The 72,089-nt window shown below is 36.8% G+C and overlaps 4 protein-coding genes, 1 non-coding gene and 1 pseudogene across 5 annotated transcripts; 4 read left to right on the top strand and 2 right to left on the bottom strand.

The window, feature by feature from the left end:
* Positions 1-4,033: 4,033 nt before the first annotated feature.
* On the bottom strand, positions 4,034-10,306 carry LOC113348868 (annotated as a pseudogene).
* A 3,931-nt stretch (positions 10,307-14,237) lies between these two features.
* Positions 14,238-15,530, top strand: LOC113351787. The gene is made up of 2 exons (XM_026595720.1): positions 14,238-14,343; positions 15,022-15,530. The coding sequence occupies exons 1-2, from the start codon at positions 14,238-14,240 to the stop codon at positions 15,528-15,530; spliced, it is 615 nt and encodes a 204-aa protein (XP_026451505.1).
* Positions 15,531-50,062: 34,532 nt separating this feature from the next.
* On the top strand, positions 50,063-51,925 carry LOC113348870 (60S ribosomal protein L19-1-like). The gene is made up of 5 exons (XM_026592763.1): positions 50,063-50,269; positions 50,578-50,700; positions 50,844-51,157; positions 51,534-51,598; positions 51,714-51,925. Exons 1-5 carry the CDS (start codon positions 50,158-50,160, stop codon positions 51,736-51,738), a joined length of 639 nt encoding a protein of 212 aa, XP_026448548.1. The 5' UTR covers positions 50,063-50,157; the 3' UTR covers positions 51,739-51,925.
* A 1,461-nt stretch (positions 51,926-53,386) lies between these two features.
* On the top strand, positions 53,387-54,652 carry LOC113348869 (uncharacterized protein At3g17950-like). Its single transcript, XM_026592762.1, has 2 exons — positions 53,387-53,862; positions 53,968-54,652. The coding sequence occupies exons 1-2, from the start codon at positions 53,782-53,784 to the stop codon at positions 54,559-54,561; spliced, it is 675 nt and encodes a 224-aa protein (XP_026448547.1). The 5' UTR covers positions 53,387-53,781; the 3' UTR covers positions 54,562-54,652.
* A 9,336-nt stretch (positions 54,653-63,988) lies between these two features.
* On the top strand, positions 63,989-64,060 carry TRNAP-UGG. Its single transcript has one exon. It is a non-coding gene; the product is annotated as a tRNA-Pro (tRNA).
* Positions 64,061-65,204: 1,144 nt separating this feature from the next.
* On the bottom strand, positions 65,205-65,640 carry LOC113351788 (putative lipid-transfer protein DIR1). Its single transcript, XM_026595721.1, has 2 exons — positions 65,328-65,640; positions 65,205-65,212 (listed from the first exon to the last, which is right to left on the bottom strand). Exons 1-2 carry the CDS (start codon positions 65,638-65,640, stop codon positions 65,205-65,207), a joined length of 321 nt encoding a protein of 106 aa, XP_026451506.1.
* Positions 65,641-72,089: the final 6,449 nt, after the last annotated feature.

A 72,089-nucleotide genomic window follows, 5' to 3' on the forward strand; every position in this document is an offset into this window, starting at 1 on the left:
TTATAATGATGATTACAATACTTCTGCTATTGCTTCTGGTGGTGAGAGTTGGACACCTGATTCTGGTGCCACTCACCACATTACTAATTATTTGAACAATCTCAACTTGCATTCTGAATATCAATACGCTGAGGAAATGAAAGTTGCAATGGTGCAGGTTTGTCCATAAATCACATTGGTGCTTCTCATTTTACTTCCAGTAACTCTAATTTTCTTATGAACAATGTGTTAATGTACCCGATATCTTTCGAAAGCTTCTTTTTGTTCTTGAATTCACAAGAGATACTCATCGTTACTTTGACTTTCATCCTTCTCATTTATGTATTAAGGATCTCCAAACACATAAGGAGTTGCTACAACATGCAAGGAAGTGTAAGAAGGATATGTATGATTTCAACTTCGACTCACCATCCTTTCAAGCCTTTTGTCTCTACTGTTGCTACATTTAGTGATTAGCATAAAAGATTTGGTCACCGGCTTACAGGACTTTGAAGCATATTTTGTCAGTAGTATATGATTCTATTTTAGTTCATTTAAGTCCCTCTGTTTGTAGTGAGTGTCAGTTGGAAAAATCCCACACTTTGCCCTTTCATATAATTCTGCCAATAAAGATATCTATGGTCCTTTAGATCTCATTCATTCCGATGTTTGGTATTCACCAGTGAAATTTGTTAATGGATTCAAGTACTATATATGTAAGTTCCATTGATACCTGTAGTAGGTTCGCCTGGTTGTATCCTTTTGCTTATAATTCAGAAGCATTTTATAATTTTAAACATTCAAGACTTATCTTGAAAATCACTTTGGCACTAAAGTGAAAATGTTGCAAATTGATTAGGGTGGTAATTGCATAAATGTTTCATCTTTTTGTCGAGTTGTGGTGTTCTACACAAGGTCAGATGTCCTTATGAGCATCAACAGAATGGTACAGCGGAAAGGAAGCATATACACATTGTAGGAACTGGTCTTGCTTTATTAAATCGTGCCTTTATCCCTTCTTCTTACTGGTCTTATGCCTTTAATACTACCAACTACCTGATCAAAAAATTACCAACTCTTATCTTAGGTAACTCTACACTATTGAATCTCTTTATTAAATGTGTTCAGATTATGGTTTTCTTAAATTTGGTTGTGCATGTTATCCATGTATCAGGTCTTATAATAATCATAAACTAGCACGTCGGTCAAATGAATTTTTCTTGGCCATAAAAGTATGCGCAAAGGTACATATGTCTCAATCTCGTTACTCATAAGGTGATTATCTCCAGAAATGTGATGTTTGATGAAACTGACTTTCTATATAAGTCTCTCTTTTGTGCTGCTTTTGTACCAGTTCCATCTATTAATTTTATATCTCTATCGTCTCCATCCACTTTGGTTTCAACTCCTCCTCAATATCCTAAACTTGTTATACCACAACCTTCATTGCCTATTCCACTTTCTCCTATTTTAGCACCAGTTCTTATGAATGAACCCATTTCTGTAGATGACATTCCTTCCCCTGCAGTCTTGCCAGCTCTTACTATTGTTACTCATTATGTGGTCACCAGAAGCAAGAATGTCATTTCCAAACCTAAAGCTTTTAATGTTATGTATGTTGAGAATTTGGATGCTCCTACAACTTTTCCATAGGCTAATAAGAAACCATCCTGTAGGACTTCTATGTGTGAGGAGATTGATGCTCGAGTTCAGAATGGTACTTGGGACTATGTTCCTTACAAACCAGGAATGAGTATTGTGGGTTGTAAATGGGTTTTCAGAGTCAAGAAGTATGTTGATGGTTCTTTTTAGAGGTGTAAAACAATATTGGTATCTAACGGATGCAATCAGGTAGAAGGGATTATGATACTTTTAATCTTGTGGTTAAACCAACTACCAATAGACTTATGCTCTCTGTTGCTTTGTCAAAGGATGGTCCATTAGGCAACTTGATGTTAAGAATGCTTTTCCACATAATTTTCTCAATGAGGAAGTTTACATGTAGTAGCCTCCTGGATTTATATATAAATAACATCCTAGTCATGTTTTTGCTCTTAACAAATCCTTATATGATCTCAAACAGGCTCATAGAGCTTGGTTTAAGAAGCTTAGTCAATTCCTTGTCTCTCAGGGATTTCTTTCTTCTAAGACAGATACATCCTTATTTTATAGGGTATCCACTATCTCTTTATGTGCTCATTTATGTGGATGAAATCTTAGTCACATGGAGTTCAGATTCGGTTATTTAATGTCTCATTGCCACTTCCAAGTCTGAATTTGCTATTAAGGATTTAGGTCCCTTACACTTTTTTGGTATTCATGTCGCTTAGTGTATCATGATTACGTTGTTCATCTTAATCAACAACAATATGTTCATAATGTTTTGGAAAAGACTCAATTGTTGTCAGCTAAGCCAGTTGTAACTCCTATTGCTATCACCAATACTCATGCCACCTCATCTCCATCTGCCTTTGATGGTCCTCAATTTTATAAAAGTACAATGGGGGCTTTGCAGTATTTAACTATTATCAGACCAGATATTTCATTTGTTGTTAATAAAGCCCGCCAATCCATGGATGATTCGAGTGCAGTGAAGGGGATTCTCAGGTATCTTAATGGCACAGAGATTCATGGTCTTCAATTCAAGAGAGTTTCTGCTCTACCTCTTCAAGTGTTTTTTGATGTTGGTAGAGGAGGAGATCATGTTGATAAAAGATCTACAAGTAGGATGGCCCTCTTTTTTGGTCCAAATCTCATATGTTAGTGCTCTAGAAAACAGAAGCTTGTTTCTACATCTAATACTGAAGCGGAATATAGAGCCATGACAGAAGCTACCATTGAGCTACTTTGTGTTCAATCTCTTCTACATGAGCTTCATTTTTCTTCTCCTGGTCCACCTATTCTTTGGTGTGACAACATGGGCGCAACACATTTATCTGCCAATCCAATTTTTTCAAAATAAAATGAAACATGTGGAGATTGCTTTTCACTTTGTTAGGGAGTTAGTTGTTGCCAAAGCTTTGCAGGTCGGACATATTTTAACAAAGGATCAAATTGCAGACACTTTGACAAAGACATTGACTTCTGCTCGTTTTGAGTTTATTAGAGACAAGTTGAATGTCATCGTTCCAGATGCCACTAGCTTGAGAGGGGGTGTTACAACAGTATATCGAGTAGTGTATGAAGAGTGTTAGTTTTATTCTGTCTGACAGTTATTTACTGTTATTACTCATAAATCATAATTGTCTGTATTTGGTTTAGGGCTAGTTATGTTGACTGAGCCCAACTCTTGTTCAGAGCCTTGTAGACGGAGTCCTGAACAAGTCCACCGACTTAGTGCTCTTGACATCTTTTCACTACAAGTATTAATCGGAATAGAATAAATTATTCTTATGATCCTAGAAATTATGGGTTTTAAACTCTTGGCCCCAGGATTATTTAATAAAATTTGCAAATTATTCCAGTGGCCCTGGAATATTATAGGAAGTAGGATTAACAAAATAACCGGTGTGCATATTGCCTGCACATAAAATCAGTGTGCATATTGCATGCATACTATAAAATATGAAGAAAATTTAAAATTTATTTACAAAATCAGTGTGCATATATTGCCTGCACACCATTAAATACGAAGAAAAAATAAAAATATGTACAGAAATCAGTGTGCATATTTCCTGCACATAAAATCAGTGTGCATATTGTCTGCACACTATAAAATATGAAGAAAATTTAAAATTTTATTTAGAGAAGAAAATTCCATGAAATGAAAATTTGATTGTCGTATTTACGCTCGTTGTGGTCTTTCAAAAAGCTTTCCAAATATATAAAATTTGTCGAATTCTTACATATGATTTGTAAGGATATAGTTTATCATTTGATAACATCATCAAACATCTTTATCCAAATGACCCTCCTTTTTTAAGGGTCATTTCAGTAAAATAGGTTAATTTTTTTTTAAAATGAGTTTTAAAAAGGCCATTTGAGTAAGAGAGAGTGATGGGAGGGCCAAACACTTAATTCCCACATCAGAATAAGCTACAGGTGACATGACAAATTTGTAGAAAGACTTGCATTTCAAATTTCTAAGCACCTAGTGTAAAACTGTACAATGGCGCATCCATTTTTCAACGAATCTGGACGCTAACTAAAAGTAGAAGAAGCTTTTCAGCCCAAAAGAGGGAAACAAATAGAAAATGGAAGGAGGGAGGTAGAATTTACACATTTACTTTTTTTATGAGGGAGTTGCATGATCAATGGAAGACTCCAGGAGATACATAAAACTCACTCTCAATGAACATGGGTCTTAAATCTTCTTCCTGACACATAAATTCTAAGGGAAATGAAACTAGATGTCCTCTTGCGGATTCTAATCTTTTCATGGGATCTGCTACCTTCACATCTCCTTTATGAAAAGCCTCTAATTTGCTTGGAGCAACTCCTAAATCAATAGTGGTATATCCCAATCTATCTTTCCAGTATGCCATGCTTTGTCTGATTGCAGATCTGTGTAAACAAAAATGTGAGGATCCAGCATAAGAGTTAAAAGAGAGGAAATAACTCGTGTTTAAATCACACCTCGAGTGTACTTTATCGTTGGGAAGGCAAGCAAAGACATCTTGGTAGATACTCGTATTTTCCTGTAAATTTAGATTATGATAATCAAATTGGATATGAACCGAAACCATCAAATGTACTATCAGTCATGATAACATCGTAATGCGGTAAGTTACTATAATGAGTCGTTCAATGTGTCATCCAAAAATGGAATGTTTGGCACTAAATTTATCAACTCTCACCTTTGCAGTTGCCATCCAAATATCTTTGTATGTTGCATCGGTGACAGGATCACGTAATCGATTGATCTGTAAAGGCTGTGGCACAATGTTAGACACTAATGTATATAAATCATTAAGATGCGAGAATTATATGGATTTTTTGCAGTGCCAATAAGCAGTTGTAACTTAATTGGTCGGTCACCTATTGGCATTTGACGTAAAGAAATGTAAATTCTGTTTCAGGTTCACTAACCTCTCCACCGCGAATACCAAGATGCTCGGCCCACAGAGAAAGACGAAGACTAGAAGCTAATTTACCAGCTTTCCATGGCTTTCCATTCATGGATGAATTTACGAATTCTTTATCTTCTATAACTACATAAATCTGGAATAGCATGACAACAAGTGATGTTTGATTCATTTTAATCATGTATATATAACCTTGATATACGGAAAAAAAAAATAGATACAACATCACCTCGGAGTCTCTTGATCCAAGTAAACTCCTATCATTTATATTAGCTGATCCAATCATGGCTGTATGGTCATCAATCAACAAGACCTTGCTGTGCACATATACCTGAAGGAAATGATAAGTACGAAACTTAGCAGACCAAGAATTTGGGCATGCGCAGTAATTGGCCATACAATTATGGCATTAACAACCAAATGCATATAGAAGTAGTACATCCAGTAATGAAACTTCACCTGATTGGTTACTAAAGGGCCACCATCCCAGAGTCTGCCATGACCTCGGAGACTATAGAAAGAAATGTAATCACATGTTCTAGGACCAAGCACACCATATAAATTCTGCAATATTGAATTATTTCCTCTGCAAATTGTTCGGTATTGCCAATGCATTATTGCTCTTACAGATGCCGCATTACCATCATCCAGACCACCCTGTAAGATACAATATAAAGGATGAAACAAACTGAACAGCACTAAATTGATAATTTATAGAGTTTACCAAGATTTAGTACCTGGAAGCCAGGTAGGAGTGGCATGGGAATAATAACTCTGAAACACTTCGATTCTTGGTATGCTCGTAAAATGCGCTTGTATAATGACTCCAAGACACGATTATGTATTATCTCATCTTGAGAAAGACCTGAGATGAAGAATTGATTCTGCAAACACGGGATCACGATAGCTAATTAAAACTATGACTTTACAGTCTTGTCTTATGCATCTGTTATCTATACATGCACAATGCCCATAATCTTTAGCATTTTTTCATCTTTTTTAAGAATGCTTGATCAAATATCTTTCCCTGCAGACACATTACCTCGATGTAAACATATTGCTCTGCTTTGTCAATCAGAGAGCAATAAGCATTGTGAATGCTCTCTTCAGTTTGGCTTGTTCCTGCTGACCACTGACCGACACTTCGAATAACCTACAACATCGACGGTTTCCAACATAACATTATATTTGAAGGAACAAAAAGATATAATGCAATAGACAGAATAAGACTGGTAACCAATAAATGTGAAAAACCACCTTGCTCTATTGGAACCTTATAACTAAATTTAAGCATTTCAATAGAGTAAAAAAGATAAACAAACCTGGCAACGACAAGAAGCGCGAGGACCAACTTGTCCAGCTTCATCAGCAGAAATGACCTGATCTCCCCGCTCCTGTCCTTTCCACCATGCATCTGAACATTGCGTGCTAGACTGCTCATTTGAACACATGTTTCTCTGAATATCCATGGGATCTGAAGCTGGCGGTTTGGCTTTAGAATTCAGAGAAAAGACTGAAAGGGTTGGATCACGGCTGCTTTGCTGATTCCTAGGATTGGGAATCTCGCCCGAGCTGTTCAAGTTTTGGTTTTCGTATTCCACAACTAGTCCATTAGCTTCCCGAGGAAAAAGCAGCGGTATGTCCTGTACTGACGCTGGGGAGGCAAGAGAACCCTGGAATGGTGTGTCCCCGTGACTATTCTCCGTGTTTGTACTTTCGGACACTATTTCTGTGTTTCTTCTTCCCAAGTAATGTGGAATAACCATGTGGTGCTGAGGCATGAGTAGAGGAATTTTTTGCACATTTGGAGCTTTGTTTCTCTGAAAGAGGGTAATAATGGTTACAACCTCAAGGAGACTTACTTTAAGCATTTAACATATACCTAAAGTAACAAACTATGAACCTTTGCATAGTTCCAGCGCTGAACAAAATGCCTTGCAATATCACGGCAAGGAGGGCCCCATAGAGCACAATGGCATGCGTGGGTACTTACAACGATCCAATTCATCTCTCATTGTATCCACCCAAGAGTTCGGCTCCGACTCCCTGACAAGAAAGAACATTGAAAGTTGAAACACGTCAAATTTAAAGCAATGTATCATCTTCCATTTCCAGATAGATAACATGAAAACTTACCTTGCATTGTAATAGTCTTTTCCCGGCCAAATCACAGCAGGGAAATCACCTACTTTATGTTCGGAGTTGTCATAACGACCAAAACATAAATCAAGTCCTCCAATAAAGGAAATCTTGTAATCGACAATGACAAGCTTTTCATGGTGGGACCCACATAGGAAAAAAAGAAGTCCATCAGAGTCTCCAACATATCAAGTCCCGAAAGAGTACTGAATGAACCAGCCAGACAATGAACCTTCTGATTCTGAATTGTACAAATGAATGAAGCATACTTCAGAAAGAATATTACGTACCATAAATAAACACCTGTTGAGATATGGTCAGGATAACGCAGTACTCTCACATTCTCATGAATATTAAGAAGCTTTTGCTTGCTGTACATACTGTTAATTTTCAAGGCAAGTGGAACTTCCTTGTAAAGAAGAATGTAAATCTGCAACGTGTTACTTATCAAATAAAAACTGGAGCAAACCAGATGTCAAGCAAAATTTACAAATCATAATTTAAAAGAGAAATACAGAGATTTGTGACATGAAGACAATTTTCTACTTTGTTACACGTTTACCAAAAACATTTGGCCTTCACCCAAAAACTAATTGGTAAGAAGTGCCTTCTCCAAGAATTATATGGAACAACTATACCATGGCAATGATATAGATTAAGAGTGAACAGTACCTGAACCCCTTGTTTAGCTTTTGCTTCCAGTAAAACATCGAGCCGAGAGGAATCACATTCACTAAAAGGCCGTCGTAGATACAGCTCTGGGCACAGCCACTAATCTGTTATAAATATCTGCACAAAGTTCCAATGAACTTCAAAATTTTCTTAATCAAAATTTTCTTAATATCTGCAACAATGCAACATAACGAATTCCTTATATGTGTAATCAAGTTTTCACATGAACAAACCTCTGACTTGGCTTCCTCAATTGCTTTGGCAATCGCTTCAAATGCAGCCTCCCCAGCTACGAACCACTGGGCCTGGCTACCATCTTCAGTCAATCCCCTTGGGGGAGCAAAAGAGCTGAAACGGTGAGGATGGCACCATCCTTCAGGTGGCTGTGTTACAGCTTCATTAATCGCGGCAACCCAATCTCTAACCTTATTGCTACTTCTTGTTCTTAACTTCATGCTCTGGGCTCCAGAAGACACCTTTTGAGATTTTCAGACATTGATCAAGCAAAAACTTAGAGCAAGGCTATCGTCATTAATTCATTTGCAATACCAACAATAAGAAATTTCACAGGTTAAACTAAGAATCCAATAGTACTCCAATTACTGAAATCTTGAAAGTTCAAATTATAAGGTCAATAGCAGCATACCATAAATGAATAATGTAACGGATTACGCTCCTTAATCTCTTTTGCTAAAGAAAATTGGCCTTCTCCCTTTCCATTTGAGGATGGTAGTACATCAAACAGGATTATATCTAAGAGTTTGGTGTCAAAAGGATCATTAAGCAAGGCGAAAAATCCAGGTTTCAATACAGCCCAGACATAGGGCAGTTCAAGTGAAACAATATGACATTGATGATGCCAAAGAAGGAATCTCTGACTTAAAAAGGCATTATCCAGAATGTAAACCTGGGTTTCATGGATAAGATGATATTACCTTTTGCCAATTGGTTCTACAGCAATTGAACCAGAGACACGGACAACATTTTCCATCATCATCTTCCCTCTCAGGGATTTTCCGTAGATGTTTCACCATTACATAATCCTCTTTAAGCTTGGGACCATACTCTGAAGCAAATGATAACTTGGACACTTCCAAAAACCTGCAGACCTTTACATTATAACACCGTAACTTTAGAGTAGGAAAGATGCATCTAAAGTTTGTAGTTCAGAACTATGTTTACAAGGAGAAATATTTTTGGCAAAAATACCTCTCTGGAGTTTACAATGTCCAAATTCCCCGGAAAATGATTCAGATACCCTTGCATTGCGACCTTAGCTGTATCTAGAACAGATTGCTGTTTTCCTAGTGCTGGGCAAATAATTGGAAGAGCAGCACGTGATGGAACATTCCTGCATAAGAAACCAATAGAAAATGACCAATACTGAAATAGAAGAAAAGGTGGTTTACGTTAAGAATTTAACTGAACAACCAACATGCAACAGCACCACTTGCGTTTTCTTAGTGTTTTCTTCATGGTGCGAATGAACAGTCTCATCGTCTAAATCATCACCATCATGCATAACTGTTGTTTGATCTCCTATTCCTAACGTCCGAAGCCAATCTTTAGCCTTCAATCCGGAACGAAACATCAAGTGTTAAATCATTACTAGCAACTTGTTTACAGTTGAGAAAAAAAAAACACTAAAGCAAACATCAATAGAACTATAGACACACACCTGCTCTTGTTTCTCATGGAATTCTTCAATAATTGCTCGTTTCTTCAACTGTAAATGCAAGTAGATAACTTGTGGGGCTTTCTTAAGTAACCGCCATTTGAACTGTCAACAGCAAATGTACACTTAGAAAGCCAGACACCAATCCCACAGTCATAAGAAATCCACAAAACAACTGCAATTAGTCCTAGAACACTAAATACTGTAGCTGTGGGGCCCATTGGCCCTGCACAACCCGTATTTAGTATCTCATGCACTTTGTTTCAGCCTAAACACACTGCCTGCAGTTGATTAAGAATCTCAAATACCCTAAACCTTAATTACCATATTTAGCCACCAAAAATTAAAAGAATTAACCACAATTAACCAAACAACAAACTAAAAACGCGATAAATGCACCTGAAAATATCTCAAGACAGGAACATTTCGCTCCAATTTCTCAAGTTATCAATTCACAAACCAATTCAATTGGAATAAAAAATTCAACCAAAAATTAGAGTGAAATCGGAGAAATTCAAAGGTAGTAGTACTACCTGTTTGTATTGAAGTTGAATAGTATAAGATAAAAGCAAAGGATTAGAATCACTAGAGTCAGAACGGTTAACAGATACAATCGTTGCTTTTGGTAATTCTTCAAATATCTTTTCTTCCACTTCCTCTTCTTCTTCATTGCTTCTTTCATGGAAGCTCTGATGTGATGATGACCTATTGGACGAAGACACCAACGGCTCAGATAATCTCTGCTTCTCTTCTTCTCCATTACTATAAATTAGCTTCTCCAACGACATTGTTGAATAAGAATAAGAAGATATTTTCTCTGTTTCTTTTTTTTTTTGTGAAGAAAAAAATTGAAAATGTAATTTATAACTATTATATACTATGTAACATGTTAGTGGTTCAAGAGTAATTAGTTAGTTAGTTTAATTAAGCGACTTGCGGGTAAAAACAACTTATTCATTTTTGATTAAGTTAGAAGTGCTTATGGGGAAACAAGGACACTATGACAGGTGGATATCAAATCCGATGAGTATGACCTACATCTGACGGTTTAGATTGGTTTGGGTCTGGTGTTTGTTTGTTTGTTGGATTCATGACTTTTTCTTGAATGTCTGGAAAAAAAAATAAATTGGATTTGTCCTTTCATTAAATTGAAAAGAACATCTCAATGTAGCACCGTTGCGTTATCAATGTAGTACTGCAATCGATAATACAAAAAGCGTTACATAAATTACTTCAGTAATCTTCACCACGGTTCCTGATAGGGATAATTTAGTAGAAGGGTACCGAATTTCATATTGAACAAATTCATATTGTGTTAGTACTTCTGTCGATTACCTGGGAGATTTTTTGTGTTCCGATGACATTTTGCTCCGTTTTTTTTGATGGGACTAGTAACGACTCTTTACCGAGTAAGCTGTTTTGCTTGCTCAAATGTGGGGAGCATATTCCATTTGTTGCATGAAAGATTCAATTATTGGGAGCATTTCAAGAATGTTGGAAGAATATGCCGCCTAAACAAATGGTTTGGTTTATGAATTATTGTTCAACTTTCAAAATGATGCCAGACAATTTTCGCTATGAGCTTATCATTTAATCATATTTAAGCTCGAAAAAAACAATGTACTCCTACTCTAAACAAAATATTTATTATTAGTAGGGTCGTTCGTTCCAAGATACGGTTAGCCAAAGAATCGAATGACAATATACCATTCAGCGTACGTGTAGTTTACGATAGTTAAAGAAACGTGGATGGTCGACAAATAACCAAACCTCTACAACGGCAACAAAAAAAAGTCATTTATGAATTAACTTCTTCTACAGTTTTACATTTCTTGTTTTGGAATTTTGATTAATGGGAGAATTTATAAAGTACCCCGTTTTATTGACCTCGTTTTTTTATTATTCTCGTTTTTTACAAATTTTTTAAAGTGTTCCAACTGTTTAGTTTTCCATCCTAGCTAGTTTACTTTCATTAAAGTTTACTTCTTTACGCTTTACTTGTTAGCACGTTTACCTTCTACATCATTTTTCTAATTTGTCGAGCTCGGTTCAGGATCGTGTCATCATTTTCAGGTTCGTTTCATCATTCCCAAGTGTCTTGGGGTTTTTGGTTGGTGGAGAATCAATCTTCTACAATATTTTTCCGGTTAGTCGAGTCTGGTTCGGGGTCGTTACACCACTTTCAGGTTCCTCGAGCCTAGTTCAGGATCGTTACACCCTCTTTCAGGATCGTCAAATCATTTATCCTCTCTACCAATGAGATGTAGTTCAGGGGTAAATAGAACTTTTAATTGGAAAGATAACTGCCACCTAGCATTTAACTGGATGGAATTTGCTTTTTGAATAAAACGGGGTACTTTGGAAAATTTGTAAAAAACGGGGGTACTTTTAAAGTGTACATTTCAAAACAGGGATACTTTATAAAATGTCCCTTGATTAATTCATCGTTATGAAACTCTTTAGTCCTTATCCAAATTCGATTAAATGCAGTACGTTCCCCTTGGATATTCCACTTTTGTGTCCGGCGGTGTAATCCTTCTTTCATACACACTAGGAAATGGAATGGTATAACTATTTTGAGATTGACGTAGATGGATTGGCACTTGTCTTCTTGGGATCTCTAGTTACTTAGTTGATAAAAATGAGGAGTACACATATAGATATTGTTAAGTTTTGATCAAGTCTTCTCCATTCTCATTAAAACTCAAGACATTTATACAAAGACCAGATTTGGGTCTCAAGTTTCAAACTTGATCCACACGTATTCCAAATATAAATATAACTCTAGGCTAAGTATAGTCCTATTTCCTAATACCCTCCCTCAAGATGGAGCATGGAGGTCACAAATGCCCATCTTGGACAAAAGAAACTTAAACTGAGCTTTCCTTAAGGATTTTGTAAAGATATCTGTCAATTGCACTGTTATAGGAGTGTAAGAGGGTGATATAATCTTCCTTATTATAGCATCGTTGACAAGATGACAGACCGCTTCTATATGTCTTGTTCATTCATGGAATATTGGATTCTAAGCAATATATAATGCTGATTGATTATCACAAAAGAGATTCATCTCATGTGTATGATGAACTCCTAAATCACCAAGTAGTTGTTTCAAGCACTTTAATTCACATGTAACTGCCGCCATAGATCTGTATTCTGCTTCAGACGAGGACCGAGAAACCATATGCTGCTTCTTAGTCTTCCAAGACACAGGTGAAAACCCAAGAAGAACAAACCATCATGTCAATGAACGTCTAGTTAATGGACAACTTGCCCAATCTGAGTTACATCATCCTTTTAAACTGAGACTAATATCAGAGCGCAACAGAATTCCTTGTCCATGATTCTTCTTCAAATATCTAACCACACGAAGGGCTGCTTCCCAATGCTCTATTCTTGGTTGTTGCATAAATTGCGACAAGATATGCACTGAGTAAGCAAGACCTGGTCTGGTGACTGACAAATAAATAAGACGACCAACCAATCTCCTATATTTATCCACATCATCTAATATTTTACCTGCCAAAGCCAAACGATGATTTATCTCCACTGGAAACTCTGCAGGTTTTGCTCCCAATAACCCAGTTTCCATGATAATATCCAATGTATACTTCCTTTGGCATATGTAGAAACCTTGTTTACTACGAGCCACCTCCAATCCTAGAAAGTATTTCAACTTCCATAAATATTTCGTCTTGAAATATTGTACCAAGTATGTTTTAAAATTATGAAGTGCAACCAGATCATTTCTTGTTACAATCAAATCATCAACATACACCAAAACATTAAGCTGTATCTTTCCCTTTGTCATAGTAAAGAGAGAATAATCTGAATATGACTGTTTAAAGCCATAATTCTTCAAAGATGCTGATAATTTTGCAAACCAACACCTAGGAGTCTGTTTACGCCATATAATGATTTCTTCATTCTACACACTATATTAGGATTCCCTTTGGCAAATCCCGGTGGTATCTTCATATACACTTCTTCCTCCAAATATCCATGAAGAAAGGCATTATGCACATCCATCTGATGCACTTCACAATTTTTAATCGCTGCAACAGCTAGAAAAGTACGTATTGTTGTCATCTTTTCCACTGGTGCAAATGTCTCATTGTAATCCAATCCTTAAACTTGATGATTCCCAAATATTACTAGTCTTGCTTTCAGGCGTACCAAATTTTGATTTTCATCACGCTTTTCTGTGTAAATCCATTTGCTTCCTAGTGCCTCCTTAACAAGTGGTAATTCTTCCAATTCCCATGTTCCTTGTTCTTCCGGAGCTCTTATTTCTTCTGCCATGGATTTTTTCCATCCTGGATGCTTCATAGCTTCTTTGAATCTCTTAGGCTCATTTCCAGTAGTGATAGCTGCAAGATATTTTCTATGAACTGCAGAAAAACGATCACAGCTAACATAATATGTCAAAGGATAAGGTGTACCTGAGGCTGATGATTGTGTAGGATGAGTGGAAGGTGGATTATTTTCTCGTTCAGTGTGCGTCACAAAACCCTTGAGTCTGCTAAAATAAATCTTCTGACGTTTTCCTTTACTACTTTGATTATGCACATAACACAAGTACCAAAACACTTTCAAATGATCATATGGAGGCAACTTCCCAAACATGATTTCATATGGAGTTTTGTTGTTAAGAATAGGTGTTGATGTACGATTAATCAAAACTTAACATGGCATCACGAGCCTGGTTAAAACCCTAAACCTAAAAATTTTGTTTCAAGTTCTACACGATGGGAGAAGATATAATAGAACCATTAGGAACCAAAGGAAAGAATGTAGCATATGATTTGCAGAAGAATAATCTGGTGTACCATCTGGGATCGAGTGATGGTCCAGGTATTATTATTACTCCGTTTTTTTTAAAATGAACCAATTATGATGAGTGGTCTAGAGCCATTAGAAGATCGTTGATATCCAAGAGAAAGTTTGGCTTTGTTGATGGCACCATTAAAGAACCTGCAGATCCTGATCAGTTGGAAGAATGGATTGCAGTCCAATCAATGCTCGTTTCCTGGATTAGCAACACACTAGAGTCTTCAATCATATTGACGCTGGGAGATTACGATGATGCAAGTCTTCTCTGGACACACTTAAAGAAAATATTTTGTGTTGTCAGTGGAACACGAATCTGTCAACTGAAAGCTTTGATACCATGTTAAGTTTTGATCAAGTCTTTTCCATTCTCATTAAAACTCAAGACATTTATACAAAGACTAGACTTGGATCTCAAGTTTCAAACTTTATCCACACGTATTCTAAATATAAATATAACTCTAGGCTAAGTATAGTCTTATTTCCTAATAGATACTAATAGGTTTGTTGGCCCTAGTGTTATTATTGGTGATCTTAATTTTGTCACTAAACAGGGAGATAAGCTAGGGGGAAATCTTATACCACGATCTGAATTAGATGATGTAAATGACCATCTTAATATTTTAGGAATGATGGAAATTGGATTCATATGAGGCCAATATACCTGGACCAACAGAAGAAGTGGTGATAGATTGATTTTAGAAAGGCTGGATAAGGCTTTATCTAATTCTGACTGGATGCAATATTTTTCAAGTGTTATTGTGTACCACTTACTTGCTATTAGTAGTGATCATGCTCCTATTTTACTTGTTAGCTCTAGGGATGACAATCCTACTAGAAAACCACTTAGATTCAACAAATGTTGGCTAATGGATGCATCTTGTAGGGACATCGTATATAGTGATTGGGAGGTTAATGTATCTGGTTCAAATGCTTTTAGGCTAGTTAAATCTCTGAAAAATGTTAAGGCTTCCCTTGGACCATGGAATCTCCAAACTTTTGGCAACATTCAAAGACAAATTCAAGTTTTTCAGGACCAGCTAGATGCAAATAGGGAGACGATAGTGGAGCTAGAAGAAAAACTTAAATACCGGTACAGTGTCCAACATGATTTTTACATGCAAAGAGCAAAAAAAAATGTGCTTAAGTTTGATGACCTAAACACTAAATATTTCCATGATAAAGTCAAATACAGGAAGCGTGGAACTTAGATTGATTGTTTGCATAATAGTTTAGGAATTTGGTTATCCGATAGGTCTGAGATTTCCTTTGAACTTAGAAATCATTTTTCTAAAATATGTAAAACTTCGAATCTTCTGTGTGCTGCTAATTTTCTGAAAATTTTAAGCCCTTGTATTAGTAGTGAGGATAATGATTTTCTTATTCACTCTCCCACTGCTAAGGAAATTAAGGGTATAGTTTGGCAAATGCAACCTTGGACTTCCTCGGGGTCGGATGCCTATCCCCCGGGTTTTTACCAGAAATTATGGGATGTGGTAGGGGAAGATACAATTAAAATGGTCAAATCTTTTTTTGATTTTGGGTGTTTGCTTAAACAGATGAATCATAGCTTTGTTTCGCTGATACCTAAAACTAATACACGAAAGCTTCTGATTTTAGGACAATTAGTTTAAGTAATGTATGTTACAAGATTATATCCAAACTTTTGGCTAGTAGGTTAAAAACTGTAATGGATAAATTCATTTCTCCGTATCAAGCGGCTTTTTTATCTTCTAGGAAGACCACGGATAACACCGTTCTTGCACATGAAATAGTTGACACTATGAGGAAAAATAGAACTGAATTTGGCCTTATGGCTATAAAACTAGACATATCGAAAGCTTTCGACAGAATATAATGGATTTTTCTGATTTTTATTTTAAGACAACTAGGATTTCATGATCATTGGTGTAAGATGATTGAACAATGTGTGTCTATAATGTCTACTTATATTCTCTTAAATGGCTCGCCGGGTGAGGTGTTTATCCATCAAGGGGTCTTCGTCAGGGAGACCCCTTATCCCCATATTTGTTTATAATATGTAAGGATGTTTTATCTAGGACGTTGATACAGGCAGAGGTTGAAAACAAGATACATAGGATCAAAGTAACACCGAATAGTCCTTCGATCAGTCATCTGTTTTTTGCAGATGACTAGTCTAATCTTTTCTAAGGCTTCTGCTGAAGGTGCTAGGAACTTAGATGGTATGATTCAGATGTTTAGTAAGTTTTCTGGACAGTCGATTAATTTTGATAAGTCGGGTCTAGCTTTTAGTCTCAAGACTGACAGTTTAAAGAAGATTCAAATTGCTACTATCCTAAATATTAAACGACTAGGCCTGCAAGATAAATAATTAAGAGTACCTATTTTTATTCAAAAGAACAAAATGGAGACCTTTGGATATCTATTAGAAAACTTTGATAGAAGGCTTGCTACTTGGAAAAATATATATCTGAATAAGCCCGGGTAGGACTGTACTTGCACAATCTGTGTTGGGTTCTTTAGCATCTCATCATATGGTTATTTTTTCCATGCCTAAGAAGATAACAGATAGAACACACGATTGAGCGTAAGTTCTGGTATAACAAGAAAGGTACTGGTAGAGGTTTGTATTTGTATAATTGGGATGTGTTAGAGCACTGCTCGGTCGAAATCACAAGCGTTTCTATCTCAAACTTCTTTGTCAAGTTTAGTTTCCAAAACTATAAGTCTTAATTTCTAGTCTACTTATAGCTAAGTCTCGGATTAGGATAGAAAGTATAGTTAAGCATTAGACTTCACCGCGTTCATCGATTGAAGACGAAGAACTACTAAGGGGAGCTTGTGGAACTTCATGAACAAAAGGTACGTGGACACTTGAAATCATCTATCACTCAAAAGTATATCTACTTTATCTCCTATTTGAGACAAAATTCGTATAGCTATATAGACTTCAATTATGCACATTTGATATTTCGAGCTGAGTTTAACTCGCTTACATATTTCTCGAAATATGTGTTGGTAAGATTTCGCTTTAACTAAGTTCATCTTATATTCTTGACCAAAGTCAAAATATTATCATGTGAAAATCGCGTGGTAATATCTTACATGATTTGTGTGAGACAGTCATTTGATGTAGACTTGGAATGTTTCGTATTGATCATTCGATCACTTGAAAATTGCTTTGAAGCTAATAGTTTATATGAAACAGCTATTGTCGTCTTCCGAGAGTGTTTCAATGGTTGAAATGAGAGTTTAGAACAATTGGATATAATCACAGTATGCGTACTTGCATGTGTAATCCAAGTTCGGGAACCATGGTATGCATACCCGTATGCGTACTGATTGGTTTAGCAGAGGTCCGGGAACTAAGTAGCATACCGGTACACATACTGGCGCGAGGTTCAAGTTCTGGGACTTTACATAGTTTGGTGGTAAGCATACCCGTTCATATACGAGCGAACCCAAACTTAGTCTGGTCATTAAGTTATGCGTACCCGTTTGCATACTTGAGTGGGTTATGTTCTAAAATCGGTTTGTTCATGAACTAATACATTTATATATAATAAAGAATGGAATCTTTTTCAAATCGTGACTATAATGTTCATGACTTGATTCGAGTGAATCAAAATCGATTTTGCTTCAAATGTGTCTTGTATACTTCTGTGAGAATATAAACAATTGAACAACTCTAGAACTAGTTTCATTTGAGTCATTTGGACTAGTTATGTTAAGATGAATAAGGTTGATAGGGCTAACTCCGGTTAACTATTGTTGAGCCAACAAAGGTGTACACGTTTAGGTACGGTTACTCATATCTAAATGAAGTCACATTTCATTTGTGTGTAACAAGTTAAGTTCGATCTAATGGTTGAAAGATATTGGCTTGAGTCTAATCATGTTTTCATCTAACGACGAATATTGAATGCTTTGTTACCAAGGTAACATTGATTACAAACCCTGATTTGAAAACTATATAAAGGAGAACTATAACAACTGGGAAACCTAATCCCCACACCTCATGTGTGATAGTAGTTGCGACTAGAGTCAATTCTCCTTTAACCTTAGGTTTTTCCAAACCATGTAGGTTAACGAATTGAAGACTTCATTGGGATTGTGAAGCCAGTCCCAACTATCTTCTCTGTAGTTGCGTGTTTTGATCTTGCTGTTTCTGAAAAAGCGGGGGTACAACAACCACACCCAATATTTCGTTTGGCAATATGAATAGACAAACTCCAATATACTTTCAAGAGAATCAACTAGACAGTCAGACTCAATCTAGAGAAAAGTATATCAAAGAGTTCTGTATCTCTCTTTCTCAATTCAATCTGCAATCAACAAATAGGAATTTGCGATCCCGGTTGAATATAAGAGAAATAACTTGAACGGTACCAAAGATCAATGTTCAAGGATCAATCAACAACCAAAGGTTGATTTCCCAATTGATCGATTCAAAGCACAACCTGTGATATTTCAATTATATAACAAAACATAATGCAGAAAAGAAACAACACAGACACCAAAAGTTTTGTTAACGAGGAAACCGCAAATACAGAAAAACCCCGGGACCTAGTCCAGATTTGAAAACCACATTGTATTAAGCCTCTACAGACAATAGCCCATTACCAATGAACTTCAGACTGGACTGTAGTTGAACCCTAATCAATCTCACACGGATTCAAGGTACAGTTGCGCTCCTTACGTTTCTGATTCCAGCAAGATACTATGCACTTGATTCCCTTAGATGATCTCACCCACAACTACGAGTTGATACGACCCAAAGTCGAAGACTTGATAAATAAATCTGTCTCACACAGAAAAGTCTATATGAATAGATAAATCTGTCTCCCAAATAAATACCTACAAGTTTTGTTCCGTCTTTTGATAAATCAAGGTGAACAAGAACCAAACGATAACCCGGACTTATATTCCCGAAGAAAAACCTAGTATTATCAATCACCTCGCAATAATCTTAATAGTATGGTAGCGAAACAAGATATTGTGGAATCACAAACGACGAGACGAAGATGTTTGTGACTACTTTTTATCTTGCCTATTGGAGAATAAATCTCGAACCAATATTAAAGAAGATCGTACTCAAACACGATAGAAACAACAAGACCATATCACGCAACTACAGAGAAAATAATTGGGTCTGGCTTCACAATCCCAATGAAGTCGTCAAGTCGTTAACCTACAGGGTTTCGTGAAAAACCTAAGGTTAAAGGAGAATCGACTCTAGCTTATGCAACTAGTATCACACATGAGGTGTGTGGGGATTAGGTTTCCCAGTTGCTAGAGTTCTTCTTTGCATAGTTTTCAAATCAGGGTTTGCAATTTAAGTTACCTTGGTAACAAAGCATTCAATAATCGCCAATAAATGAAAACCTGATTAGTTTCAAGCTAATATCTTTCAACCGTTAGGTCGAACTTAGCTTGTTACACACAAATGAAACGTACCTTCGTTTAGGTTTATGTAACCGTACCTAAACGTGTACACCATGTTGGCTCAACAATAGATAACCAAGGTTAGCCATATGAACACTCTCATATCAACCTTATTCATCTTAACCATAACTAGTTCGAATGACTCAAATGAAACTAGTTAAAGAGTTTTTCAATTGCCATATTCTCATAGAAGTATACAAGAACACAATTGAAGCAAAATCGGTTTGATTCACTCGAATCAATTCATGAGCATTATTTCCACGGTTTGCAAAGAATGCATTCCTTATTATATAAATGTATGAGTTCATGTACTAAACTGATTTTAGAACTTTAACCTTCAAGTATGCGAACAGGTACGCATACTTGAAATACCCTGACTGAATTTAGGTTTCGCTAGTACGCGAACGGGTATGCATACCACCAAAACCAGCAGAAAATATCGGACATGAACCTTACGCCAGTACACATATAGGTACACATACTTAGGTTCCCGGACTTCTCAAACCACTAGGTACGCATTATATGGTTCCCGGACACGGATTACATATGTGCAAGAGTACACAACATGTCACAATCCAATAATGGTTAAGTATTCTAAACTCTTATTTGAATCATTGAAACTTTCTTAGAGGATGACAATAGCCGTTTTCACACACTATTAGCATCAAAGCAATATTCAAGTTATTGGAATAATCATAACGAAACATTCTAAGTCTACACCAAATGATTGTATCACACAAACCATGTAAGATGGTACTCGACAATTTTCACATGATCATCTTTTGACTTTCATCAAGAATATAAGATGAACTTTGTCGAAGCTAAAGCTTGCCAACACATATTCCGAGAAATATGTAAGCGAGTTAAACCCAGCTCGAAATCTCAAATGTGTACGAGAAAACTATATCGTAACACGACTTATGTCTCAATATAGGAGATAGAGTAGAAATAGACTTTCCAAGTGATAGATGAGTTTCAGTCTCCACATACCTTTTTGTTGATGAAGTTCCACAATCTCTCCTTAGTAGTTCTTCATCTTCAATGATGAACTTCGTGAAGTCTAATGCTCAACTACACAATCTATCCTAGTCTAAGACATTTATAAGTAGATTAGAAATCAAGACTTATAGTTTTGATCACTAACATTGACAAATAAACTTGAGATAGAAGCACTTGCGAGTTCGACCGAGCAGTGCTCTGACAATCTCCCCCTTTGTCAATTTTAGTGACACAACTATCAAAACTTATAGGATACAAAATAAATAAACTTTGTAGCTTCTCATCCAAATGCTTGATCTCCTTGGTTCTTCAACATTACTCGAAATCTTCGTCATTTTCAAGTACTCCAATGATTCCAAATGTGTTCAACTCAGCATCATAGTTGTTGAAGATCCGTAGCTATAACAATGAGAAAACACTTGCTCTCAACCATTGTTATACAGTCTCATAGTATCATTACACAACATCAAAGTTCAATTGTATCACAAGTTTGACAACAATACTATGGTGATATGTGTCACTCCCCCTTAGTCAATATTTCATCACACAATGAAAACCACTCCTCTTTACATAATGATCCGGAAACCATATGTATTTGTAGTGTGAACTACACATTAATTCTCCCCCTTTTTGTCAATATAAATTGGCAAAGGTACGAAAACTAGTGGGATCCTCATGAAATTTTCATAGAGATACGTCATGACCAAAAGAGAACAACATATCAACTTTTTTAGATGCCATCATATATCCGAAACTACATGCATTCATCAAGGAGTTTATAAAGATACAATATAACCCGTACAATATTCCACAGCCGCACTCCCCACAAAGATTTAGCAATTAAGCATAAGTTCAATTAAGAACTCTCCCCCATAAAATGTCATTCCTGAAAGAAAAACAAGAGCGGCCTTACTTTTGCAAGAAAAGAAGGATTTCTTTGGACATTAACAAATCACATGAAACATGAATTTGTATCCAAAAATCATAATTGAATAAACCATAAGGAAAATGATCAATTAAATTGGTCATGCTCAACATAAGAAAACTTACGGAGCAACACATTATATGTACAAAGATGTGGATCGGGAAAAGACCAATACTGCGGAATAAACAAAGAGTCATTCTATTTTTCATCATTATTTGCACAATGACATACAATAGACTTAATCTTTGTAAACAAAATTTCATCCTTTCTTCCATCAATATTTGCATAATGACATAAAAGGCTTAACTTTTGTAGTCAAAAGTTCATTATATCTTTTATCAATACTTTCATATGACATATAATAGAGATAACTTTTGAACAAGTATGAGACAGTCAAGGTTCACGGACGTAAACAACATATCCCATAACAATTTGCAATATATAAAACGATAAAGATTAATACTGCAAAAATCATCTTCCAAATCAACTTTAGAATTTAAATAAATAAATCTGAAAGCATTGCAAGATGAAAACGTTGGCGATAGCTATGTGTACTCACAATAATGGCTATTCTGAACCCTAATTATCCTTCTTAAAAACACAAGAATAAATTCTCATAAGAAGTTTCCTAGACATGAATCAAAACAAACTCTAAAACCAAAAACTTATAAAGAACGAAAAACTAATCATCATCTTCATCATAAGAATGGCTTGAATCTTATCCATGTCATCCTTGATTTCTGGAAACTTAATAGCAATCACAAGTAACACCTTACCCTGGCACTAATCTTACAAACACCTTTGAGAATTTGATGAAGAAGATTCATGGAGGAGGAATCACATGAGCCATCAAGGGTGTGACATCTTTGTCTCTTGCAAGCAATCTCCTTCATACGTTTGAAAGTACACGGACGAACAAGCTTGGAAGTTCCAATGGAGTTGCCAATCGGAGCTATAGAGAAGTTACGACAAATTCGCTCAATCAAGTAATGATAGCCTAACTTCTTGTTGGAAGACGTCATCTACAACATTTGATATATGATAAACCCACAAATATCGAGACTTTGAGTTTCCAATACAAGGAAATAGACCAACTCCGCAAACTCACTGATCCAATGAGAATTCTCAATCGTGGAGGTACAAAGATTAGATATATCGAGTTTTCCAAAGGACATCAAAGTGAGACTAAGATGATTAGTAGGAAATTTTCCCATATTCCAATAAACACTCTTGCCACGGAGACCAATAGAAATGGTTTCATAAAAAGTTCTTTCATGACTAGGTCTTGGAAGGCGAAAACTCTCTAAGGGAATTTTAGTAATCCTTAAAATTAGCTCTCTATTTACATGAATCCTTTGTCAATTTATCATGGTCTTGAATTCCATGTCATCATAATTAACATCATAGATGTTAGCATAGAAGATTCTTGTAAGAGTGTCAAAACCTTCACCAAGACCATCAAAGATATTTCCAAGATTGAATTTTTCAAAACAAATCAAATCATCTTTATGCCCACTAGTAAAATCCAACTTATTTTCTAGAATAAACCCATTAGATGAAATTCTTTCAAAAACCTTCCCACAAGAATCATTGACAAATCTAATTCTAATGGAACTTTGATCTATTGGTAAGTTCATGCTAGAAGAAGATGAAGAACCCAAAGTTTTTAAAACCTCTATTGAAACCTTGAAATTCTTCATGAGATCTAGAAATTAAGAGATTAGAGGAAGAGATGACTTACTTGATATGTTCCTTGAAAACCCCTTTTCACTTTTTGATCTCCAAGGATGATTGATGGAGAAAACAAACAAACCCTAAAACGTTCACGTACGCGGACATGATGGGACGAAGAAGAAGGTACGCGTATGCTCTTTTTATATACCCAAGGATGGGCTTGGACCCGTTTCTGAACCGCGGCCCACAAAAGGAATGTAGAATTTCTTAGGTGATCAAACACCAAGGTTATGCAACTCGCAAAAGCACACAAACGTGCGAAAACACGGTGCAGTAGAAAACTAAAAAAACAAATTAACCCAGGTACAGACAAATCAAACGGTTTCTTGCCCCATCTCAATATATATTCAAATGGGGTAGCGCCAAACAAGTTACCAAGTGGCAAGATCTGCAGAGAGACCCTCATGCACCATATCCGGTTGATATTTGTGAACATTACCAGTGATATAATCATAGTAATGATGATAATCAGGGTTAACAGAGCTTTCTAACCTCTTTTTCATATGACCAGGAAGGAGATTTTCCGATAACATAAACCTGTATCAAAGACACGAGAATCCGTTTTATTGGACCCACTTGTGTTGACAATATGTTTAGTTCGTACATCATGATTGCATGATTTGACATGTACGGAACTTTTATCAGAGCAATTCTTATTCTTAACTGAATTAATATTTTCTAGGAATATAAATACGTTCTTAAATGCTCTAAATAGATCTTTGTCAATTGATCCATCACGATAGTATTTCTCAAAAATATTAAGAGTTAATCTAGTGAGATTCCATATCTTTGAGCGTATAGAACGTTTTCTCGACCTTACTTTCTTAGAGGAACTTTTAGTTTTTCCTCTAGATTGTTTCTCATCATCTAAGTTTTCCAAAGTCTTAGATGGAATGAGATTATCATGAGAACTCACATGCCTATTCCATAATAATCTCTGAACAATCTTAAAGGAATTCTGGCGTGTGTTACAGATGCCAAGAGATGCCTATTCCCATGAGGACAGACTTTAGGGATCAATCAAACACAAACTTATTAGGTTTATAGTGTTTTCCTGCTCTGATACCAACTGAAAAAGCGGGGGTACAACAACCACACCCAATATTTCGTTTGGTAATCTGAATAGACAAACTCCAATATACTTTCAAGAGAATCAACTAGACAGTCAGACTCAATCTAGAGAAAAGTATATCAAAGAGTTCTGTATTTCTCTTTCTCAATTCAATATGCAGTCAGCAAATAGGAATTTGCGAGCCCGGTTGAATATAAGAGAAATAACTTGAACGGTACCAAAGAACAATGTTCAAGGATCAATCAATTTCAATCAACAACCAAAGGTTGGATTTCTCAATTGATCGATTTAACGCACAACTTGTGATATTTCAATTATATAACAGAATATGATGCAGAAAAGAAATAACACAGACACTAGAAGTTTTGTTAATGAGGAAATCATAAATGCAGAAAAACCCCGAGACCTAGTCCATATTTGAACACCACATTGTATTAAGCCGCTACAGACACTAGCCTACTACCCATGAACTTCGGACTGGACTGTAGTTGAACTCTAATCAATGTCACACTGATTCAAGGTATAGTTGCACTCCTTACGTCTATGATCCCAGCAGGATACTACGCACTTGATTCCCTTCGATGATCTTACTCATGACTATGAGTTTCTACGACCTAAAGTCAAAGACTGGTAAACAAATATGTCTCACACAGAAAAGTATATAGGAATAGATAAATATGTCTCCCACATAAATACCTACAAGTTTTGTTCCGTATTTTGATATATCAAGGTGAACAGGAACCAATTCATAACCCAGACTTATATTCCCGAAGAACAACCTAGTATTATCAATCACCTCACAATAATCTTAATCGTATGGTACCGAAACAAGATATTGTGGAATCACAAACGATGAGACGAAGATGTTTGTGATTACTTTTTATCTTGCCTATCGGAGAATAAATCTTGAGCCAATCTTAAAGGAGATCATACTCAAACACGATAGAAACAACAAGATCATATCACGCAACTATAGAGAAAATAGTTGGGTCTGGCTTCACAATCCCAATGAAGTATTAAAGTCGTGAACCTACAAGGTTTCATGAAAAACCTAAGGTTAAAGGATAATCGACTCTAGCTTATGCAACTAGTATAACACAAGAGGTGTGGGGATTAGGTTTCCCAGTTGCTAGAGTTCTCCTTTATATAGTTTTCAAATCAGGGTTTGCAATTTAAATTACATTGGTAACAAAGCATTCAATAATCACCGTTACATGAAAACCTGATTAGTTTCAATCTAATATCTTTCAACTGTTAGATCGAACTTAGCTTGTTACACATAAATGAAATGTACCTTCGTTTAGGTTTATGTAATTGTACCTAATAGTTAACCAAGGCTAGCCATATGAACACTCTCATATCAACCTTATTCATCTTAACCATAACTAGTTCAAATGACTCAAATGAAACTAGTTAAAGAGTTGTTCAATTGCTATATTCCCATAGAAGTAAACAATGACACAATTGAAGCAAAATAGGTTTGATTCACTCGAATCAATTCATGAACATTATAGCCACGATTTGCAAAGAATGCATTCCTTATTATATAAATGTATTAGTTCATGTACTAAACAGATTTTAGAACTTTAACCTTCAAGTACACAAATAGGTACGCATACTTGAAATACCCGGACTGAAATTGGGTTTCGGCAGTACGCGAACGGGTACGCATACCATCAATCCCAGCAGAAAATCTCGGACATGAACCTCACGCCAGTGCGCATACAGGTGCGCATACTTAGGTTCCCGGACTTCTCAAACCAACAGGTACGCATACGGGTACGCATACTATGGTTCCCGGACATGGATTACATATGTGCAAGAGTGCACAATATGTCACAATACAATAATAGTTAAGTGTTCTAAACTCTTATTTTAATCATTGAAACTTTCTTAGAGGATGACAATAGCCGTTTTCACACACTATTAGCATCAAAGCAATTTTCAATTTATTGTAATAATCATAACAAAATATTCCAAGTCTATACCAAATAATTGTATCACACAAACCATGTAAGATATTACTCAGCAATTTTCACATGATCATCTTTTGAATTTCGTCAAGAATATAAGATAAACTTGGTCGAAGCGAAATATTTCCAACACACATTCCGATAAATATGTAAGCGAGTTAAACTCAGCTCGAAATAACGTATAATAGAAAACTATATCGTAACACGACTTATGTCTCAATATAGGAGATATAGTAGAAATAGACTTTCCAAGTGATAGATGAGTTTCAGTCTCCAAATACCTTTTTGTTAATGAATTTCCACAAGCTCTCCTTAGTAGTTCTTCGTCTTCAATGATGAACGCCGTGAAGTGTAATGCTTAACTACACAATCTATCCAAGTCAGAGACATCTATAAGTAGACTAGAAATCAAGACTTATAGTTTTGATCACTAACATTGAAAAACAAGCTTGAGATAGAAACGCTTGCGAATTCGACCGAGAAGTGCTCTAACAAGATCTTCGTCTCATCATTTGTGATTCCACAATATCTTGTTTTGCTACAATACGATTAAGATTATTGTGAGGTGATTGATATTTCTAGGTTGTTCTTCGAGGATATAAGTCTGGTATATCAATTGGTTCCTGTTCACCTTGATTTATCAAAAGACGGAATAAAAATCATAGGTATATCTGTTAGAGAAAGATTTATCTATTCAATAGACTTTTCTATGTGAGACAAATTGGTTTATCAAGTTTTCGACTTTGGGTCGTAGCAACTCTTAGTGGTGGGTGAGATCAGCTAAGGGAATCAAGTGTGTAGATTCCTGCTGGGATTCAGAGAAGTAAGGAGCGCAACTATACCTTGATCAGTGTGAGATTGGTTAGGGCTCAACTACATTCCAGTATGAAGTTAACTTGGAGTAGGATAGCGTCCGTATCGGCTTAATACAGTGTGGTGTTCAAATCTGGACTAGGTCCCGGGTTTTTTTTTGCATTTGTTGTTTCCTCGTTAACAAAACTTCTGGTGTCCGTGTTATTTCTTTTCCGCATTATATTTGTTTATATAATTGAAATATCACAGGTTTTGCATAAGTTCAATCAATTGTGAATCCAACCTTTGGTTGTTGATTAAATTGATTGACACATGGAAATTGGTTTTTGATACCATCCAAGTTATTTCATATATTCAATCGGGCTCGCAAATTCCTATTTGTTTGATTGCAGATTGAATTGAGAAATTGAGATATAACTCTTTGTTATACTTTTCTTAAGACCGATTCTGACTGTCTAGTTGATTCTCTTGAAAGTATATTGGAGTTAGTACATACAGATTTTTAAGCGAAATATTGGGTGTGGTTGTTAGACCCCCGCTTTTTCAATTGGTATCAGAGCGGGCAAACATTATAAACCTAATAAGTTTGTGTTTGACCGATCCCTAAAGTCTATCCCTATGGGAAATTTCTTTGGGAAAATTACTCTTGGCATCTGTAACATACGCCAGAATTCCTTAAAGATTGTTCAGAGCTTATCATCTATTAGACCTCTGGTCTCTCATGATAATCTTGTTCCATATAAAACTTTGGAAAACTTAGATGATGAGGAATAGTCTAAAGGAAAAATTAAAAGTTCTTATAAGAAAAATCGTTCTAGAAAACGTGGTCAATGCTCGAAGATATGGAATCTCACCATATTAACTCTTAATATTTTTGAGGAATACTATCGTGATGGATCAATTGAGAAAGATCTATTTAGAGCTTTTGAAAGCGTTTTTAAATTCTTAGAAAAGCTTAATTCGATTGAGGAAAAAAATCGTTCTGATAAAAGTTTTGTACCTGTCAAATCATGTATTCATGATGTACGAACTATGCTTACTACCACTCATGTGAAGTTGATAAAAAGATTTATTGTGAGTTTGGTGTAAGTGTTAATTGTCGGAAAACGTCATTCCTTGGTCATAAGAAAAAAAAGTCAAAAAATTCTATTAACCCCGAGTATCATCATTACTATGATTATACTTCTGGTACATTTCACAAATATCAACCGAAAAAGTTGCATGAGGATCTCTCTGCACATCTAGCCTCTTGGTAACAAGCTTGGCTCTACCCCATTTGTATATAACTTGAGATGGGGCAAGTAACAATTTGATTATTTTATGTGTATGGGTTAATTTATTTTTAATGAGAAAAATTTCTTGACAAGTTTTTTCTCTACCCAAGGTTAATTAAAGTGATGTAGTTTTTTTTTCTACTATCCTTTTACTGCACTGTACCGACCCTTTTAGTGTGCGAACCCTGGATGTCGAACACTTTAAGAATTCTTGCTTTCCTTTTGCGGGTCGCAATTCATGAACATGTCCAAGCCCATTTTTGGTATATAAGAAGTATGGTACGCGTACCCTTCTTCTTCCTTCTATTCCGCGTACGTGAACTTTTCTAGGGTTCATGTATCATCTCCATTAAAATTCATATTTGGAGATTCAAGAGTAACTAAGGGTTTATTCATCATCAAGGAGAAAATAAAGTAAGTTCTTCCTTCTCCTTATACTCTCAATTTCTAGGTATAATGGGAAATTTCAAGGTTTCGAAGAAGGTTTCAAAAAACTTAGATTCATCATCTTCTAGCATGATTATACCTCAAAATCAAGATTCTATTAGAATTAGATTTGTCAATGATTCTAGTAGTAAGATCTTTGAAAGGATTTCTTCTAGTGGTTTCATTCTAGAAAAGAAATTGGATATGAATATTGGTCATAAAGAAGATTTGGTTTGCTTTGAAAAATTTAATCTTGGGAAATATCTTTAATGGTCTTGGTGAAGGTTTTGACACTCTCACAAGAAACTTCTATGCTAATATCCATGATGTTGATCTTGATGACATGGAATTCAAGACCATGATGTTAGAGAATTGCTTGGTCGAACTCGCATGTGTTGCTATCTCAAGCATGTTTGTCAATATTAATGATCAAAACTATAAGTCTTGATTTCTAGCCTATTTGTAGATGTGTCGGACTAGGACATAGATTGTGTAGTTGAGCCTTAGACTTCACAACGTTCATCATTTGAAGACGAAGAACTACTAAGGGGAGCTTGTGGAACTTCATCAACAAAAGGTATGTGGAGACTGAAACTCATCTATCACTTGGAAAGTCTAATTCTACTCTATCTCCTATATTGAGACATAAGTCGTGTTACGATATAGTTTTCCATTATACACATTTGATATTTCGATATGAGTTTAACTCGCTTAATATTTCTCAGAATATGTGTTGGCAAGCTTTCGCTTCGACCAAGTTCATCTTACATTGTTGACGAAAGTCAGAATATGATCATGTGAAAATTGTTGAGTAATATCTTACATGGTTTATGTGATACAATCATTTTGTGAAGACTTGGAATGTTTCATTATGATAATTTCAATAACTTAAAAATCGCTTTGATGCTAATAGTATGTGAAGAACGACTATTGTCATCCTCTAAGAAAGTTTCAATGATTGAAATAAAGAGTTTAGAATCAAGTAACCATGTTTGGATATAAACATAGTGTGTTATCACATTTGTGTATAATTCCAAAACCGGGAGCTTGAAGTATGCGTACCCGTACGCGTACTGGCGGTTACTGATGTCTGGGCAAGTATGCGTACCCGTACCCATACTGGTGGAAAGTTCACCTCCGTGAATTTCTGCTGGAGTTTGGAAGTGTGAAGTGGTATGCGGACCCGTTTGCGTACTAGCGAAACCAAACTCGGTACGGATTCTTAAGTATGCGTACCCGTTTGCATACTTGAGTGAGTTACTTTCTAAAATCAGTTGTGTACATGAACTTAAACATTTATATAATAAGGAGTGCAACCTTTTGTTTGAGGGTGAAAACGGTTTCTGCTGATTTCAGTAATTTCGGGTGTGTGGGTGAGAAACGAGTCTAAACCCAAAACAATGTACTACAAGGGAGTACTTTAGATTCAAGAGATCAATCTGTACAAATCCGGCCTAAACCAATAGATGGCCGTTCTAGACTTGCTTCGGTCACAAAGAGGAGGAGAAGGGTTGGTTTTGGGGAGGGAAACGAAGAGAGTGTTGAGAACAGAATAGTTGATCCGGGAAGAGTAGTTGTTTTGTGACTTGCATCAGAAAGTAGGAAGCTAACAGATGAGAAAGCTAGCAACCATTTTATGAGTGTTGTATGCTCCTGACTAGAACTTGTTGTTCGGTGGAAATAGGTAAGACCTATTTATACAAGTCGAAATGAAACGTACTCTGGTCTCGTAAGAAATGGAAAACGGATGAGTAAATGAGAGGAGGTGGTAACCGGTAACTCCTGGAATTTATGTTCCATAAAAGAAAGCGTTTTACCATTACTCCCTGTATTTACTAACCGCCTCATCCTTATGACACTGTCTTGTAACGGGCGTAGTGTACGCTGCACGCTATAAACCTCCAAACCAATACCCAATGAGCATCCCCCAGTTTGTGATATGTGTTGATGTCTCAAGTGTTTTCGTGGAAAACATGTAGCATGTTGTTTTTGTTTGGCAAGTTGAGATTGGGAGACTTGCCGACTCGGTGGTGACCTTCGACGGTCGAGATTTTACATCTTGAGAGGAAGGGTAGCCGTTGATTATTGCAACCCTTCGTTTAGTATCCAGTGGCATGAAAGCATGGCCGACATGGCTTTAATATGGCCTAGTTTATGCGTGGCCAAAAGCTACTGTTTTGGCATTGTTAGGGCGCGACCAAAACTAGGGCTTGGCGTCAAGCCAAAAGGTTTCCCTGCGTTAGCTGGTAACCTTGGACGGCTAAGATTTGTGTCTTAGATGGAAATGTGGTCGTCGATTGTTGCAATCCTTCGTTTTGGAAGTCGTGGAAGGAAGGCCGGCATGGTATGGTTTAGGCGCAGCAAGGTGGCTGGCACGACATGCCATTGGCACATGTGGCATGGTCGGCATGCCTTGGCGCGGTTTAGGCGTGGCAAAAACTAGGGTTTTGGCGTTGGTCCAAAGGTTACCATGCATTGGTTGGTGACCTTGGACGGCTAAGATTTGTATCTAAGTTGGAAGGGTGGTCGTTAATTGTCGCACGCCTTCGTTTTGGCAGCCGTGGGGGGAAGGCCGGCATGGTATGGTTTAGGTGCGGTAAGGTGGCTGACACGACATGCCATTGGCACATGTGGCATGGTCGGCATGCCTTGGCGCGGTTTAAGCATGGCCAAAACTAGGGTTTTGACGTTGAGCCAAAGGTTACCATGCGTTGGTTGGTGACCTTGGACGGTTAAGATTTTCATCTAAGATGGATGGGTGGCCATTGATTGTCGCAAGCCTTCGTTTTGGCAGCCGTGAGGGGAAGGCCTGCATGGTATGGTTTAGGCGCGGCAAGGTGGCTGGCACGGCATGCCATTGGCACATATGACATGGTCGGCATGCCTTGGCGCGGTTTAGGCGTGTCCAAACGTTGGGCCAAAGGTTACCATGCGTTTGTGGGTGACCTTGGACGGCTAAGATTTGCATCTAAGATGGAAGGGTGGTCGTTGATTGTCGCACGCCTTCGTTTTGGCAACCGTGAGGGAAAGGCCGACATGGTATGGTTTAGGCGCCGCAAGGTGGCTGGCATGGCATGCCATTGACACATGTGGCATGGTCGGCATGCCTTGGCGCGGTTTAGGCGTTGGGAAAAAGGTTACCATGCGTTGGTTGGTGACCTTGGACGGTTAAGATTTGCATCTAAGATGGAAGGGTGGTCGTTGATTGTCGCACGCCTTCGTTTTGGCTGCCGTGAGGGAAAGGTCGACATGGTATGGTTTTAGGCGCGGAAAGGTGGATGGCACGGCATGCCATTGGAACATGTGGCATGGTCGGCATGCCTTGGCGCGGTTTAGGCGTGGCCAAAACTAGGGTTTTGGCGTTGGGCCAAAGGCATCTAAGATAGAAGGGTGGTCGTCGATTGTCGCACGCCTTCGTTTTGGCAGCCGTGAGGGGAAGGCCGACATGGTATGGTTTAGGCACGACAAGGTGGTTGGCACGGCATGCCATTGGCACATGTGGCATGGTCGGAATGCCTTGGCACGGTTTGGGCGTGGGCGTTAGGCCAAAGGTTACTGTGCGGTTGTTGGTGACCTTGGACGGCTAAGATTTGCATCTAAGATGGAAGGGTGGCCGTTGATTGTCGCACGCCTTCGTTTTGGCAGCCGTAAAGGGAAGGTGGTGGAGTATTTATGGTATGAAAATATACTTGCATATTTTTATTATCCTCTAATTTATTTCAATTATTTCACAAGATATAGTGTAATAAATTAAGTTATTTTTATTAATTAGGAATAATCTAAAAATATAATTAATAATGTAGGGATTTTATTAGTTTAGAAATATCTCTTATTTTAGGTAATAGTTATTTTAATAGTTTTGGAAATAATTAATTGTTCGGGTAGAGTTATCTATATAAGGAGCTCTATGTTTTAGTATTAGACAGTCTTGGATGAATTGAAAAAAGTAGTGTTTTCCTGGGGAGTGGTGTCTCAGAATCATGAGTTTTAGATAGTTATTATATTCAACGCTTCCGCACTGCATTAGAAGGCCGACATTGTATGATTTAGGCGCGGCAAGGTGGCTGGCACGGCATGCCATTGGCACATGTGGCATGGTCGGCATGCCTTGGCGCGGTTTAGGCGTGGCCAAAACTAGGGTTTTGGCGTTGGGACAAAAGTTACCATGCGTTGGATGGCGACCTTGGACGTTTAAGATTTGCATCTAAGATGGAAGGGTGGCCGTTAATTGTCGCACACCTTCGTTTCGGCAACCGTAAAGGGAAGGCTGACATGGTATGGTTTATGCGCGGCAAGGTGGATGGCACGGCATGCCATTGGCACATGTGGCATGGTCGGCATGCCTTGGCGCGGTTTAGGCGTGGCCAAAACTAGGGTTTTGGCGTTAGGCCAAAGGTTACCATGCGTTGGTTGGCGACCTTGGACGACTAAGATATGCATCTCAGATGGAAGGGTGGCCGTTGATTGTTGCAACCCTTCGTTTTGGCAGCTAGCGGCATGTAGCGGGGCCGACATGGAATCGTGGCTGGCATGGTTTGCCATTGGCACGGTGGCGCGACTGGCATGGTTGGCATGCCTTGGCGCGGAGGTATGGCTTGCATGGCATGCCATTGGCACATGTGGTGTGGCTGGCATGCCTTGGCGCGGAGACGTGGCTGGCATGGTTTGCCATTGGCACGGTGGCGCGACTGGCATGGTTGGCATGCTTTGGCGCGGAGACGTGGCTGGCATGGTTTTCCATTGGCACGGTGGTGCGGCTGGCATGGTTGGCATGCCTTGGCGTGGAGACGTGGCTGGCATGGTTTGCCATTGGCACGGTGGTGCTGCTGGCATGGTTGACATGCCTTGGCGCGGAGATGTGGCTGGCATGGCTTGTCATTGGCACGGTGGCGCGGCTGGCATGGTTGGCATGCTTTGGCGCGGAGACGTGGATGGAATGGTTTTCCATTGGCACGGTGGTGCGTCTGGCATGGTTGGATTGCTTGGCGCGGAGATGTGGCTGGCACGGCGGCGCGGCTGACATAGTTGGCATGCTTTAGCGCGGAGACGTGGTTGGCATGGTTTTTCATTGGCACGGTGGTGCAGCTGGCATGGTTGGCATGCCTTGGCGCGAAGATGTGGCTGGCACGGCATGCCATTGGCACATGCGGCTGGCATGGTTGGCATGCCTTGGCACGGAGATGTGGCTGGCATGGTTTTCCATTGACACGATGGTGCAATTGGCATGGTTGGCATGCCTTGGCGCGGAGACGTGGCTGGCATGGTTTTCCATTGGCACTGTGGTGTAAGAATTTAGGGTTTGGTGTACGAAGGTGATGTCGGTCAATACTAAGGGTTCTACCGTAAAACATGACACATATATATGTAAAAAAAAGGGTACCCTGCTAATTCTTAAGTAGGCGTGTTGAATTATTCAATAAATGCGCTAGTGGTCCTAGTGACGTCATGTCAGATGTAAGGTTTTACGATTTTAACTATAAGCTAAAAACCACCATCAACACCTTTGCAAACCGCGGCTATAATGTTTATGAATTAATTCGGGTAAATCAAACCGATTTTGTTTCAATTGTGTTCTTGTATACTTATGAGAATATAGCAATTGAACGACTCTTTAACTAGTTTCATTTGAGTCATTTGAACTAGTTATGGTTAAGATGAATAAGGTTGATATGAGAGTAATCATATGGCTAACTTCGGTTAACTATTGTTGAGCCAACATGGTGTACACGTTTGGGTACGGTTACATAAACCTAAATGAGGGTACATTTCATTTGTGTGTAACAAGCTAAATTCGATCTAATGGTTGAAAGATATTAGCTTGGTTGAATCAGGTTTTTCATCTAACGATGAATATTGAATGCTTTGTTACCAAGGTAACTTGGATTGCAAACCCTGATTTTAAAACTATATAAAGGAGAACTCTACCAACTAGGACACCTAATCCCCATACCTCCTGCGTGTTACTAGTTGCATAATCTAGAGTCGATTCTCCTTTAACCTTAGGTTTCTATCGAGACCCTGTAGGTTAACTATTTCTCATGCGTTGAACTACAGTCCAGTCCGAAGTTCATTGGTAGTAGGCTAGTGTCTGTAGAGCCTTAATACAGTATGGTGTTCAAAATGGACTAGGACCCGAGGTTTTTCTGCATTTGCGGTTTCCTTGTTAACAAAATTCTGGTGTCTGTGTTATTTCTTTTCCGCATTATATTTTGTTATATAATTAAAATATCATAGGTTGTGCGTTGAATCGATCAATTAGGAAATCCAACCTTTGGTTGTTGATTGAAATTGATTGGTCCTTGAACATTGGTCTGTGGTACCATTTAAGTTACTCCTCTTATATTCAATCGGGCTCGCAGATTTCTATTTGCTGATTGCAGAATGAATTAAGAGTTAGAGATATAAAACTTTTTGATATACTTTTCTCTAGATTGAGTCTGACTATCTAGTTGATTCTCTAGATAGTATATTGGAGTAAGTCCTCTCAGATTGCCAAACGAATTGTTAGGTATGGTTGTTAGACCCCCGCATTTTCACATGATAAATAGACAAAGGATTCTTGTTAATAGAGAGTTGATTTCAATGATTACCAAAATTCCTTTGGGTAATTTTCGTCTTCCTAGACCAAGGAAGGAAAACCATCATATGAAACCATTTATAATGGTCTGTGTGGCAAGAGTGTTGATTGGATTGAAGGAAAATTTCCTACTAATTATCTTAGTCTTGCTTTGATGTCTTTCGGAAAACTTGGTGTTTCTAACCTTTGTTCCTCCACAATTGAGAATTATCGGCGGAGCCATGAGTTTGCGGAGTTAGTATATTTCCTTGAATTGGGTTCTAACAATCTTGATATTTGTGGATTTATCATTCTCCAAATGCTCTCAATGACGTCATCCAGCATAGAGTTAGGCTTTCCTTGCTTAATTGAGCAAATTTGTCGAGCATATTCTATTGCTTCTATTGGCAACTCCATTGGAACTTCCAAACTTGTTTATCCTTGTACTTTCAAACGTATGAAGGAGAATGCTTGTAAAAGGCAAAGATGTGATTCCCTTGACGGTTCTTGTGAGCCTACCACCTTGAGTCTTCTTCATAAAACTCACAAAGGTGTGTGGAAGATCAATTCAAAGGTAAAATGCGTGCAAGAAAAATTACGTATGATTACCACTAAGTTTCCCGAGATCAAAAAAGATATATATAGAATTCAAGCCTCTTGGATGGTTTCCGATGATGAAGGTGATGATTAAAATCTTTATCTCATGGTATTGTCTAGGAAACTTCTTATGAGAATTTATTCTTGTGTTTTAAGAAGGACAACTAGGGTTTGTAATAACAATTATTGTGAGTACACATAGCTATTTCCAACTATTTTCATCTTGCAATGTTTTTAGATTTATTTATTTAAATTCTAAAGTTTATTTGGAAGATGATTGTTTGCAGTATTAATTTTTATGGTTTTATATATTACAACTTGTTATGGGATATGTGTGTTTGCGTCCGTGAACTATGATTGCCCCATATTTGCTTAAAAGTTAAGTCTATCATATGTCTTTATGCAAATATTGATAAAGATAGAATGAACTTTTGACAACAAAAGTTAAGCCTATTATGTCATTATGAAAATATTGATGGAAGATAGGATGAACTTTTGTTTACAAAGATTAAGTCTATTACATGTCTCTATGCAAATATTGATGAAAAATAGAATGAATCTTTGAATAATTTGCAGTATTGGTCTTTCCCTGATCCACATCTTTGTGTAAGTACTGTGCGGCTCCATAAGTTATCTTATGTGAGCATTTCCGATTAAATTAATCATGGGTTCTCTTGCGGTTAATTTAATTGATTATTTTGGATAAAAATTCATGTTTCATGTGATTTGTTAATGTCCAAAGAAATCCTTCTTTTCTTGTGAAAGTAAGGTCGCTCTTGTTGTTCTTTCAGGAATGACATTTTATGGGGAGAAGTTCTTAATTGAACTTGTGCTTAATTGTCAAATCTTTGTGGGGAGTGCGGCTGTGGAATATTGTAGGAGTTTTCTTGTATCTTTATAAACTCTTTGATGAATACACTAGTTTCGGCTATGCGAAATCATTGAAACAAAGTTGATATGTTCTCTTTTGGTCATGAAGTATCTCTATGGAAATTTCATTAGGAACCCAATAGTTTTTGTACCTTTGCCAATTTATATTGAAAAAAAGGGGGATAATTATCTCACACTATAAATACATATGGTTTACGGATCATTATGTAAGGGGGAGTGATTTTCATGTGAGATGAAGTATTGACTAATGGGGAGTGATACATATCACCGTAGTATTGTTGTCAAAGTTGTGATACAATTGGACTTTGATGCCGAGTAATAATACTATGTGTTTTGGGGTAAAAACTGATTCTGCTGGAAATGGTATATTTGGGTGTGCCGCCGAGAAACGAATCTAAACCCTAAAAAATGCACTACACAGGAGTACTTTAGATTCGAGAGGTCAATCTGTACAATTCTGGCCTAAACCAAGAAATGGTCGTTCCATCCTTGCTTCGGTCACAAAGTGAAGGAGAAGGGTTGATCTTAGTGAGGGAAGCGAAGAAGGTGTTGAGAACAGAATATTGAATTATGAAGGTGTGGTTGTTTTATGACTTGTATCAGAATATGGAACTGGCTTGCGGAATGTAAGCTATCAGTTCTTGGTGTTTTTCTGGATACTTGTGTTGATAACACTTGATTTTTTTTGTTGAAATAGGTTGAAAAACTATCTATACAAGTCATTATTGAGCACCCCTGATCTCGTAGGAAGTGGGGACAATTAAGTAGTGGAGAAGTGGAGTTGTGTAAAAAGTGGTGACCATCACGTTTCCATCATGAGGGAAGACCGGTCATCCTTACACCCACTACTCTCTTACTGCTACTAATCGTCCGCCATTTCCTGACATTTTCTCGTAATGGGCGCGTTGCACGCCGCACGCTGTAAACCACCAGACCAATACCCCGGTGAGCATCCCCCATTTTGTGACATGTTTGATGTCTCGAGTATTTTCGTGGAAAATATGCAGCAGGATGCTGAGTGGATCTTGTGTGCAAGACCTAGTTATTCTGACCAATCACGCGCAAGCTAGGTGGCGGGTAATCATGTCTGGCGAGACAAGTCATAAGGCTTGCCGCAAAGAATAGCATGTGGCGCTATTAGGTTAAATAACTAAGTTATTTGTGAAGCCGATACTCATAAATATCGTATGTATTCGATGCATGTAAAGCATCGCTTTTGAGCAAGAAGCTCAAAATAATCGATGCATGCGAAGCATCGTTGTATAAAGCTCGCTTAAATCAGTCGCGGATCTTAATGTCTTAAAAGGAGCATGACCGGACATTTTCAGGAAGCTTCCAAGATCCATTCACGCGCGCCAAAAGCAGGTCGGTCGGTCCCTATAAGAGAGCGATGGCTGGTATCCATTTTGACATCCTATTGGTAGGTCCAAGTTAAATCTAGACCGGTTAAATTGGCTAGCCAAATTGGATGGCTAAGATGATTTGCGGCAGTTATTGGTCACCAATAATGTATTTAAGACTGCTATAAGAAGCACGGCCAGCCATTTTTGGGCAATTGTTTGGAGGCCATATGGGCAGGCCACGGCTTGGCCGATCGCCGCTTATGGAAGAGGGTTGGCGGTTGATTATGGCCACAACTTGTTGGCTGCTAAAATTAGGAGTTAGGCCGGCCAATTCATTTGGAGAAGTTGGGCGTCAGATGATTTTGCGGCAGTTAATGGCCGTCGTTGATTTAATTTAGGTTTTAAAACCGTGCGGCCAACCTATTTTTGGGTCAACATTTTTGGTGTTGGCGTGTGCTGGGGAGTTGTTCGCGCCTTTCCCGTTGATTGAGATTGAATCTAGGCCGATACATTCCGCTGGCGAAGTTGGGAAGCCAAGATTGTTTTGCGGCAGCAATATGCTGCTGCTAACATAAATTAGGATTTTATAACTCGCGCGGCCAACCTGCTTTGGGTAAACGTTTGGTGGATCCGCTTGCGAGTTGGGAGAATTCTAATTAGCCAAGGATTAGTGGGCCCGCCGGTGAGTATGGTGATGCTTGTCCGGTCGTGTTAGGGAGACGCTAAGCTTGATAAATCGAGTGGCCAAATCGTACGGCCGTTACCGTTTTTTGAGACTGACATGGGAAGTCTTGATTATATTCCTTAAGGAATTAGGCGCATCGACCAACCAACTTCCAACTTTGTTTAAAAGTGCGTGTGGCGGGTTTAGAGTGATCTGATTGGTCGATGGCAAAGGGGGGTCGGCAAGCAGCAACAAGGAGCGTGGCCGGACGGCCACAGGTGGCGCATGTTGGAGCGGATCGGCCGACCAAGTAGCACGGCCACGCCTCCTCTTGCTGCTGCTCCTACTTGTCGAAACTCCTCTTTTGCTTCTCGTTTTCTGGTTTTTGGGTAGGACTTTGCTCTTACTAGTCCATGGCGGATTAATTTCCTAGCTTTCCTAGGTTTGGTCTCGACCAATAGGGTTCGAGATATTGTGCAGGGCGCAAAAAAACTAATTTTTGCAAATTAATTAGGCCAAAATTTGAATTTTGTGAGCTATCACAAAATTGAACAAATTTGATAAATTTTGTGTGTTTGACACAAAATTCTTTAGCTTTATCCTCAGAGAGCAGTTAGCGCGTCTTCTGACAGAGTACTTTTCATGCAGACCTTGATCTTGATACTTCGAGAAATTCATGCTACTCAGCTGCGAGTGAACAATAATTCTCATGTCATACAAATATTAAGGGTTCACTCGAGGAACATAACATAGGAAAAATACTCAATAATCCATACATTAATGAATAATGCAGGTTGGAGATTAAATACTCATTAGGATATATACTAGTGAACAATTCATATTATAGCTTGAGTTTCAATACAATATGAAGAGCGGCATAGGCACTCATCAGATTTTGATATATCCTTCAAATTCCTTGCGGAATATAGACATATCAAGGTATACTACTTCTGATGTCGGGTCAGGTAGACAGACTTTTACGGTTTTTTCCCTAAGCTAAAAACCACCATCAACACTATGACATTGTATAACAATGATTGAGAGCTACTGTTCTGTCATTTATAGCTTTGGATCTTCAACAACTATGATACCGAGTTAAACACATTAAGAATCACTGGAGTACTTGGAAGTGACGAAGATTTCGAGTAATGTTGAAGAACCAAGAAAATCAAGCATTTGGATAGAGATCTACAAAGTTTATTTATTTTGTATTTCATATGTATTAATAGTTTTGTCACTAAAATTGACAAATGGGGAGGCTGTTAGAGCACTGCTCGGTTGAACTCGCAAGCGTTGCTATCTCAAGCTTGTTTGTCAAGTTTAGTTGCCAAAACTATAAGTCTTTGTTTCTAGTCTACTTATAGATAAGTCTCGGATTATGATAGAAAGTGTAATTGAGCATTACACTTCACGGCGTTCATAGATTGAAGACGAAGAACTACTAAGGGGAGATTGTGGAACTTCATGAATAAAAGGTATGTGGAGACTTGAACTCATCTATCACTCAAAAGTCTATCTACTCTATGTCCTATTTGAGACAAAATTTGTATAGCTATATAGACTTCAATTATGCACATTTGATATTTCAAGCTGAGTTTAACTCGCTTACATATTTCTCGAAATATGTTGGTAAGCTTTCGCTTTAACCAAGTTCATCTTATATTCTTGGTGAAAGTCAAAACATGATCATGTGAAAATCGCCTGGTAACATCTTACATGATTTGTGTGAGACAGTCATTTGATGTAAACTCGGAATGTTTCGTACTGATCATTCGATCACTTGAAAATTGCTTTGAAGTTAATAGTTTGTGTGAGACATCTATTGCCGTCTTCCGGAAATGTTTCAATGGTTGAAATGAGAGTTTATAACAATTGGATATAAACACAGTATGCGTACTTGCACGTGTAATCCAAGTCCGGGAACCATGGTATACATACTGATTAGTTTAGTAGAGGTCCGAGAACTAAGTACGCATACCGGTACGCGTACTGGCGTGAGGTTCAAGTTCCGGGACTTTACTGAGTTTGGTGGTATGCGTACCCGTTCGCATACTAGCAAACCCAAACTTAGTCCGGCCACTAAGGTATGCGTACCCGTTTGCATACTTGAGTGTGTTATGTTCTAAAATCGGTTAGTTCATGAACTAATACATTTATATAAGAAGGAATGCAATCTTTTGCAAACCGTGGCTATAATGTTCATGACTTGATTCGAGTGAATCAAAATCGATTTTGCTTCAATTGTATCTTGTATACTTCTATGAGAATATGAACAATCGAACAACTCTAGAACTAGTTTCATTTGAGTCATTTGAAATAGTTATGATTAAGATGAATAAGGTTAATATGGATAACTTCGGTTAACCATTGTTGAGACAACAAAGGTGTACACATTTAGGTACGGCTACACATATCTAAATGAAGTCACTTTTCATTTGTGTGTAACAAGCTAAGTTCGATATAACAGTTGAAAGATATTAGTTTGAGCCTAATCAGGTTTTCATCTAACGGTGAATATTGAATGCTTTGTTACCAAGGTAAATACTATATAAAGGAGAACACTAGCATTTGGGAAACCTAATCCCCACACCTCTCGTGTGATACTAGTTGCGACTAGAATTGATTCTCCTTTAACCTTAGGTTTTTCCAAAACCCTTTAGGTTAACGACTTGAAGACTTCATTGGGATTGTGAAGCCAGACCCAACTATTTTCTCTGTAGTTGCATGTTCTGATCTTACTGTTTTCTATCATGATTGAGTATTAACTTCTCTAAGATTTGCTCGACATTTAATTTTCGATAGGCAAGATAAAAAGTAGTCACAAATATCTTCGTGTCATCGTTTGTTATTCCACAATATCTTGTTTCGCTACCATACAATTAAGATTATTGTGAGGTGATTGATATTTCTATGTTGTTCTTCGGGAAATAAGTCTGGTATATCAATTGGTTCATGTTCACCTTGATTTATCAAAAGATTGAACAAAACTCATAGGTATATCAGTGGGAGAAAGATTTATATATTCAATTGACTTGTTTGTGCAAGACAGATTGGTTTATCAAGTCTTCGACTTTGGTCATAGCAACTCTTAATTGTGGATGATATCAGCTAAGGGAATCAAGTTCGTAGAGTCTTGCTGGTATTCGGAGACGTAAGGAGCGCAACTGTACCTTGATCAGTGTGAGATTGGTTGGGGATCAACTCCATTCCACTCCGAAGTTAACTTGGAGTAGGCTAGTGGCTGTAGAGGCTTAATACAGTGTGGTGTTCAAATCTGGACTAGGTCCCGAGGTTTTTCTGCATTTACGGTTTCCTCGTTAACAAAGCTTCTGGTGTCTGTGTTATTTATTTTCCGCATTATATTTGTTCGTATAATATAAATATCACAGGTTGTGCATAAGTTCAATAAATTGTGAATCCAACCTTTGGTTGTTGATTAAATTGATTGACACTTGAATATTTGTTTTTGATACCATCCAAGATATTTCTTATATTCAATCGGGCTCGCAAATTCCTATTTGTTTGATTGCAGATTGAATTGAGAAATTGAGATATAACTCTTTGATGTACTTTTCTTAAGATTGAGTCTGACTGTCTAGTTGATTCTCTTTAAAGTATATTGGAGTTAGTCCATACAGATTTCTAAGCGAATATTGGGTGTGTTTTTTAGACCCCTGCTTTTTCAGGATGGAATAACTAGATCTATTGATCAGGGAGGTTTGAATATTAAAAAAACTGCTAATCTTAATGAGGCTCTGCTAGCTAAGCTAGCATGGAGATTACTTACTGAGTCTGATACTCTTTGGTTTTAGACATATAAGAGTAAATATTTTCCAACTCATACTTGCACTATGCTAATGAAGAAACAGGTTCTTGGGTGTGGAAAGGGATCTGTAAGGGGATGGAAGTTATTCGTAAGAATTATTGTTGGGAAGTGGGAGATGGTAGGAGTATTAGTATATGGAAGGATGTTTGCATTCCAAATATAAATTCTCATCCGGTCTCTAATTTTATCTCTAATGCAATTCAAAATGTTGACCAACTAATCTTGAATACTGGTGATATGAAGATATGGAATGTTGACCTTTTGAATGTACTATTTGATAGGAACACTGTTGATGATATATATGCTATAAACTTTCCCATTACAGGTACTCATATACTTAGATGGAAGCCGACCAATAATGGGAAGTTTATAGTTAAGTCATCCTATAGGGTTATTAGTGATACAGGTTTAGGCGGCACTGTTCCTTCATTCCCCTGGAAAAATTTGGAAATCTAGCTTACCACCTAAAGTCAAACACCATATATGGAAAATAATGAACGATTGTCTGCGTGTTAGAGACAAACTTTCCAGACATGTTCATACAATTTAAAACATTTGTCCTTTATGTAAACAACATAATGAAACTTCTCAACACTTGTTTATAGATTGCGTTATAACTAAGAATAGATTACTGCTGCAGCAGTGCGGTGACGAACGAAGTTTCGAAGTGACTCCGTGGAATTGTAGGGGGCGTTTCTATTTTAACAGTTTTGCAACTATTTTTGTAACAGTTGTTTAATAAGAATTATAAGTGTAATATTTATGTGATACTTATTATCTAACAACTTTGTAACACTTGTTTGTAACAATTTTGAAATAACAACAGAAGCTTTAGATCCGATGGCTGAATTTTGTTGGTAATCAACGGTCAAGATCAAAATTGAAAGTATAGGTGACGGTGTTTTTTCCATTTTCACGTCGGAAATAACGTCAATCGGTTCAGCTTCCGATCGTTTTGACCTCGCCCAACCATAGTCATGGTTGATGACTATCCTATTGTCGATCCAATTTTATTGAAAGAAAATTAATGGGCGTTCAGTTTTTGCGATTAAAAAAAAAAAACGTTACAAACGGACTACATTTTGGCTCCAATATGAACACTAAAGGGACTACATTCGGTCGTCCTAATAATATGGTTTGCACTTGATGAAGTTCTTGCAGGTAATCTAAGTGGGAAAGTGATTCATGAATGGATTACTAGTTGGTATAGTGGTGTACCTAACTCTCTTGCTGGTTAGCAAGACATTATCATATTTGGAAGGTTTTTTTTTATGGCACATATGGAAGATGAGATGTGGATGTGCCTTTGATAATGTTCGATTGCAGGTGGAAGTCTTGGTTAGGCAAATAAACCAAGAAATAATGAATGGGTAAATGTTAATATAAGGCATTCTGCACCTGTTCATGCAATGCAAAATAATAGAATTGTGAATGGGTGGAAAATCCCAAGCGGGGGTTTTGTTAAAATAAATTTTGATGGCTCATTTATTAAAGAAACAAAGAAAATGGGAATTGAACTAATTATGTTTGACGATGCTGGGTTACGTAAAGGAGCAATATCATTCCGAGGGATAGCTAAAGACGAGGAAGAATCCAAAGTTAGAGCAGCATTGGAGGCAATCAAGTGAGCTAGAGAAAAAGGAGTACGAAAGCTGGGAACTGGAAGGAGATGCACTCAATGTTGTTAATGCTATCAGGAACAATGTTGAATCTATTAGTTGGACAAATAATAGTTTAATAATTTCTTATAAGATTTTATTTAATATTTTTAAGGATTGGAAGTGTACTCACATCCACATAGAAGGAAATAACGTAGCCGATTTTCTAGAAAAAAAAAGGAAGACAGAATATAAATCCTAAGATGTGGGATTATTGTCTTCCTATATAGTTAAGCATTCTTTTTAGGGAGAATATATATGCTACAAGTCTTTAATTATTAATATAAATCTTCTTTTCGCACTAAAAAAAAGAAAAGAAAAAGGTAGAGTTGCACAAGAACCAACCCTCCTATCCGAACCCGACCTACCCGTTTTTTTTGAAACCATACCGACCCACGACGGTTTGTATGCGGTTTTAATTTTGAAAACTTGTTGTAGATGGTTCGGTCCATGGTTTGATGTAAAACCCGAGTGAACCGGTCTGTAATAACCTGATAGCTACAGCTGTTGGTGAGAGTTTATCCTATCCATTTATACTTCAATACCATAAAACCTAAAGACCTATCCCGTTCTCACTAAATGCAGTTCTTTTTTCTAGTATTCTTACCCAGTTTTATACTTCATCTCTTCTTTCACTATGAGTCTCATCTCAGTTCTCAATCTCAACTCATCGAAGATTCAATCCATCACCATTCCATATTCGATTCAACAACCTACAAATTCATCCATTGTAATATATTGTGACGTCCAAGTTCATCTTTAACTAATGAATATGTAAAATTTGGGGTTCTGCTAAATTAATTAAATTGATTGTTTCCCTGAATTGAATCAACCAATATTGAAGAACTGAAAAAAATTCGGGTAAACCCACATTTTAACCCGAACACGACCGATCCTATACATGGAGGGTAAAACTCGGACCGCAAATATATTGGGCGGGGTTGGTTTGACATTTTAAAACCGAGGACTAGCGGCTCGGTCGATGGTTTTAGGTGAAACCCGAACCGACCGACCCATGTACAACCCTTGTTGTTGGTATGAATTCAGGTGGATAACACTCAGAGAGAAATGGAATGAGTATTGGACAATAGATTTATATTAGGATGTGAATATATTGCAGGAAGAAAACTAAATAATGCCTGAATTTGGCCAGGAATTCACCGGAGAAACAACCGGAAGTCAGTCAACGGTTGAGTCCGATAACCGTCCGGTGAGCTGGCACAGATCCGATTTGATTCGGTAAGTAAGCAATAACCAGACAGCCGAGTCAGGCCAACTGACTCGTTTCTTTGATCTTGACACCTTGGACCGTTAGAAGTCAACAGTTGACAAATTCTGGTTGCCGACAACAGTATATTCTGGTGACCATAAGGAATATTCTTACCAATTTCCATCGATGGTGTCATCACTCTGACAATCAATTTTGCATAAAAATTCTAGAGAGATTTTGACTCATGAGCCCTGGTGAACTAACAGATGGACAAAAACTTTGGGCTAGAATGAAGATTGGAAGGCTTGACCTAGTTTTGGAAAGAAAAATAAAAAATTTATTAAAAAAAAAAACTATTCACATAAAAGGGGATCGAAATCCTTGACCAATATATTTACTTGTTTACTTTTCCTTGTTCGTTATTAGCTTAGTTAAATTTATAGAAACCAGAATATCCCTCTTATTTCTTTATAAGGTGTCGGATACTTCATAAACTATTTTTGTTTCAAGCTGATCATTTGGAAATTTCCCAAGTGACAATGCATACTGTCTATGGCCATTGGGAATGTTTGAAACTGGATTATGAGACATTTTGAACAAGGTACACATACTTGTATGTATAACCTAGTCAGAATTCTGCAAAATGTATATGTTTGAAAACTGGGTTTGCAAACCCCTTACATCTGAAGTTCGGGAATGGGGGTTAGTTTGCAAACCCTTGTGGCATAAATTCACGAACTTCTAAGGTTTACAAACCTACCCAATTTCAGTATTAGAAAAAGTTCACAAACTATTTTATATGACTATGTTCACTTTTTCTATAAATCTCATTATCACTTATAAGACAATTTTATTCACAAAATCACTTTCGGCTTGTGTATTATTGTTTAGTATTGAGTGTGATAAACACCCTTAAGTGCTTGTAAGTTCAAAGGTATACTTGCCTCTATGGACTACCATTGAGCACGGTTCCAGTTTCATGGACTATAATGCTTATCGATAAGTGTTTAATTTACATGTTTCGAGTGTCAAATTTAATAGTTATTTTAGATATAATTCTTACATTTTACCTTATATTATGATTATTTTCTAGTTTGTATCTTATAGTAGATGAATCATCCAAAAAGGAGCTACAAAGTTATGAAATGAGCAAGGAAGTGAAATACTATCATTGGAGAGGGGCCAAATACAAAGTTAAAATCATTCAAATTCAATATTCCTTATATCTTGAAGAAAATTGAAATACAAACATTATGTAAATCGATTCTGCACATAATTTTACACAAAAAAAAAATCCGTTTTTTAACCTTCAACAATTTGTGCTTACGAAGGATTATATAAACTGATTGGATGTGATATTTTTTTACAAAAACTCTCAGTTTTGAGAGTTAAGAATCGGTGGTTAAGGAAAGTTGACATTAACCGATTGTATCTCGGGGGAAGGGACTTCTAAAACACGTTTTTGACTTCTACAACAATGAAACATGGTCCCAATGGGTTTCCAAACCCTAAAAGAGAGGAGACTTGAAGGTCAAGCATTGAACACTATAAAAGAAAATATTCAAGGCTCAAACAAGGATCTCTACTTCTCATATCACATTTTTTACATCTAAACCTCGGGTTTACCCCTTTATCGGAAACCATTAGCTTTTGCATCTTCTTCTTCTTTGTAATATGAGTAGCTAAACCTCTGTTGATTAAGGATGAATTCAATGTTCTAAGCGTGAACCCTGATTAGTTATACAAGTTATTTGGAGTTGTTATCATCTTATCGCTTATTTTTACCATATCTAATGTTTATGAGTGATTCTTAGATTGATTTGGAATACATGCTGGATCGAATACCTCACTACACATGTAAAAATCGTGAGATCTTGCAGAGAGATTCGATGGAGAAACTGCGAGCGAAGAAAAGATTTTAACTACTGGGATCAACCTGAATTCACAAAGCTTAAAGCGCTCAGTTGGGTTACACCTTTAGTGATATGTTACTTTGTGGTTCAGATGAATAAAATCTGGTAGTCCAGAACTCTTGCATCCAGTGATAGAAGGAGTTTTGGGGATAACACTGATCTAGCTATTATTTTACGGTTAGAGTAAGTATTTTAACTCGGTTAACGTTAAGTAACGACGAAGGATTTCTTAATCATCTTTCTTTTCTTATTTTTCGTGTATTTACTTTTTAGTTGTCTTACGACCAATCCCCCATAATTTATTTTATTGTGGTTTTGTTAATCTGTTAGAGCACTGCTCGGTTATACCCGCCAAACGTTGGTATGTCAAGGTTGGTTGTCATATTTTAGTATCAAAACTCATAATTCGCTTGATTATATTACTAGAATCAACTTCATTAGGTTAGACTAAGAAGTCTATAAGTGTTAAAAAATACAAGTATTACTCGAAGATCTGAAGAATCCGAAGACGTATAGACATAAATGAAGACATCATCTTTCCACCTGAGGTTAGTAATACATGACTTGACTTGTTTCCATTTCTATATATGGTAAGATTTCAAATCTTTTCTGATTGAAATCATAACATGCGAAGTTATATACATGAAACTCTAGTATCAAAGACTTCATCATCTTATTATGATCAAAGTGTCAAGAAAGAATACATTAATAGTTCTGAATGTTTTATATTGGTATATTATATTACAAAGTATAATCCTTATCTTATGAACTTCTTAATTGCGACATCCACATAATTTTTGTAACTCGTTACTATATTGTGTAGTAAAAATAACTTGATTTCATGCTTAGAAAAGTATGTTTAATTACATGAGTTTAAGGAAGTAGACTTACAAACTTGTTTCGTATCCGAAAGAAATCAATAGGATTGAAGGTCCGGTTTTCATTGAAGATCTAAGGTTGCACCTATCCTGACCTATATAGGGAATCAAGATAGAACCGATCATAGCTTATGTTAGGAGTAAAGGTAGAACCATCCTTACCTATATTAGGATTCAAGGTAGAACCGATCTTAACTTATGTTGGGAGTCAAGGTAGAACCGGTCCCAATAAGCAAAAACAATTTCCTTAGTCACGTACACTTTAGGGTTTGTGTGATTTGGAAATTGGATTTGAAAAATAGGAAAGTTCAAGATGTCAACATAATGAGAAATTTGAAAATGAGCAAAAATCTTATATTTTATTGTTCAAAGATATTCCTTAATACTGAAGGTGAGATCCCAAACCGAAATGTGTGGGAATCTTTTTGAGATTTTCGAATGTATATATTTTTGTTAACAAAACATTTTTTTCTTGATTATGCTAAACCTACTACGAACACATTTTATAGTATAATTATATGGATTTCCACCACAAGCTTCGACAAACTTTTCAAAAAGTTTTTCGTAAAATATCTGCCTTCTTTAGAGCAATACGTAGTAACAATATGTTTGTCTTCAAGAACAATGAATCCGTTTATGGATTTTGATTTCTCCTTTTAGGGTTGAGACATTATTGTCTACAAACAAAATAGATGAATAACAAAAATAAATAAAAGAACAACGTTTTAAAGTTAAAAAGAAAATTTTTGAGTTTTGAGTGGAAAAACTAGTTATAGGAAGATGATTTGATAAGAAAAATAAATTTGTATTTATAGAAATTTTTCTTAAATTTTGAAAAAATAACCGCTGGGATCCGACGGCTGAGAAAATAAAGCCGTTGAGAATGATGGATGGTTAAGATCGAGTGTGAGTAGGGTGTAAATGGAAAAAGGTCAAACAAATAAAATTTACGGAATGGGTACTCAGTATCCGTTTCAAATGTAAAACAGGAATTCAGTTTCCATAAAATAATAAAGCACACAGAAACTGATTTCCCTACTCTAAAAAGCTTATCAAATGTGATCAACTTTGAAATGTAGTTAAGGGATATCACTACAATTAAGCTACACAGAAGATCATGGTAGTTGGATTTCGCTACAAATAAGCTATAGGGAAGGGAAATCATTCACCATAGTGTTTGAGGTGCACCTCCCACCCATTTCACTTAGTTTCAAATGAGCTATAGCCAAGGGAGATCCTTGACCATTGTGCTTGGCCTAACAAGTTCTATAAGAAGCCCAAGTCAAATTATACAATATTACGCGATCAATGGCTCGATCCCAGAATTTCCTGAGATGCATCAAATCTTCAAGGAACGACGATGACAAGCTGGGTTAGCTATGCATCGTTAAAGCATGTCACGCACCCCTAATCTGGCTGTAGTTTCCACTTTCCAAAAGAAAAAAAAAAAGTCTACCGAGTAGAAAGCCGGTCCACCGTCCATGTACCCTTTTAACGCTGGGCTCACGCATCCAAGTTAGACCAAATGAGCCCATTTACCTCAAACCCTAGAAAATAAAAAGCTGTAAGGTTTTCAGTATAAAACCCTAGTTTGTTATAATCCTTAAAGTTCCTTCTCCTTGTTCTCTTCCGCAATTTCTCATCTGCGAAGAAGAAAAAATGGTGTCTCTGAAACTTCAGAAGCGATTGGCTGCTAGTGTTCTCAAGTGTGGAAAGAAGAAAGTATGGCTTGACCCTAATGAGTCTGCCGACCTTTCTACCGCTAACTCAAGTAAGTAATAAACGAACACAGAACACTAGAATCACTTGTTTCATTTGATTTCTTCTTATTAGTTGATTTTACTTGATTATATCAAATAGCTTCAGTTTTGATTTGATCGGAAACTCATTAATCAGTTCATTCATCCAATAACCTAATCTGTGAAAAGACAGAAATATCCCCATTTCTGTAAGATTTGGCCGCTGTTATCTTTTTAATGACGAGTTTTTGTAAGTTAGGGTTTTGTGATTCTTACATCAGGCTTTTGTTTGCGATTCTTATGTATGGGTTCCTGTTTTGTGATTGTTGTGTGTGTTTAGGGCAAAACATTAGAAAGTTGGTAAAGGATGGTTACATTATTCGTAAGCCAACTGTGATTCACTCTAGAGCTCGTGCTCGTCGTATGAATGAAGCTAAGGCTAAGGGTCGTCACTCTGGTTATGGTAAGTTAACAATCTATTTCTACTGTTGGTGTTATGCTGTTAATGTAAGCTTTCTTGTTTATTTCTTAAATTCAGCGACTGGTTCATATTGCGTGTGGTATAGAGGTAGCAATGGGTTAATTTGGTAGTTTCTTTGTGAACAGGTAAGAGGAAGGGTACCAGAGAAGCTAGGTTGCCTACCAAGATTATCTGGATGAGGAGAATGCGTGTACTCAGGAGGTTGCTCCGTAAGTACAGGGAGGCAAAGAAGATTGACAAGCACATGTACCATGATATGTACTTGAAGGTAAAGGGTAATGTGTTCAAGAACAAGCGTGTACTGATGGAAAGTATTCACAAATCTAAGGCAGAGAAGGCCAGAGAGAAGACTTTGTCTGACCAGTTTGAGGCTAAGCGTGCTAAGAACAAGGCTAGCAGAGAAAGGAAGCATGCTAGGAGGGAGGAGCGTTTGGCTGCAGTAAGATACTGATAAACTTGTTGATTTTCTGTTTTCAATTTTTATAAATTTTGACACTACATGTGTATCTTCGTTCTTGGCTTGATTACTGCTTTGGTAATGTTAACTATGTATGCATGTTATACTTGTTAAGGACATAGTTAACTAGCTGGACTTCTAGTGATGTGGAATAGCAATATTAGATATATATGTAGGGAATAGCAATATTAGTCTTGCCATTTCATTATTTACTGCACTGTATCAGACCTGCAGTGTAATTTTAAAAGACATTCTGGGTCAAGTTAAGTATAGGGAGTAGAAGCACTAAGATTCTATGTCTCGAGTCCCTTGTTATTTCCTCGAGTTGATCTTGACAAGTTGGTATAATATGCAACAGGGACCCGTCGATAAAGTGGCAGCACCCACAACCACACCCACACCTGCACCTCAAGCAGCTACTGGGTAAGAGTTTCTCCTTATTCCTGTTTCTTTTTTCTCTTGTATGCAGTTACTTTTGATCAATTCTAAGATCATTGTACTGATATTCGTCCTCTTTTCACCTTGATCTTCTTTGTAGGGCACCAAAGAAATCCAAGAAATGAGCAAACTGTTAAGAAGTAATATCATTGAGCAGTACGTAGAACTAGCGTTTTATTATAATAGTGAACTTTTTTTCTTGTGGACAAGAAACCTGTGTTACTGGTTCCTTATATTTTTGGATGCTATTAAACTTGTTTTAATTATCACAGTTGTTGCTTTTGTTTTCCTTTTATTGATGTTCTTTATTCATGATGCATTCTTAATGATTTTTCATTGATTTAGAAGTAGAATTGCTAAAACAATGGCTGAAGATCTAGGTTAGTGATGGATTCAGATTAGGACACAGTTTATAATCCAAATGTGTTATTTCAGATGTTAGCCTGTGAACTTGATACAGTATGTTACCAGTTTGGGATGAATGTTGGATGAGTCTTGGAATTTTCAGAAAAACAGGTTTCATCGTAACTTGAATAGTTTCCAGAGCATAACTGAATGGTTTCAGAAAAGAAAGATATTTTGCTCCAGTTATTGTTTTTGTTTATACATTTGGATACTATTCTCTTCCAACATTTTAGTTGTGGCCGAGGTTATTTGCGTTTTAATTCTGTGCTTGTAGATCGAGGAGGACCGAGTCTTTGAACTTGCGGTTTGACTCTTTAAAAGTTACTTGAGAAATGATTTTTAGATACCAAATTGGTTTCCCTGGATGAGACCCTTCTTAGATGGGGCAAAATCTTCATATTTCCTCTTCAGTGTCTTTTTTTTTGCCGCTGTATTTCCTCTTCAGTCTTTTCTGTGACAGTTTAATCTATCAACATAGCCACCATATTATTGCACTTATTGCACCACTGGTGAAGTGTCTGCTTACAAAGCATAGATTGGAGGTGTGATTGTATTGACAATGGAATTTATTGAGCACAATGCACTTGTATAGTATATTCGGTGAAGAGAAAAATAACATTAGATCTATGCAGGATGTAGAATCCAACCAGGGAGACCATTACAATTGCTAAGACTATGTAGGATGTGGAATCCAACCAGTTGCTGAGACATCGCATTGGAGTACTTGGAATACTCGGCGAATAAAAGAAGTTGGTCTTCCTGTTGATGAAGTGAGTCCAGTTATGTTCTTGACTTGACTTCCAGTAAGCCGGTGCCACCTAGCAGTTTTTCTTTGTAGTTTCTTGGTAGAAAGGCAATTCCTGATAGATAAAGACGTGGATCAAAAGATGCATCTACATAAAATCACTACTCCAGTTAGGTGATGCTTCTGAATCAGGACTATATGCAAAGCAAATGCAGGTCCGATCAACTTGGACGAATTAGACTTGCACTTCCACAACTCTTCCATGTTTAGATGGCAGTTTCCTGTTTTTTGAGTGGATGAACTAAAAATGGGCCCAAAACTTATGTTTCCTGTTTTTTGAGTGCTAGACTAAGACAGATCTTTTGATGTAGAGAGAACAACCGTACAAGACTTAAATTTGAAGAGAAACTGAAGAGAGCTTCCAAATGTTTTTCTTCGATCCACATTTCTACCTATAGAAACGTATTTACCACACCATACATTGATCCCACCCCATCTGATCTCCATGTGCAAGATAGAGTAGTATGTAGTTGTACTACCAAAAATTGTAAGAAAAAGAGAAGAAAAGTAAAGGCTCTTGTTCAGTTGAAGTAGAACATTCTCTGCAGCGAGAACCTGTTTTTCCCATCATTCAATGATGCTTTCATTTCAAACAATAAAAACTTTTAACACGAAATGAAGTGTATGTGTTTGGGGTAAAGTAATGTTGGTCGATAACTAGTGACCCCATTATACTAGAACTCTTCTGGCTTTGATTATTATACAAACAAGGATTTGTGGAAAATACAACTCTCCCAGACCACATTAGACTGATGATGATCACTGGGTTTAAAGTTTCGTCAATAACAAGAAGAAACAGGGTTACAATGGTCATACAAATTTTATGTTTCATTTCTTTCTATATTACAGCTCTAAAATCTCTCAACTTTACCAATCTCTGTATATATATAATAACTCTCATGTCTTCCTTCCCTCCTTCAAATTACAAATAATTAGGACTGCAAGAGTACGATAGACAATGTTAGATCCAGAGATAGACTTGTTTCCACCAACTTCTCCAACAATTTCATCAGTATCTTCCTCTGATTTCGACACTGAGGTAACCGGAAACAAAATAAAACAAAATACATACACCCGTTTCTTGATTTTTTTTTTGTTTATTTTGATGTTAGGAGTATTAATTTTATTTTTATGTTCATTGTAGTCTACAGGATCGTTTTTCCATGATAGAAGCACAAGTTTAGGAACCCTAATGGGAGTTAATATCCCATCAATTTCAGCTAGGGTTTCTACCCCTGATAGTGAAGACAACAATATCAGGACTACTGCTATTAATGGTGGTGGTAGAGGGAAAAGGAAAAAGTTGAAGAATAAGAAAGGGTTAAGAAGAGTGGTAATTGTTGATTCATCAGAGAATAAAGGGAATAGAAGATGGTGGCAACTTTGTAGAGATGAAGAAACAAGACCATCATCTTTAGCTGATTTTCTTGAAGTTGAGAGAAGATTTGGAAACGGGGATGAGGATGAGGAGTTTTATGGTGTTACAGAGCTTGAAGGTATAGTTCATCAACATCTTCATAATAATAATCAAAATCAATCAGCTGGAAATGGACGGTTGTTATTTGCTGATGGAAGGGTTCTCCCACCATCGACATCAGCAGCGGCATCATCTCAAGATGTGACAGTGGAGGGTCCACCAATTGTAGAGACTCTCTGTAGATTTCCTGTTTTATTTAGTGGGATTTGTAGCGGTGGTGGTGGTGGTAATGCTTCTGGGAATAGTGGTGTCGGTGTGTAGAAATATGTCTCTTCTTGGTTTTTTTGCCTTCCAATCTTACATTGTGATTTCGTTCCCCTTGCAAAATCAAATTTGTTTGTTTTCATTTTTATCTGAAGGTGTATCCGAGTTTATTGAAGTGTTTTTTAAGCAAGTCATGAGAGCATCACAATGGTCTCAAAAGGAAAAAAACCCGAAAAGCTACTTTACATTTAGCTAGCTTTTTGACAAAACACATTCCGAAAGACTGAATGTATACAGTCTAGTGCAATTAAAATGAGCACTCAACATTGGTCGCATTGGGTTGTTTGAATTTGCGCCTGGCCGGTGTTTATGAATGCGAATCGTAATTAGGCGGAGATATGACAGAATCCCTTCGGGGACATCCGATAAAAAAAGAGAATCCGTGGCAAGCCCACATTCAACATGCGCCTGACCGTATTTGTCAAATGTGAGCGGTTCAAAGAAAAAAAAACATTTTTCTTTTTTTTCTTTTGCAAGTCATGTGTATCACAGATAGGATCCATTACATGGACTATGTATCCCGACTAAATTGGGACCTACGCCACTTAATTAGGGCCTATAACTACATGAAAAAATAGGGCCATTAGGAAGTAATTTGTAGAAACTCCGTATCCACTATTTATATTAATGTCTAATATATCCTTATTAAATTAGTGATGATTAATTAAATTAAATTTTATTAAATTAGTAAGTGTTTGAGTAGGATTACAATGTTTGGATTAGAGTAGAAAATCATTTTTCTTTTTTAAGGTTGGGGGGGAAAGAAGTAGAGGGAAAAAAGGAAAAACTAGGGTTTGTGATTTTCTTAGCAAAAATAAAACTTTATAATGATGATGAAGACTCTAGTAGTGATGAAGAAGGGGGTGCATCAGATTATCATGATTTCGATCCTACCGAATTGAATAATTTGTTGAATGAAGAAGAAGATAAAGTGAACCAAAGAATGCTTGAGGATATTATTCAAGCACAAGAACAATTTCGTCCGGATGAAGAAGGTGATAATGCTTCTAATAAACAGGTATGAGTTGTAACGATCTACAAACATGTATTTGCATGTCCCAATTGCCGAACAAGGAAAAAAATTCAAAACTTTAACCATAATCGGTTTATTCGATAGCATGCCATAAACCGATTCTGGGTAAAATCCTCAAATTGGGTACCGGAACCGGTATTTGTTTATCACCAAATAAACCGATTGTAGTTAATTTTTGGCGTGATGGGTACGTGACGAGAATCGGTTTTTGTTGGTGATGTGCATAATCCGATTCCTTCACTTGAATAATCACGTAGAATACACAAAGTTGACAATCGGTTTATTTTCGTGCATATATAATACGATTTTGTAGAAAAAAGATCCAGGAGAAATGTGAACAACAATCGGATTATATGACACGAGAGGTGAACCGATTGTATACTTTGAAATTTTTACGACAATTCTTTAATCTGTCTTTATAGTTGCACATATAATCCGATTACCTGTAATCAGTTTACTCGACTGTAACATATAAATCGATTTTGAATCATCAACTTTTTGATATTTGTTGTAGATTGTTGTGGCGTTTGAAGAAGATCAACCCATAGCCGTATCTCTGCTGGGTCCTGATACCTCTGCCCACTATTTCACCGACTTGGAATGGAAAGAAGAAACGATGCAAAGAAATGGTTTATAGACAATGGAATAGAGATCAAATGCACGTTAGTTTTGGGTCGTTATTCAAGTAAAGATCGTTTGGAATTTGTTTGTGAGAGAGGTGGAAAGCAAGAAAGTCACTGGGAAAAGGACAAACTGTACGTGAAGAAGAAGACAAGGGAATACATTACTAAATCAAAGAAGTATGATTGCCCGTTTAAGCTTATAGTTAATACACACAAGAAAACCAATGATAGTAAGGTATACAAGCTCTATAAAGTGTTGAATGGTTGTCATAATCATGATGATCCGAAATCTCTTGTTGGACACGCGGCCTTTTGTGGGTTGAAACCACATCAATGGGAAACGGTAAGGTCTATGAAAGCGTGTAAACCAAGTGATATCCTTAGGAAGATTAAGGAGGATGATAAGGATAACTTGTCCACTTTGAGGCAAATATACACGGCAAGAGCACCCTTTAGGAGGAGGTCATGGGATCGTAGAGCGGTTATGGAACAATCTCAATGGTTAGCCGATCAACACGGATACACAATGAGGAAGCAAGTATTGGAAGCCAAAGTGACTCGTATTTTCTTGGCGCATCCGGAGATGATCAAGTTGGCATAATGCTTCTATCAAGTTTTGTTAATAGATGGTACATACAAGACCAACAAGTACAATATGCCGTTGTTAAACATTGTTTTCCATACTTCCGACAAGCAAACTTTCGCGGTAGCATGGGGGTTTATGGATCGGGAGAATGATGTGAGTTTTACTTGGATGCTAGAGACCTTGAAGGAGATATACCGTGGCGATCAAACTCCGAGGATCATAGTAACAGACAAGGACCAAACACTAATGAATGCCATTGGAGTGGTTTTTCCGGATGCTAAGCATTTTCTTTGCACATGGCACATACAATGCAATATTAGAAGTAATTGTAGGGGTCATATCCAAAATCCAAAGCCACAAAAAAGTACTGCTCGTGAAAAGGCCGAAGATGAGCGTCTTCAAAAACTAACTCCGAAACAAAGAGAGGAGGACAAGAAGAAAAGGAAATCGTAGTATGAAGCGAATGGGTTATTATGGAAGGCTTTTCAACATCATTGGGATTTAATGGTACACTCAATATTAGTGTCCGAGTTCGAATCCTACTTGGAGAGTTTTATTGGGCTACGGAAGAAAGATTACGGGAAATGTGTGGTTTATTGCTTGAAGGAATTGTTGGATCCGCACAAGGAAAAATTTGTGTATGCTTACACCTACCAACACATGCATTACAAGAATGATGTGACAAGTATCGCGGAAGGATCTCATGGACGTTTGAAAAGCTTGCTCCAAGGGAGCCAAAGCACCGTGGTTACATTACAAGAAGCCATCCATGAATACACCAAGGCCGATATCATCAAGATAACCGCTCAAATGGAAGAGAGTAGGATGAAAATCATCACAAGATACAAGGAACACCATTGGTTGATTAGAAATTTAAATTATAGGGTGTCTCACTGGGCAATCATTTTCATGATGAAGGATTACAAATATTATGTGGAAAAGGAGATGGGGAGATGAAGAATTGAATGTAAATGTATGACGATGACGGCCTTCAGATTTCCGTGTCGTCACATGGTCGCCAAGTACCAACGAGGAATTCCTTTTGAAATCATTGATCCGTTTTGGAAGCAACTTACTTTCAAACCACCCCCAACCGAAGAACCACTCGAATCCTTTATGGACACGGATATTGGAAAAGAAATCATCAAGAAATTCGCAAAAAAGGATGGCTTGGGAAGAAAAGTTTTGTTGTATGACTTAAAACTAGTCGCGAACCCCCATATGGTACTGGTCGGAGACCCAACGGTGCTACCGCCGACGGGTATACCACCTTCCATCATGGATAGGAAACAATAAAGGTACGAGTTTAAGGTTGCAATGAGTACCGGAAAACACCCGCTGCTGAGTCATAAAAGAATCCTTTGTCGACATGAGAAGGAAGACGATAAATATGAAGATGCAAAGGTTCCAAAGAAAAGGGATCGACCGAAGATGGGGGAAAGCGGGACAAGTAGCGCACAAGCCAAGAAAAATGCTTCAAACGTTCCTTCACACATTGAGAATGAGGAGGCACCGGCTAAGAGGACAAGGGGTCGACCAAAGAAGGGAGAAAACGGGGCAAGTAGCGCACAAGAGAAGACAAATGTTTCAAACGTTCCTTCACACTTTGAGAATGAAGAGGCACCGGTTAAAAGGAAAAGGGGTCGACCAAAGAAGGGAGAAAACGGGACAAGCGCTCCTTCGCAACATGAGGATCCAATCGCTCATTCGCAACATGAAGATCCAATCGCTCCTTCTCAAGAGAGTCAAGAGCCAATCAATCTAATCGTTACTTATCAAGAGACTCAAGCGAGTACAGCACGAGTATCAAGGTTACGTGCATGGAAGGGAGAAGCAAGACAAAAGGGTTCTATGGTGACTCTGAGGGACGCTCTTGGTGATGGAAGCACGCCTAGGGATGAACGAGGTAGACCCCATCGAACGTGTTACACCATATTTGAGGAGTATTACTCGAAACTTCCTAAAATCATTAAGCCCTATGTGTTATCCACCAACGACGTGGATGCAGATGGGAATTGTGGTTATCACGTTGCGTCGGAACAAATATGCCATATAAGTTTGGCGGACGATGAGAACCTAACCCAATGTCAATACTTTAGAAAGATGATGGCCTTGCGCTTAGAAGAAGACAAGGAATTTTACATATCGATGATGAAGGAAGGAAAAACAAGACAAGACAAAGAAGGGATTTTTGAAAAATTGGTTTCTAGAGTACAAGGGCCAAGAGGGAATGGACCAATTACTCGAGATCATTGGATGTGTATGCCTCTATGTGGTCATTTCTTGGCGGAAACATGGAGTTGCGTTGTTCATCTATTTGTAAGAGATCATGTTATACATACGCACCAAAATACACCATTTAAGGATCGGAGAATTGTTTTATTCAACCATAACAACATACATTACATCGGTCTTAGAGTACGTGATGATTGTCCATTACCACCGGTAGATAAGTTTAACAAGGTCACGGAGGTCACCAAGGAGTGGCTAAAAAAATACGATTCCAACATGAGGCGATGGGAGGAATTGATCAAGCCGGATCAATTCGATGGTCTTCATTTGTTGGAATGAGTATTTTCCTTATGTTAAAAACTTGATCTATCGAATGCTTATGTTTGTCGCTTTCTTATATTGTATTTTGCAAACTTGAACCAAGCTTAATGAATGAAAGTGGTTTTGTTTTTTTGGGTAACTTGGACTCATGAAATTTGTAACAGAATCAGACTTCTAAAATGTTTATAAAGTCCGATTCTGGAGGTAGTTTGCTGCAGCTTTTTCAGATTCGGTTTATACTGACGATAATGTAGTCCGATTGTTGGCATACAGAGATTTCAACTACACAATCGAAGTACATATGGTCCAAAATAATCCGAATAATAAGTCAGAATCGGTTGATGTGTTCACTAACGTAACCCGATTGTAGTTGATGTTCATCACATCAACCCAGAATCGGGTTATGTAGGTTCACATTAAAACCCGATTAAGATTACAATCGGATTACTATGGTGAATATATAAACCGATTCTGGGTTGGTTTTCAGAATTTTTCTTAAAGATTTACTGTAAATCATTGTAGAGTATCTCTTAGATGGAATGGTTTAAAGGGGATTTTAACTCAATCACTAGAATTTCTGATTATGGGTTTTCTTATTATTTAACAAAATGAAATTAGATTTTAATTGTTGTTTGTGATTGATTAGGATTTAGTTTTAATTTTGATGGAAATTGAAAAATAAAATGAGTTTGATTAGTTAGGATTTATTAATTAAGTTATGATTTAGTGTTTGTATTTGTGTTAGAATAATTAAGGTTTCTTTAAGGGTTAATTTAGTGATTTTACAATCTTTTAGACACCCCTTATCATTTTCTATTGGGTGGTTGAATAAATCGATAGGCCCCAATTAAGTGGCATAGGCTCCAATTTAGCTAGGCTATGTATATGTGGCCCTTGCTTATGTTTGAAATTAATAAATTTAAACACACTCATAGTTCTTCAAAAACATTACTCCCTCCGTTCCTAATTAATAGGCTGGTTTTGTTTTTAGAGAAAATTAAGGAAATTAAGAGAACTAATCATTGAAAGTGGTCCTCATGACACTTGTCAATAAAAGAAGTGAATTGAAATGGTCCCCATGAGTCATGGGCCATGACACTTGTCAGCAAAAGAAGTAAAGTAAAATAATCCACATGACACTTGTCACCAAAAGAAATTAACAGAGAAGTGGTCCCAAAAAATTAAAGTAACATTTGACTTTCTCAATTAAGAAACCAATCAATTTTTTTGAAACATCTATTTATAGAAACAAGCATATTATTTAGGAACTGAGGGAGTAGTACTTATTCGATCTTCTTCGATATCGGTTGACGTGTGTTCGAGTGTTGGAAACGTATTTGCTTGTTATAAAACTATCATGATACGCTCCTAACCATTCATATCAATCTTGATTGAAAGGCTTAATCAAGATGAAAGAGTATGATTGGAAAATGCGTTTTAGACTTTTTCTCAATCGAAGATTCGTAGGATGAAATTTGTATCTCAAAAAAGAGACAAGCAATTGCGAAGTTCATAAAATCAAACCGAAATAATACATTTCCAATGTGATTTCAACATCAAGATGTTTCAGGTGCCTTCATTTTCCTAAGTAGTTGAGAAAAATAAACTTGAACAACATACAATTAGTAAACTACTTAACCAATGGGGATTAGCCTAGTTGGCAAGGGATTGAACTCTCAAGTCATAAGTTAGGGGTTCGACGCCCGCGCAGATCGTATAAAAAAAACTACTTGAATTACAAATTTAACTAAAAAGTAAGCTAAATAATACACTGAAAGAAAACATAGAGACATAATGTAATAAGAATAGATATGGGTTCTAAAGATTCATGAGCTCATGGGTAAAAATTAGTTTCTTTGCTTCCATATTAAACTGAGTTATCATGACATGAGCTAGGCAAGGACGAAAAATATAAAAATTCAAATCAAGAATCAGAAATATTAGAGGACTGGCCCAAGAGTAGGCAAAGAAAAATGACCAACTTAACAAACAATAGTCGATGGGTACCACAACTTTATACCCAACTGGCTACCCAAGACCCGACCCAAGATTTAAAACCTAGGTATTAGAAAGAAACCTAAGGATGACAGAAACACGGTGCAGTAAAATAGATCAGTCAAAATGAAACAAGATCCATTGACGATCACAAACGAGAAGAACTGATAAGAAGAAAAGAAAGTTTAGGAAAGCTTGATAAATTTTAAGAGATTGACTTAAAGAAGATCAAAACCTAAGAGTTAAGATGAAACAAGAGAAATCTAAAAAATAGGAAACGATCAAGATTCAAATCACCACACCCCGTAAAGTCTTTTGCAAATCAACAAAGAATAAGATAAGAAGATTTCACTGATTAAATAGAAGTGACAACCTTTTGAAAGGAACCACTAATAAAAAATAACCCAAAAAATAATAATTGATCAAAACTCTGAGAAATATTTTAAGAGAACATGGATAACTAAGAAGAAACATACACATAGAGAAAATAAAAGAGAGAAGACCTTGCATGAAGCTCAAAAAGATTCATAAATAGCTCCTCACCGCAATCATATAGCTTCATTTGTGTTACAATATTATTTATCCACCCAACTCATATTGTTCATTCTCCAGATCTGAAGCAGAGTTTACTTAGCCAATCATGGCGGCCGAGTTTGAAAGAAAATTCAGATATTTTTTCTTTGGAGAGAGGAGAGTCGTTTCTGGAGGTTCCGTTGAGTTTAAGCCTCGATTTACTTGAACTGAAATGTTATTTGAAAATCAAATTTAATTTACGTTAAAAAGTGAAAAAACTTAGAAAATGGTCAAAAAATCTATATAAGAAATGCAGAAAAATAAAAAATGAACTTTATCCTCCCAATAAAAAAGAACTTTCGAGACTGAAAATTATCAAAAATTACCAAATAATGATGTCTCACAATGGAAAAGGACTTGAGAGATTGAAAACGAGCTGAAAGTATTTCTATTCGAGCACCATAGTTAAATGGTTTGTTTGATAACTACTATTAATTCTTCAACTTTCTTGCCTCAGTGACAATTTATGCATCCGAATCTTCCAAATGATGGCAAACACTATAATACACCAGATATCAATTCTTTTATCTCTAAACTTCGCTGTTTCCAATCTTAGATCACATATAGTATTAGAAACATTTGTACTTCTACTTTGTAGAATACTTCGAGTGGGTACTAAATAATATATGACATCCCAAACAAGGAATAACTATACCTTAGGAGGAACAAATATTATATCCAACAGTCACGCATACTCCACTGATGTTGATCTTTGCTTAGAGTTGTATATAATTTTTATGCAATAAACTTACCCTCCAGACAATCATCAACATCAACTTGAATGGTAAATGAATTAAGATTATCTCTCAGCTCTAATATGTCTATTTTTCCCGCAAAATCCAAATCTCTTTTGAATTTACAGTCTGATTCTCAAATCGTTAGACCAAGGTTTGAACCTTTACGCCACCGCTCAAGAAAAAAAAACAATATATTTTGTACACTTTACATTATGGATGCTCTAAGGGATTTATTAGACAAGAGTGATTTGTAGACTACATTCTTCATACGTTGTTGTTCACCTATAAAGACGACCTATGTTAAGAAACTAGACATAGCTAATGCTTAGGGTTACCCGTCTTACGCATTTTCCCCAGATCAAATCTTGCATAATTATCGATGTATATGGTAGGTATTAATTACTCCCTCCGTCCCCTTTATATAGGCGGAGAAGTATAATTCTCTTAGAATAAGAAAATATTTGGTTTTTGTAAATTTCCTTGATGTTGTCTGATTTACCCTCGTTAATTCTAATACATTTATCTAGGAAACATGGAAAATATCAATAGAAGTAAGAGTTTTCATCCCACTAAAGTATTAAAATAGTGTAATTGTTCTTGGGAATTATTAAAGGCATTAACTAAGCTTGTTAATGGTATACTTTTTAATAAGGATAAATATGGAAGAAACCACATTGAAATTGGTTTTATGCCTATCTATTGAGACTAAAGAATTTTACTTCTCCGCCTTTATATATTAGAGACGAAGGAAAGGGAGTAATTTACACTTTATTTGTACGAAGTGTAACTCATCCAATAACATTCTCATATAATTTGTCCACTTTGGATATCATCAAATGAACTGTAAGGTATGAAATATGAAAATAGAAATAAGGTTAAAGGTTTTCTAAACATAAATGTGCAATTCAAGTTTTGTGAGGCTTTGTTGTTAGGCTCATAATACTTCTCAAAATAAAGGTACAAATAATAGATGCAGTTAGGGTTCGTTCTTCATATGATAGTGATGAAAGAACCTGTCTAACTTTCGTTAACATCATAGTTTGCCAATTCGTTTGCCACTTAGTTGGCTTCTTTATAGTTGTGTTCTATTACCGCATTTGGGAATTTTTGTTTTTATTTGTTGTTTAATTTCCGTTATCACACTAAAAATATACCAATGCCGTTCACGGTCGCACCATATTTTGATAAGGAAAATACAGTTTGGCCGATGTCTATGCACTGTTGTTTTTGTGGCTATTAGTCAACGGTCTGACTATCTGCCTGTCCGAATGTTGCAAGAATAATTTTGAATAAATAAATAAAGCTCTGATTTAAAATCATCATAGGACATTTGGTCTAGTGGTATGATTCTCACTTTGGGTGCGAGAGGTCCCGAGTTTGATTCTCGGAATGTCCCTTTTTATTTTGGCCGAGTTTGGACCCCCTATTTATTTTGTTCACTTATTTTGAGCGAGTTTGGACCACTTATTTTGGGCGAGTTTGGACCCCCTATTTATTTTGTTCATTAGCGTAGATAACCCGAGTGTAATTTTTTTTTTCCTTTTTCCTAACACCATACTGACTGTAATTTTTTTTTTCCTTTTTCCTAACACCATACTGACTGAGATGATAAGTAAAGGTATGCCCAAAATAGACATTTTATTTGATGAAAAATAAAATGATGGTTAATCACGCATTCTAGATTTCTAGTGATAAGCTCATGCATGCATCAAGCCAAACATAAATTTGAAACTGATAAAAACACACACATAAACATATATTCCCTCCATTTCTAAAAGACAGTCCGGTTTGATTTTGTCAAGATATTAAGGAGTCTATAATAGTTTACATTTCTACCCTTAATTACTTGTCTATTTTATTTCAATAAATATGTTAGTAATAAAAACTACTGAAAATTGTATTGAGATTATAAATAGGAAATTAAAGAAGGAAACTAAAACATATCCTTTTATAGAAACATTATCAATAAAGATTGTATACTTATGAGTATAACCCTAATAAAAAATTTAATTTGGAACCATACATGTATTGTTTTCAAAAAGAACTAAAGAATATATTTTTTTCATTAATTATACAGATTTTCATTAATATTATAAATTAGGTCCCATTAAAAAAGAGTTTATGAATATAAAAAACTTAAGGGTATGTTAGAGACTTCATTGGAAAAATATGACTATGAACAGAAGCTGGACACATTTTTAAAACATACCAAAATGAAATAGAGGACGGTCTTTTAAAAACAGAGGGAGTATTAATCAAGATTAAAAGCACATTCTTCCGGCGAGTACATAATGAGAAAAGTGGGGAAAACAGAGGGAGTATTAATCAAGATTAAAAGCACATTCTTCCGCCGAGTACATAATGAGAAAAGGGGGGAGAAGTAGGAAATGGGAACAAAAAAAACAAAAACAAAAGTACGAAATAGCCACTGCTTCAATCCTACTAATAGATTTGCAAGACCGGGATACAAGTGGGCAACGGATATAAACTTATAAAGCTAGCTTTTTCTACCAGGAGTAGAAATCAAACCGGATGCAACCTCATGCACCTGCGAAAAAAAGAAATAAACAAACGGTTAGAACCAAATCCTCAGTGTTTCATCACATAATATACATTAAAGTAATCTGAACTATGAGTACTTTAAGTAGCTACAGTTTACGTACATTCAGGTGGTGCATTTAGATTGCATTTTTTTGGTACACCCATTGCAAGTTCCGGATCAACGCCAAAAGCAGGAAGTATTACTTTGTAAGTACAAAGGCAATGCATGTCCGCAAGTTTCATAACATCGCAACACCCTGGTGTTGGTGGTGGAGGTGATGTTTGTCCTGAGCTGATTGCTGGTAGACATTCAGCTAGCTGACTTGAATCCATGTTGCATATTGTTACTCCCTTGACTCCTATTCCAATCATCAATACGACTACTGCCATTGCAAAGCCTAATGCCAAATCGCTTGTCTTACTTCCCTTGGTCATCTTTCTCTCTTGCTAAACTTAACTTCCTGTCGATGATATGGTTCACTGTGTAGTGCTCTTATTTGAAGACCAATTTATAGAGAAAAAGTTGAAAGGAAAATTGAGACTTGAAATGTGATTTTGTTTTTATTTTATTATCAGCTGCCTCTTGGAAGTTGGAACTATATACAGATAAAAGGAAAATCGGGTTAATATAATTAGTTTCTACTGGAAAACAGTGGAAACATCCGGGGTTCTCTGAGGTTACAGAGTCCGGGACTATTTAGTTGGTGTTGTCATTGAGATATAAGTAACACATAAAGCTGTTGACACAAGTACACGTGGTAATCTAGAGATAAAGACGATTCATGGGAACTGGAACTATCTTGTAAGGGAGATGAGGACGTGTGGTAAATGCAACTATCTGATAAGGGCGATATATATATAATGACGCATGAAACATTCTAGGGAAAGCAAGACATGGCTGCTAGCCTGCTACAACAAAAGCTATCTTCTGAAAATAAAGTAGGCAAATAAAGCAACTAACCGACTGAAAATAAAGCGGAAATACTGCATGTAACTGCACCGACTGAAAATAAAGTAACTGAACCGCCTGAATACCGAGAAGTGTAGTTCTTTTTATGCCTATTTCTATGCACATGTTAAAAAAAAAGTTGTTTGGCATACCAGGTGGCATGGCAAACGAATTACGCCATTATGAAAAAATCACGGAGCGACCGAGTTTCTAGCGAGTGTTATTGACAACAACGCTAGCGATATTATGAGTATCGTTGGCGTCATACATCCCATCGCTCGATATAAATAGTGTATCACTGGCGATATTAAGATTATCGACCAATAGATATTTTGCAACGACTATTTCCCCGTACTGGTTCTTATATATACGCCCTTGTATTTCTCCAAGTTACTCACACCTACTTCTACTTATATTTCACCAATTTCTCTGTTTCTATTTCCATTTTAAATTTCATAATCATCAATGGAGAGATCCAATGAAGAGAGGAATGTTATTGTGAATCGCTTTAGATAACAACAAGAAATGCATCGAAGGAGGTTGCAAGAACTTGATGATGAGGAAGCTGAAGATAATAAACTAATCGACACTTTGATGCTTGTACATACGAGCCAAATACCTAGAGTTCCAGAAACACAAGATGTTAGACAAATATTTACGAAAACCAACCGAGAAAGATGTTAGACAAATATTGAGGGAGAATGAGGAAAGGGGATTCCCAGGAATGCTAGGTAGTCTCAATTGTATGCATTGGGTATGGAAAGGATGCCTTGTTTATTGGGCCGGTCAATATAATGGTCATTATCCAAAACCAACAGTTATCCTTAAAGCTGCTGCTCTTATGATTATTGGATATGGCACACTTTATTTGGTCTTCCGGGTTCACAAAATGATATTAATGTTTTGCACAAGTCGCCTCTGTTTGAAGATCTGAAACATGGAATTTTCCCCCAAGTCTGTTTCCCCATCAACGACCATCATTACACTCATGGCTATTATCTTGCGGATGATATCTATCCAAAATGGTCCACCTTCGTTCAATGCTACCGTCAGCCTCCTGCCGGTGCATTGGGCCGTTCATACCGGCATTTTAACGATTCCAAAATGGCATTGAGGAAGGATATGGAACACGCTTTTGGAATTTTGAAGAGGAAGTTCGCTATCATTTGTGACCCATATCATGGGTTGAGTCCTCGTGAAATGCACAAGACTATGCTCACTTGCATAATTCTTCATAACATGGTAATTCAGGAAACCCGTCGTGATTCAGAGTGGACTAACTATGAAGATGAAGATTTGCCAGAAAGAGGCGTCCCTGCAAGGAATTATGCTCAAATGACTAATTACATTCATAACCGAAATTTGTATGACAATTTAAGAGATGATCTGAGATTGAATCTTTGGGAAGACCATGGAAGACAATGATTAAGTTATGTATTTTAATTTAAGTTAATGATAAATAGACTTATTTAATTTAATGAGCAATAACATTTCAAATTAATCAACTGTTCATTTCAAACTAAAATTAAGTAGAATGAAACAACAACATATCAAATTAAAATGCAATACTTCAAACTAAAACTTATATTAATACATCAATCATCTATATGAACTATAACATCAAACTCATCATCGGTTCCATCCTCATCATAATCACCATTGTTAGTAAATCAAGCTTGTTGTTCAATCTGTGCTTGAATCCCGTCAAATTCGATTTGCCACACATGTTTTTGCTGGGTGTTCATAATTGAAGTGTTAGCATGAAGAATGTTATGCTTGTCATAGTCAAACCCAATTTCTCTTGAAAAAGACGACTTTTTTTACTCTCCCTGTTTTGAAATTTCCTATCAACTTCTCTTTGCTTCTCGATGGACTTTTGATGTTCCATAAACTCCGCCATGTTAAATCCTATGGAACCCCCTCCTTCTTGAGCTAATTTTCTTGCCAGTCTTGCATTGTTCATCCCTGGAAGTTTTCTCTTACCATCATCATAATTATTAAAAACTAAGTTACCATTTGGGTTTCTTGCATATTATCTGGTGAAGAATTTGATTGTCCTGGTGAAAATGGTGAAGAATCTGGTGTTGAAGGAGAAGAATTATATGGTGACTTTTCAGGTACTTGTTTATTAGTTGCTAAGAAATCTTGATTATATTTGTTCAACACTTCAAAATATGATAACAACTTTCATAAGTGAACTGTTTACCATGTTTTCGCTGCCAATCTGTACGAACCTGTCTTTCAAAATCAACACCCACCTGACCACTCTCCTTGCATCCTCTCTTGGCTTGCATTATGAATGCAACATAAGCGGCTACTTCCTTGTTGATTACAATGAAGTGTTCTGCCAATCCTTTTGCATCATGACCGTTGATGTTCATGGTTTGTTCTTCATATTTATGAAATATATTTTCCCACATGGTGTTGCCATGTTGTTGTGTACCATCCACACAATCTTGGGTAAAAAAAACATAATTGCGACAAATGCATTCATCTTCTATCATGTTTTATTTTGCACCACAGACTTTGGTTTTTTTACCTTACCTTTGTCTTTGCCTTGACTTTGAGATTGTGAATCCATATTACAAGAAATAAAGAATTGTAGAGAAGGTGTGATTGTTTTAGATTTAAAGAAGAAGATTGAGAGATTGAGAAATTCTAGAGAGATTTAGAAATTCTGGCGTGAGTTGAAATGAGTTTGAAATTTGGTACTTTTAGAGGGAAAAAATGGTAGCTGTTGGATGAAGATCTGACTGGAGAGTGACAACTTGACTAGCGCTAGCGCTGTAATGACTAACGAGTGTGATTATGACTATCGAGTGATGGACTCTCTATCGCTCGCTGGAAACTCCATCGTGTATGCGTATATGTTATTTCTGACATATAGGCATATAGGTTTGGCAGTTTGGCATACCCATAGTGGGTGCATATATGCCAAATATCAGATTTTGGCATGTGCATAGGAATATGCCTCACTGCCCAACTACGAAATCGGGGGAATAAACAAAATAATATACAACAAAAAAATCTAGTCAAAAAAAGATTTTCAATTGCACATAATAGATTGTAATATAATGCTTACCCGAAAAATGCGTTGTATGCTTACCAAAAAAGCCCAACTCTCACTGCATTCAACGCCCAAGACATGTTGTCATATCTTGTAATCGTGTAATTAACTTGTCATTGCTAATACTGCGGAAAATTTCTCGTGCAATGACTGTGAGTAAATAATAAATCTACCACTTATTACCAATATGGTTTCGCAAACGATTCTTCACTATATCCATAGGTGAAAATACTCTCTTAACGATAGCTATAGCAACCGTATCAAAGACAATATAATTAATAAGTAGACATGAGGATACAATTTATCTTTTTTTCGTCTCAACCATTTCCTGTGAAAGTCCACTAATTCTGTTCAATTCAAGAAAATCATTACTAGAAATCACATCAACAAGAAATTGTCTAGTTGTTGATCAAGAAACATAAGACCAATTTGGGAGAAATTAGTTGGATATAGTTTAGCAAGACAAAATAACGCACCTTTGTTGGAAGCTGAAAACTTATCGCTTGAATTTAAATCACATACAAAGAGGTAACTCAATATTCACTTCATAAAACTGGTCATTAAGAAATCAACTTGAAAATGATGTAGATTTATTTCTTCTTGCACACTACATGTTTACTCCTTCCAATTAGTGCATATGAAGACATCTTTTCAGCGACTCATATATCATTTTCAGCACAAAATGCATAAATACCATGCATAAAAATATCCCACCCATTATCTCTCATTTCACGCAATTGGTTTTTAGATATCCTCAACAAATTCATAGTGAAAAGGAGACAATACCAAGTACATGGCCAACTTTTTCGTACAACAAACTGTGTGGACAAAATCTGGCACAGTTGCAAGTAGATCTAATTAAAGATCTTTGAAAAATATGTATATATAATTTTTCTCTTTCTCTGCCACAATCAATATATCTGGACTTATAAAGACGTAAACCTGATTGTGTTGAAGAGTTTTTGGACGCTCACAAATCAATATCCAAGATCAATCTAGTCGTATCCAAATCAAGAGGATCTGAATTCTGCCAAATATGAAACTTGTTATCTATCTTTCTAGATACAAATTCAACAAGGACAAGTCTCGTTATTGATTATAATTAAGGACTTAAAATACATACTACTTGTGTTATTCATACTATAAAGATAATACAATATAATGTGAAAAGGGAAAAAACACATGACACCAAAATTTTCTTTACGAGGAAAACTACACATGCAGAAAAACCTCGGGACCTCGTCTAGATGTGAACACCAAGTTGTATTAAGCCGCTACAGACACTAGCTTACTATCAGACTTTGCACTGGAATATAGTTGAGACCAAAACTGAATTAACCCTTCAAGAAATTCAGCTGCAGTCGTGCTCCTTACGTCTCAGGAACCTCACAAGGCTCTAAGAGTTGCTTTAACCTAAGTGAATACTTTTGATATCGATCTTCCTCTGATAGATATAACCCTATTTGATTTCCTTTTAGATCATTTATATTAAGGCTTGAAAATATGTTTGCAATTAACAAAGTTAGCAAACCTCACAAATATGGAACACTTACACTCAGTTAGCTGAGAAGCCTGGATTACTAACCACCTATCAACAAAAATCTAAACAAATCAATCAAGAAGAGTTTTAGACATTTATATCGAGGAATCACAAAGTTTGATATAAAGAGAGCTTTGCGATTTCTATATATCTCGTTCCTGATCGGAGATTAACGAAAACCTCAACAATCAATAAGAACAAGATCAGGATACACGAACAATCTAGTTAAAGATAGTCGTACCTGTATTTATGAATCCTTAAGTGAAGTATTCAAGTCATAAACCTAATTATGTTTCTCAGAGGAAATCAAAGTTCATAGAGGATGAATTTAATAAGAAACTAAGATATAAAAGTGTCAGGGATTATGTGACCCAGTTGTTTGAGTCTTTCTATTTTTAAAATTTTAAGTCTCTAGGCATATTTGAATTCAAGCTAAGATAACATATGATTCAGGCAAACACTTTGTCAGTTTAGGTGAAATTCTTGTTAGGAATTCATGTAAGCATGTGGAAGTTTGCCTTGAAATTACAAAGAAGACGATACACTATGGTCCATGGTTATAAAACCGTGTATAATGACAGTTCTTGGCAAATATGCCTTATGCACTTATAAGCATAATCGTGTTTATTGAAACTGAAGACTTAAACCATGATTTACAAACACAAAGTGATTTATTGATCAACGCTATCTTAGAAGTGTTTTTAGAGTTGTAGAAATGACAAACATATTTTTGAAAATAGTTTATGAGCATATGATTAGTTCGTATTGGATAACATGTGCAGGGGTACGCATACCTATACACCAGTTCACGAACTCAGGCTGCTAGGGTACTCGTACTGGGTATCTGTAACCTTATCCATTCTACGGATACTGGGAATGCGTACCTCCCCCGTACATGAAATCGAAACCTAGGGTAGTGTACTGGGCATGCATACCTCCCCTATTCCGGAGCTCAGATGTCTAGGATACCGTACTAGGTATGCTATATCTTAGTGGTTCTGAAAACTCTCTTTAAACAATTTAAAATATTTCCAATCGCCATAGATAATGAATATAATTGCTTGGGCAATTTACAAATGATCAACTTAAAACAAAAATAACCCCCCATTTCAAAATGTTAGTTCGCTTTGACTTTGTCAAAATATTAAGAAGATCATAGTATTTTACTTGGCTACCCTTAGTCACTTACCTATTTTATAAAAATGCTGGAATTAAAAACCACCTAAAATTGTAAGGAGGAGTGTAAATAGGAAATAAAAAAAGAAAATTAAAAGACATCCAATTTATGGAAGGTTTCGCCTATTTGCTACCCACACTTTTCCTATTTG

This window comes from Papaver somniferum, chromosome 2 (assembly GCF_003573695.1).
Source record: "Papaver somniferum cultivar HN1 chromosome 2, ASM357369v1, whole genome shotgun sequence".
Lineage (NCBI taxonomy): Eukaryota > Viridiplantae > Streptophyta > Magnoliopsida > Ranunculales > Papaveraceae > Papaver > Papaver somniferum.

What these genes read in the sequence shown, in the direction of transcription:
- LOC113351788 (XM_026595721.1), bottom strand. Translation starts at nt 65,640, where the DNA reads ATGACCAAGGGAAGTAAGACAAGCGATTTGGCATTAGGCTTTGCAATG.
- LOC113351787 (XM_026595720.1), top strand. Translation starts at nt 14,238, where the DNA reads ATGGGAGAAGATATAATAGAACCATTAGGAACCAAAGGAAAGAATGTA. An exon ending in GGGATCGAGTGATGGTCCAG is followed by an intron (nt 14,344 to 15,021) that starts GTATTATTATTA and finishes GATTGATTTTAG; the next exon opens with AAAGGCTGGATAAGGCTTTA.
- LOC113348870 (XM_026592763.1), top strand. Translation starts at nt 50,158, where the DNA reads ATGGTGTCTCTGAAACTTCAGAAGCGATTGGCTGCTAGTGTTCTCAAG. An exon ending in CCTTTCTACCGCTAACTCAA is followed by an intron (nt 50,270 to 50,577) that starts GTAAGTAATAAA and finishes GTGTGTGTTTAG; the next exon opens with GGCAAAACATTAGAAAGTTG. An exon ending in GGGTCGTCACTCTGGTTATG is followed by an intron (nt 50,701 to 50,843) that starts GTAAGTTAACAA and finishes CTTTGTGAACAG; the next exon opens with GTAAGAGGAAGGGTACCAGA.
- LOC113348869 (XM_026592762.1), top strand. Translation starts at nt 53,782, where the DNA reads ATGTTAGATCCAGAGATAGACTTGTTTCCACCAACTTCTCCAACAATT. An exon ending in CCTCTGATTTCGACACTGAG is followed by an intron (nt 53,863 to 53,967) that starts GTAACCGGAAAC and finishes TGTTCATTGTAG; the next exon opens with TCTACAGGATCGTTTTTCCA.